The 72,089-nt window shown below is 39.8% G+C and overlaps 1 pseudogene; it reads right to left on the minus strand.

The window, feature by feature from the left end:
* Window positions 1-7,128: 7,128 nt before the first annotated feature.
* On the minus strand, window positions 7,129-38,452 carry LOC129405924 (interferon-induced very large GTPase 1-like; annotated as a pseudogene).
* Window positions 38,453-72,089: the final 33,637 nt, after the last annotated feature.

Below are 72,089 nucleotides of genomic sequence, written 5' to 3' on the forward strand. Positions count from 1 at the left end.
GTTTATTCCAATCTCCATCCCCATTCCATGCTCACGCTGCCTCCCATTCCAGTCTCCTACTGTCCCTTATGCTCATCTCTACCAGGGCCTGTCTCACCACTGAACAGAGCTGAAATGAAGAGATACTTGTTAGAAATACAATACAAACAATAAAGTATGACAATACTGGGAAAACTCCTTGCCATTAAATCGGAGAATCTAGAAATAATAGATGAATTCATAAAATCTTACAATCTCCCAAGACTGCACCAGATGGAAGTAGAAAGTTAAACAGACCAACAATGAGTAAATAAATGATTCTGGAAGTTTGTGGAATGCAATTCATGCTTCTTATCAGGTTTCTGAATTCCGTTGCTCAAGTCAGTTTTTCACAAAGAGCATGGAAAAACTTTTCAGTGGTGTTCTCATAGTACAGTAGAGAAAAAGAGACTTTCACCCCAATAATCAACTTACTAGAGAGGTGTTAAGAAGTTACCTCCCTGGGAAAGGATATTTACCCAATACCCATCTGATAAGGGGTTAATACCAGGAATATTCAAGACACTGGCTGAACTCCCGAAGAAGAAAACTGCCAACCCGTTCAAAAAATGGGGTGATGAAATGAACAGAAACTTTCCCAAAGAAGAAATCCGAATGGCTGAGAGGCACATGAGAATATGCTCTGTATCACTAATCATCAGGGAGATGCAGATCAAAACAACAATTACATATCATCTCATACCACAGAGACTGGCCCACATCCATAAAAACAAAAACAGACAGTGTTGGCGTGGATGTGGGGAGAAAGGGACTCTCCTTCACTGCTGGTGGGAATGCCAACTGGCTCAGCCCTTTTGGAAAACAATATGGACTATTCTCACAAAACTAGAAATTGAGCTCCCATTTGACCCAGCAATACCACTCCTGGGAATATAACCTGGAGAGGCAAAAAGGTATAGTAGAAATGACATGTGCATTTCTATGTTCATTGTAGCACTATTTACAGTAGCCACGATCTGGCAAAAACCAGAGTGCCCAAAAACAGTTGACTGGTTATAAGAAACTTTGGTACATCTACACAATGGAATACTATGCAGCTGTTAGAAAAGATGAAGTCATGAAATTTGCCTATAAGTGGATCAACATGGAGAGTGTCATGCTGAATAAAATGAGTCAGAAAGAAAGAGACAGACATAGAAAGATTGCACTCATATGTGGAATATAAAGTAGCAGAATTAGACACTAACACCCAAGATTAGTAGAGATTAGAACCAAGAGGTCTGCCCCACAGCTTGAAAACTGGCCTCATATGCTGGGGGGAAAGGAAGCAGAGACAGAGAAGGGAAAACCTAGTAGAGAATATTGGGAGGACCCACTCGGACTGAAAGCCGCGTACCAAAAGTGGACTATAGATCGAACATGATGACCACGCAATACCTCTATTGCAAACTACAACGTCCAACAGGAGAGAGAACAAAAGGGAATGCCCTCTCACAGAGGCAGGGTGGTGTGGTAGGGGTTGGGGTGGGGTGGTGGGAGGGATACTGGGAAAATTGGTGGAGGAGAATGGGCACTGGTGGAAGGATGTAAACCAAATACAAACACGAAAGTTCATAAGTTTGAAAAAATAAAAATTATAAAATTAAAAAAAAAGAAGTTCCCTCTAGATAAAATGGTGCAAATGAACAAATGGACAGGATTAACTAACCTGGGCGTATACAGTCTTATTGAGGAGTCCACAATGAAGAGAACATTTCATTATTTCTGCTCACATAAAAGCAAAAGAGCATTTTTTTCTGGAGATAATTAGGTAGACACCTAATTTATTATTTTGGAAAACAATCAAAATTCTAAACTACCCCTGTTAGCTCTTACCACCAATCTTTTTCTTGAATTTCACTCTCACAGGATTGACTACAAACTAGTTTTAGACTGTCATAACACATAGATTAAATTGTAGGGGTATGCTGCTTTGAAACAATTTATTCAAAAAAAAGTTGAGAATCAGGCAGAGAATCCAGAATATGTGAGGATTTAATCAATGTACTTTCTCTGAGGAAGTTATTAAAAAGATTGAACTTACTGAGAATTGTTAAAATAGAAGTGATACTTTTTGAAATCCAGACTAAAAAGCAAAAAGACTCCCATAATATAATCTGAGATCAGGATAGAAATTTGTAGGACACTGGAATCTTTCAAAGAAAGTACATTGGAAGATATTCTAGGGTCACTGCAAAAATAAAATAAAATAAAGACAAACTATTAACAAGGGAACAACTTGGTGAGGAGAGGTAATAAACTACTATTATTTTTAAAAAGTTCTGATTGTAATGGAGAGAGATAGAAGGCTATTGAAGGTGAAACTCAAGAGACCTTAAAAGGTGGGTACAATGGGTTTAAAGTAGGAACAAGTAGAAAATTGACAGCAGGCCGGGCCACCTAGGAGGTCTTGATTTGACCTCTTGAGCAAAATCTAACCTCATGATATCATCTGCTTAGGCCAGAGTTCCTCAGAAAGTTTTATGCCTTCAAGGACCTTTCTGGTTCTGGAACCCTTGGCCAAACCCTTCACCAAGCAAGGAGAGGCTGCCTTACCACTCCTCCGATGCCTGTCAAGTCTCAATGTCTAGATCCTCACCCAAGTTGCTCACAACTATGCCCCACAATGTATCCCGCAGGGTTGCAAAGGGAGTTTTAGGACACCCAGGGACACCAAGGACACCTCAAATTAGCAAAAGTCGGTGGACAGTGCACAGTTTCTGTTTTAAGAATGCCTGAGTACAGAGCCAGGAGTAAGCCCCAAGCACTGCAACAACAAGAAATGAAACACACTAAAAAGATTATAAGCAGCAAACCTCTTATAAAAATGAAGGCAAAATGTATTTACAGACAAATAAAATTGTTGTTAGCAGAACACTTTACCAGGAATGCTAAAGCAAGTTGATTCAGTTGAAGGCAAGTAACTTGGAGCCCAACTTAATAAGAATGCTAGATGAGAGTCCTAAGGTCACCTGTAGCTCATTGATCACGAACATAAAGTCAGTAAAGCCAGCCCTAAATTCCAAGCTCTGAAGCCTCACATACTTTTAGGTGATTATATTAAGCGAAATAAGGTAGAGAATGGGTGAGAAAAATAATTAGTTTAACTCATGTTCAACTTAATAAATATCCAAATTATAGTAAATTAATTTTAAAAAGTACCCTACAAAACCCATCTGAGACTAATTTAAAAAACAGGATACCAACAGACAAAGGGAAGGAAGTGAAAAAAAAACTTGGCAAAGGATTTTTTTCTTCAAAATATTGAATCTTCATGAGATATATGAGTTATAAAGTAGTTTATGATTGGGTTTCAGTCATACGATGTTCCAACACTTGATAACCATGTACTAAAAAACTTAGACTATATCCTCACTAGGAAGGTAGTGTAACAATAAATCTTAGTAAGTGCATAAAATATGAAGAAAGCCTGCCTATATGGGTTGGAGTGCAGCGGGTTAGCATTTGCCTTTTACATGGATGACTGCGGTTCAGTCCCTGGCATCCCAAATGGTTCCCTGAGCACTGCCAGGAGTGATTCCTGAGTGTAGAACCAGGAGTAATCCTGAGCATCTCTTTGTGTGACCGAAAAAGAAAAAAAAATCTCAAACCACTGTTTCAACACCTGTTCCTTCACCAGTGTATGTTTCTCATGACCAGTGTCCCCAGTTTCCTTCCCAGCTCCCTCCCCTTGCCTCTATGTCAGGCACTTTCTCTTTGTCTGTCTGTCTGTCTGTCTGTCTGTCCGTCTGTCGGTCGGTCTGTCTCTCTTTTTCTCTCTCTGTCTCTGTCTGTCTGTCTCTCTCTCTCTTTCTTTCTGTCTGTCTGTCTCTCACTCCTTCTGTCCCTCCCCACTCTTTTGGCCATTATGCGCTGTAACTCAGGTACTTAAAGGTTATTGTGTACGACTTTTTACTCTTTTTCAGCATACAGTTCTTGTCCTGAGTGATCATTTCCAACTATTATTGTCCTATTGGTTACTTCTTTATCCATGGACCCATCCTCCTGGCTACTCTTTCTTCTGTCTATGGATATTAGTCTCATACTGTGTTTTAATATTTTTTTAATTAGGTCACCATGACATACACACTTACAAGGTTGTTCATGATTGGGTTTCAATTCTATGATGTTCCCACACCAAATGTACTCCACCGGTGTACATTTCCCACTACCAATATTCTCAGTTTCCCTCTTCCCCAACCACACCAGCCTGCCTATATGGCAGGAATTTCCCCCCATGCCTCTCCTTTTTAACATAATAATTTGCATTACAGATACTGAAAGTTTATTATGTTTGTTCCTTTACCTACTTTTAGCACTCAGTTCAGAAGAAATCATTCAAAAAAAATAAGTTTCTGTACTGTGATTTAAGGGCTGGAGCACTAGCACAGCGGGTAGGGTGTTTGCCTTGCACGCGGTCAACCCAGGTTTGATTCCTCCACCCCTCTCAGAGAACTCAGCAAGCTACCAAGAGTATCTTGCCCACATGGCAGACCCTGGTAAGCTACGCAGGGCATATTTGATATGCCAAAAACAGTAACAAGTCTCACAATGGAGATGTTACTGGTGCCCATTCGAGCAATTCGAGGAACAAATGGGATGACAGTGCTACAGTGCTACTATGATTCACAGAATACTTGCTGATATAAATTTTGTTTTAATAGCCAGTCTTCCTCATATATTTGCATGGCATAGGCTTTATATATCAAAATTCTTGTGGAAATATATTTTCAATCATTCGAAAGTAACTACAATACACTAGTGGGGTAGAGGGTGATCATTAGATAAGAACAAGTACTAGACAAGAAGAATGGGTTTCTCTATTTGTTTAATATTTGCTGAATTGATGTAAATGTATCCAGGTCTATATCCTATATCATTCTTTCTTAGAACTGATGATGAAAAAAATGTTTAAATTTGTGAGGAATTGGCCCAGGACAGATCGTAGGAATTAATTTAGGCATCGCAAAACAACTGGTTTTTCTGCCCCTGAGCAAGGAACTCGGATACAGGAACCCTGAGTTGCAAGTCATGAGAAGGGTGGTGGTCAGAACAGATAACCAGATGTCACAAGACCCCTGACTGCCCTAAAAACCAGGACATTCCTGAACATTGATGCAAATGCTGATCTCTAAAACTATAGGCCAAGGAGTGATGTCCTTCTAAATGGATTGGTTAAGAAAATATGTATCATTACAAATCTACTGGCTAAGAAATGCGCGGGTTCTGCTGTAACGGCCGAGGAAGGCCTATATAAGATTTCCTTTGGAGAAGCTCGGGGTCTTGCCCAACCTGCTGGATCTGCATGTCTGTGTAGGCAGCTGGACCCTGGCTGGTCAGTCTTACAATAAACCCTGCTTGCTGTTAGCAGTCTCTGGAGTCTCTTTGTTGGTAGGGAGATCTCAATCCGTGTCCTAACAAAATTGAATATCCGTAAGATAGACCATTACAAAGCTGTTCATAATTGGGTTTCAGTCATACAATGATTCACCACCCATCCCTCCACCAGTATACATTTCCCACCACTAATGTCCCCTGTTTTTTTCCCCACCATCTCCCAATACCCTCACTGCACCAGCATGCTTCTCTGGCAGTCAGCTTTCTTCTTTTTCTCTCTTCTTTTGTGCCTTATGTTTTGCAATATAGGTATAAGGAGGGCATTGTGTTTGTTCAGAGCATTCAGTATTTTTATCAAGAAGTGAGGCTGGAGTAGCTTTTTTAACTGAGTGACAGCTTTGGAGCGTGGATGTGACTGTCAGGGCTTATAGAAGTAGAGGGAGGTGTGGGGAGGTAGTTCATCCCGACCCAGAGAAAATCTGCAGATCTCAGGCACAAACCCTGCGTACCTGAATTTTCAGCAGATTATATCTCAGTGAGATCTGTCTCGAGATGGTGAAATCCAGATGGGGCATCGTGGCAATTTTGGATTGGGTAATCAAGTGGCTGCCAGGGGCTCTGCTTGTATTGGCACCAGGCTGACCTGCCCCTTGTGATTTACCCTGGTTTGTTCAGCCTTGCACAGGTCCAAGATCAACTACGGCTTCTGATCCCTTTTGAGACTTATTTATAGGTCTCTGAAGCAGGGCTGGTAGGAGAGTTTACATGGCGGTGCTGAAGTAAGTTGATGGGGGTGACTGATGGTGCTTCCAGAAATATAAAGAAGTGGTGATTTTTGAATGTGGGAGCAAGCAGTTGTCAGGGGCTGTGATTCCCCCTACCCCCCGTTGTGATTTACCCTGCTGTGTTCAGCCTTGTGTGGGTCTAGGATTAACTGCAGCTCTTATTTCTTTTGTGATTTATTTATGGGTCTCTGAAATAAGACCTATAAATGATCTGTATAGCTGAGCCAGAGGTGGTTTGTAGTCATGACTTCCACATACCTATCTTGGTCATTTAATTGCTCGAGAAAATTGGCCCTAGTGGTTTGCGTCAGTCAGAGGCACAGCGGCAATTTTGGGGTACCAGGAAAACTGAAGGCACCATCAGACTGCTCACCCACTCGCCCTTGCATACAGGTTGACCTGCTGGCAGCACCACACCCTCCAGGACAGATGGTTTGTAAGTAGCACTCTACTTTCTTTTAAAATATTTTCTAAATAACACTGCACTTTATTTTTCAGAATCATGAGTTTATTGTGGACTTTTAAATATAGGTGTAGCAGCTTTTCAAATGTGAAAACAAAATTAAAGCGAAAAGTTAAATTGCAATGTCAAGCAAATCTGTATGCTTTTTTGATATAAACATAAATAAATTTTTTAATTTTATGGCAATCTGTACTTATTTTTATTAATAGTTTTAAAATTGCTTGCTCTGAAAATTTTTATAACATTAGGTGTGTTAAAATTAATATGCCTTGTAGAACAATAGTTTGACATGTGAGGAACCTATTCAAAAGTATTTTGCCATGTTTATGTTTTTAGTAATTCATTTTTGTACTATGAATTGAGTTAAAATGGAAAAGCAGTGATTTAAAAGGTAATATTCAGCTCTTGGAATGCGATGCGATTTTTCTGGTTTTTACGTGAAGATAATAGAGATTGATAATGAGAACTGCTTGATTATTGTACATTATAATACTAAAAGTTTTTTTTGTGTGTGATTCTGTGGTATTATTGTTTTCTCAAATCATCAAGCACATTCTGTTTTGTGATGCTGTGCCATGTATCAGGAATTTGGCCCAAACCTTCAAATTTTAACTTGTATTTTTCTTCTAGCTTAGATCTGAAGTGACAGACAAACCATTTCCAGTATGGCTGGGTGGACAAGTCTGGAGTGATGCTCCATGTGGCATAAACCCCTCCTGCATCTCGATAGGACTTATATGGAAATTTTCTTTTATCATCCACACGAAAGTAACAGTCACTTGCTACTGATGTAGTACAGAATTCAAGGGAAAAGTGGTCTGTTTTACGCCATTTCCACCCACAGAGAGCCTCTGGACGATGGAAGGGAACACTGTGGTCTCCATCATGTGTAGGGATTGTGTTCGTACAAATTGCTCCACAGAAGGGACACTGTTCCCAGCAGCCACAGAGAAGTTCAGAAAGAATGTCACTGATTTCAGACAGCACATTCTCCTTATTAGTACTTAAGCATTTTTGTTCCAAGTACTCCATTGCGGGATCCAAAGCACCACTCATGGCATCTTTGAGAAAAGCAAGATCTTTTATCTCTTGGTGTTCAATGCTTATCAGGTCTTTTCTTGGAAAGGCGAAGTCACTCCCTAGACTATCACAGAACAAATTCAACCACTCTGATGCGGTCTCATTGCTGTTTCTATCTTTAGCAATTTCTATGGAATCATAAATGGCTGAGCGGATGATTTCCTTGATGTCATCTAAATTTTGTTTCAAACTTGACTTCATTTTTTCACTTCCTTCACCTGAGTAATATTTTTGAACTTGACTCACAATGAAACTTTTAATGAAGGATCGTGGATCATGTAGATATTTCCAGTAACTATCAAAGTTTTCTTCTTCTGCCAGAGAGATGAGGATATGTTTCTCCAGGTTAGACCTGTTAGCATTGAATTCAGGGCAGGTTCCTTGAATGTGCCCAACCATCTGACGAGCCACTCTTCTCCACAAGGTTGTAGAGACAGCAGGAATGAGTTTGCTCCACAGAAAATCAACAGACGTTTTGATGTTGGTTGCTCCTTCGCAAGATATCTTAAAACTCATAAAGAACTCATCTTTCTTTCTTTCCAGATAGTTTACAGGATCATTTGCTTCTTTGAATGCCCTGTGTATCTCCTTAAAAGTCTCTGAGGCCTTTTTAAATAAACTCAAAGCCAAATCAATTTTATATTCAGTTTTAAAAGTGTATCTTTCGTGGGTGGATACAGATTTCACCTCCTCATCTATTACTCTCAGAATTTCATGGAAATAATAGGAATTGTAGTCATGGTGCTGCTTCTGAACTCTGTCAAGAGTTTCATTAAATCTTGAGACTATGCGTGCAGTAGTCATACTTATGGATTCTTCATCTTGGGCCTCTAATTTCAGAGTCTTCATATTGAAATATTTCTTCTTCATTTGGACATGCGTGTCATATTGGATTTGAAAACTTTCTCCACAATAATTCTTAATGATCTCCACTATGTTATTCTCTTTGTTGAAGTAATGAAGAAGGATATCTTCAGAATCCTTATCAATATCAGGCTCTTTAATAGGATGCTGCTTTGATGTTACATCATAGATCCAGGTTTTCCAAAGTTGATCAAATCTTAGATACAGTTCTTCAGTACTTAACTCTCGGCCCTTGACAGTTAAGGCCAACTGTTGACTTTTTTTCACTATTTCCTTTTCATAAGTTGACAATTTGCTACCCAACTTTTCTTGATTTCTTTTAAAAGTAGCCATTTCTTTGACTTTTTTTTGGACATCTGAAATGAGGGCATCTTTCAAAAGTTTTAGCTTACTTTCAAAGCTTACTTTCCACTGAATCAGAATTTCACTGTCTGGATCATCCTTAAAATATTTTTCCATTTTCTGCTTGATGTCATCATAATGTTTTGAAACTTGAGACTCAAGCATGCTTTCTCCAAGAGTCTGTAATTTTCCATTCTGAATCTGGTTCATGAGCTGGTCATGCAAGCCTAGTATATGTCGCCTTAAGTCCCAATTCCAGCAGTTATACATGGTTTCCAGTTTGCTCATGGCCAGGACTTCTTGGGTGTTCCTAAAGCTGAAAATAAAGTTCTCACTCAACAGGGCTCTCCACAGATCTTGAACTCTCATTTTTACATCTGATATCTTCATGATGCTTCTCCTGGATTGCTGTTTGGCGGTTTTGAGAATCTGATACTTGAGTTCTTGAACATTGTGACTGTAGCGAGGATTAGGAGGGGCCATTGGGGGATTGCCATCCCAGAGATGGGCAAAATAGTGGACTTGAGTGCTGACATCAAACTTAATGACATCACTAAAGCAGGAGATATCCAAACACTGCTCTTGTTCAGCTGCTGCAGCTGCCATTTCATCTAGTCTCTGCTCAAACCTCCTTCGTCCTTCCATGGTTTGATCTGCAGCTGTAACTTCCCCTACATTTTGATGAACAAATAGACAACTTGGAGAGATTTTCACTTTTTTCATCCTCAGAAAAGCTTGCACAGTTATTTGTAGAATATCTTGCATTTCTGATGGGTTTTCCCCAAAAATATTGATCAGAGTCAAGTTGGCAAGTCCAATGACAAAAGTCGCCAACTCGTTGTCATGATGTTGAGATTTGTTGCTTAGTTCTGGGGCCCGAAGTCCTTCTGTGTCCACGACAAGTAAATAATCAAATCCGAGTTCTTCTCCAAATGTCTCCTCCACCTTTAGGAGTTGCATGCAGGCTCCCTGGGTGCACCTCCCAGCACTGACAGTGAACTGTAGGCCAAAAAGAGCATTGAGGAGGGTGGATTTTCCTGAACTCTGTATACCTAGGGTAGAGAGAACAAACAGCCTTTTCTCTCCAAGTTTCTCAATGACCTTATCGAAAACAGCTGCCACCCACTTTAGAGGCACGTAGGAAGCTTCCCCATCCATCAACTCAATGGGAACCCCAGATATCATCAACTCTGCAGCGATCTGTGGCAGGGAGAGGTAAAGTGTCTCCATAGTTTTGAAGAAGGAACTCTCTTCTAGAACCTCATAGATTTGACCAACTTCCCTGAGAATATGCTCAATTCCCAAGCTACAGTCATTAATCTTTTGGGAGATTGCTTTGACATCATTTTCTAAGTATTTCCGGACATTACTCTTGGATGACTTCTGCTTTTCCGTTTGTACTTCAGACCACAAGCTCTTTTTCTTTGCATTAAGGGTTTCCAGGTATGGTGCAGTTAGTTTGTCCAAAAACACAGTCAGCCATTGCAAGAAGTATAATCTGGTGTGAGTTTCTGAAAGTCCTAATAATTTAAGGAATTCTTTCATTAAACGGTTGAGTGGGAAAGCCTTTTGCAATTGTTTCTGCCTAATTTTTCGTTTCTCTGTCTCTGTCTCACTCTTGTGTTGTTCAATGCTTTGATTCCCCTTTTCTGTCAGATGATAGAGTTCTTTGTCTCTTTTGCACCAATCATGCCACAGTTGTCCCTGAAGGGGTAGTAAACATTCCTTAATCTGAGTTATTTCGATTTCTTCTAGAAGGCTCAATAAAAACCCTGCCTTTTCTTTGGCTTCTTTGCAGTCTCTCTGGTCTTCATCAATAAAGAATCCTTGTTTACGAGCAATAAGGGCACAGTCTTCTAAACTGTGAGGGGAGTGAGAGTAGTTTAACAAGTTTTTAATAGTAGTTGTGAGTTCCTTTGCTAATTCTGCTTCGTTTCTATTTTTGATACCAATTTTCACTCTTTGGCCAGAAATCTTGGCCATATTTTCTTTATCATCATATAACAAGATGATAGGTTTTGATGACTGACACAGGTGATGAACACAGTTTCGGTTTTCTTCATTGTCATCAGAAATTGCCATAAGAATCACAAGGACAGAAGAGACTTCTTGTAGGAATGTGAGCTGCTGTTGATATTCTTTTGCATTTCCATGAAGATTGGCAAAGGTTATGCAGCTGTCAAACCTGTCCTCTTCTTGCCCACCAGGACAGAACCAGCAGATTTCTACCACGCCCCCCATCAAGAGACAGTCTTTGCTGCTCCCTTTGCAATGTCGGTGAAAAAAGATATCATGTTTCTGTTGACTGAGAAGACAGTTCATGATCTGAGATTTGGAAGCAGAAAAGCCATTTCCAACTCTAATAAAAGATACAATGGAAGTGGAAACTTGACACATCTGCTTATTATTGAAATTGTTGTTCTCATTTGGTGATTTCTTTCTTTGCTGCCAGCTTTTCCTAATTTGACTGAGAGACCAAAGATAAAATTCAATCTGGGAATTGCAGGGATTGGGTACAAGAAGGGGGAGGGCAAATTGACAAATAGAGAGTTTTCCCAAAATATACTGTCTGGCAAAATCGTCTGCACAGTGAAGAATTGACATCTGAATGTCCATTGGGTGGATATTGGATCTGGGAGTGGTTGCTGAAATGGCATTGTCACTGTCTTCAAAATCATCTTCAAAGGGATCAAAAGTCTCATTGCCATGATTTAATGTGCCTGAAGAGATTTGACTCTCTATTTCTTGGTCATTGTCACAAACCAGGTATCTCAGTCCATAATCTAGCATTAGTAACTTCTGCAAAAAATGAAAGGGGAGTTCCTGTTCATTGCTGGGTTTGTTATTGTGCACAGACATCTTGTAGATCAAATGGAAATCAGCCCTGGTCATCTTTTGGGGAAACTTATCTGTTAGGCCTAGACGCTGGAGTAATTCTAGAAGAATTCTATTTTTGTGGACCTCGAACACATACTTGTCAGTGTTATCTGTTTCATTGGATGGCTTCTTTTCATAGAGGAGACTCTGTAAGTCTTTCCTCACATCATCCATATTCACTGAAGACATGGTGGCAGCACAGTCTCCATTTATAAGCAATCTCAAGTCTTTCTCTAGGTTTTCCCAATCATACATCACAAAGTTGTTAAGGACATGGGCAACTTCTGCAGTCAACACATGTCCAATGTACTCTCTAATCAGTGCCAACCGTTGTGATTTCTCTTCTGGAGAAACAGCTGTGACTGCAAAAGTAGCTGTCAAACCTGTTAGCACCAGGAAAGCCTGAGCCCTGTAGTTGCAAATATTTTGGAGCTCCTGGTGTTTATTATGGGCAACTTGCATTTCATTCAGTACAAAAGATAATTCCTCACTCCCCAGAAGATGCTGAAAAGTATTGTTAACCACATTATATCCTACACAAACTGCAATGGAAAGCAGCAAGAGCTGTGTGTCTGGCTGCTGTGTTTCTTGGAGGTGATTCAAGATGCAGCCAAGGGACACACTGACTTTATAAGTGGCCTGTCTTTGAGCTTCCTCCACTTCTTCTGGGGACTTTGATTTGGCTTCTTCTTCCATGAGACCACTTTGGGTTTTTTTTAGGACTTTTATTAACTCAGAAAATTGAGTGATATTGATATCCTCTTGTTCTGATTCTGATTGGAAGAGCCACTTCATTATGGAATGTTTCTGGGGAAAGTTTTTCACACTGTAGATATGAGGATCCAGTAGGCTGCGCAACTGAGACTTAATGAATTGATTGTTGTTAGTGGAAGAATTTTTGCACAAATTGACAGTATTTACCAGAAAATTCTGCAGACTCCAATCTGCAAGGCACATGCTAATCCAGCAGATGTATCCTTTCTCTCTTCTAGACAACAGTTGCATGAAATCTATCAGTTGCTTAAGTTGCTCTTCTGGGTCAGATACCTCCCAGGATTTCACAGTCTCTAGGAACTCCCTAGCCTCCTTTTGAGCACTCAGCAAATCTTCTCCTGCTTGGATCTGGGCAGTAAGTCCAGTCAAGTGGTTATAGTTCTCTATCAGGCACGTAGCTACCTGAAAATTATCCGTAAAATCATTTTTATGGTTGGACAGAATGATTTCCCAAATGGGTACCAATTGAAGCCCCCTGTCAATGACACACCAGGTCTGATTACTGGCAATGAGGCCAGATTTCCACTGAATAAGGCTATTTGTTTCTAGTGGGCCACCTGTCTGGGTTATAGATAATTGTACCCTTGTTTTGAGGTTTTTGGAGACTGTATTCTGAGAGGATGCGTCAGAATGAGAGGATGACACATCTCCTCCTGCAGCAGCAGTCATGCCAAAGCCACCGTAGCTGCCTCTTATGTAGGCATTTAGCATTTCTCCTGACTGCTGTTTTACTTTCATCAACTCCTCACTTTGGAAACCCTGCGAAACGGCCTTCCACCAGTAGATTCCTCCCAGGTCTAGAGGACCTTCATTTGCATGAGATCCAAACCTCTGGAAGAAATTTTCAGTCCTGCCCCTCAGAACATGGACTCTGTCTGGGCCTGCCAGGTGACTGAGAAGGTTTTCAATGCACTTCAATTCCTGAAGAGCTGCCTTGGAGAGCTGGAGTTGATCACGGGGAAAGTGGCAGGAGACCAGTGGGACATACATGAACTTGGTGGAGCAGAAATAAGAGTGCTCAGAATGCAACTGCTTGGTTTCCGTGGATTCTGAATGTTGGCTGTGATCCATTCCAGCTTCCAAACTACATCCCCAGCCACTGCCTTTGCCTATGGTAGAGGCACTGAATCCCAGCTTTTCTATTTTCTGTGTGAAGATGGATTCTTCTTGAGAAGATGTAAATTCCTTTGTTTCCATACGTGTGCCCTGCTCAGGCCCAAAGAATGAGAATTCTTTGGGGACACTGAGTAGCTCCTCTCTCCTTTGTAGCAGGTCACTTTGGAAGGGAGTTTTATAAATTCCCTGCAGGGCCAACCCTCCAGACGCCAAGCTCACCAACTCTTTAGCTGGGAGGTTTTGGGTTTGGGGCAGTGTCTGCTCTGTGGAGTTGAGTTGTTTCAGCATGTTTTCTATGACTTCTTTAAGTGATTTTTCCAGGGATGGCCAAATCTCAATGGGGATCTCCATTGCTTGCCTCAGTTCTTCCTCTTTTCTCCTTACTGCCTCTTCCTGTCCTTGCCTCCCTTCAGTCAGCATGTCTCTTAACTCCTTTAGTATCTGCTCTGCCTGCTTCTTCTTTTCCTCTGAAGATTTTTTCTGAGATTCCTGTAAATCTGAAAGGCTCCTTGACTGAGACATGTTAAATGACTTCCCCAGAGCACTTTCTCCTGGCATTGTTGTCAGGTGAGATTTCAGCTGCTTAAGATCTTTTTCTTCTAGCTGTTGTAAAACATGGGAAAACGTTCAGGAGTTGGTGATTCTTGGGCAACCAATGTTTTCTTCAGTACTTTTTAGAGTTCTTTCTTTTTTTCACCTTTGAGCTGGCCACACCAGGGGTTGTCTCTACTGGGCCAAGACTGCAGAAAAAAATAATAGTTACTCTGAGTCATGACATTGGAATGTATCATCAATATGACCTAGAGTATAGTGTACTAAAATTTGATTTGACTAGATTTTCTAATCTTTTCACTTTCAAGATATTTTATTAATACTGTTAAAATTCTACTTCCTGCTGGGCACCTTGTGGGTATTGTTATTCTCAACATTAATTGCCGAGTAGAATGTAGTAACACTGTTTGTGATATACAGACTAATTTCATGGAGATTGTTAAACTGAGGATTAGAAATGAAGGAGCATATGTATGAGTTTCAAAGGCCTATACTGATTTTCAAACCAGAGGAATACAATCTATGTCCTTCCCTGTATTCTGTTATATAGAATTTTGTTAACTGGCTCCCATTCTGTTGCTTTGTGACTTCCCAGGAGGTTTCATGATGTTTATTTTCTCTGGAGCACATAAATTCATACTGGACTATCAATATTATAGTGTTGCCCAGTTTCATTAAACAGCTCTGCTGGCATTCCTCCTCCTACAAGTGGTTCTTTTGGAGTTGTGGGATCTTATGCTAAGGGACTGAAGGAATCTTTCCAAGATGTGCATTTATAAAAAGCTGAATAGGTCTACAAGGGTAATAGAAATAGATAAACACAGTGAATAAGCCCAAACCAAACTACTCTCTCTTGTTCTGTTTGGGAAACAAAACTCATATTTCTGACCTGTACAGCAAGCCACAGATGAAAGTGAATTTGCAAAATTCCAGTCTTCTTGAGTGGAGTTCCAGCATGAATTTTGTTGGGTTCTATGGTGCTGAATTATTTGATGGTTATCGCCTTCCCTATCAAGAAAAATGAGAATGTTGACTGAGAACATGGTGACCAGTTGTGTACGACATAGCTGGAGGAGTACATTTATCTTCTACCCATCCCAGAATTTTGAATCAGAATCTTCATGACTAAGAGAAGGGAACAATTAAGACCAGAATACATATAAGAATATCCAAACACCAAATAGGTATCACAGGCTATTAAAGACAGTGTTTTCTTTTTTTTTATTTAAATTTTTTTAAATTCTTAATTAGTGAATCATCGTGAGGGTACAGTTACAGATTTATACATTTTTGTGCTCATGTTTCCCCCCGTACAAAGTTCGAGAACCCATCCCTTCACCTTAAAGGCAGTGTTTTCTTTTGACTCTGCTTACTACATCAGCAGGAAGTCCTCCCATGAAACTCTAGGAGACTCTCATGTTGATGCCTTCACACTTAGTCCTTGGAAACATTAATACACTGAATGCTAAGCCTTACTCCCCCTCCTCTATATTTATTTCCTTCAATATTTCCTTCAACATCAGTAGTGTGAGGTAATTTGGTTGAGTAATAACAAAACCAGATATTAAGTATGTAATTTCACCAGGGAAAGGGTGAAATTACATACTTGGAATATTGTATCAACGTGTAAAAGAAAAGGGTAAGGTCTCAGTCATCATTTGCTCAGTTATAGGACCAAGAGAAAATGTTAAAGCTGAACAATTATTCCACAAAAGAGAGTAAAAGGGTAGAGGATTAGTACCGTACTTGTGAAATATGCAAACATAATTGTGCCAACATAACCCATGTGAAATCTAGTAAGATTTGATGATGTATCTCATACAATTGTGAAAAAGAAAGCAATGTAAAATTATAAGGACATTAAAAATCAAGAAAGTTAAAGATGCTTCCAGACTCTGAGTCAGGTTGAGACTCATCAGTCTAATAGGGGCCAGGTGAACAAACCGCCCACCCAAACAGAGCCCAGGCAGATGAGAACCTCCACACTCCACAATCAATGCAATGCTCAAGCCCGGACTCCACTGCTCCAGATGAACCTAATCCTGAAGAACTTAGGTTTGCAGGTTTTCTGACTGAAATCCCCAGGCTCTTGTGGAGTGGGGAATGGGCTCCCTAGCCCCATTTTTCTGTTCTTCTGGGAGCCTGGTAGTATGCCCATGAACTACCTCTGGTGTCAGATAAATTCATTAACCAGCCATGATCCAGAGACTCAAATATCAAAAGAGAACAAGAAGCAAATATGCTTCCAGACCCTAAAGTCACCATCCAGTTAAAAATTTAACTCCAGCTATATCACCCCATTCAAAACTTTAGAATCCCTAGATCTAATGTGGCCATGTCTGTACACCACTGATATACCAGATATAGCACACCACATTGTATGGGATGTAAAGTAGAGGGTAGTCAATCTCAATTAAGAAAATGCTAACACCCAAGGCTTAATGTTTAACAACATGTCAGAAATCTCTTATACAGGGGCTTAATGACTCCACAGTGAGATACAACAATCTTCACATAGTTTCTTCTAAGAAAACCTTTTTTGACCATTTTAGTGAATTATTGATCACTGTATCACTGTCATCCTGTTGTTCATCAATTTACTCGAGCGGGCGCCAGTAAGGTCCCCATTTGTCCCAGGCCTGAGAATTTAGCAGCCTCTCCTTACTCTTTCCCAATGCTGCTGTATTGGAGGCTCTTTGAGGGTCAGGGGAATGAGACCCATTATTGTTACTGTCTTTAGCATATTGAGTATGCCACGGGTAGCTTGCCAGGCTCTGCCAAGTGGGCAGGATACTCTTGGTAGCTTGCCAGGATCTCTGATATATATATATATATATATATATATACACATATATATATTTCCCTCTATTATTTGTTGCCTACTGTCTGAACCCCATCAAATATGATGTGGTAATTATGGAAAATGGGTAAGGGGTGTCTTACGATGTGTCCAGGAATATGTTCACTTATATGTGAGGATCGGCCTGAGCATGTGAGAAGTGGCCTGGAGCATGGCAGTGGTTGGGCAATGGTGGTCAGTTTCAAGGGCTGGGTCCCTTGGGGTGGGGAGGGCTCTCACCTGCCCCCCTTCTGGAGCACCCCAAGTGAAAACAGCCTGGAATGGAGTTCTGTGACATAGTTATGGGAGCCTCATTTTATGCTCCCTTCTGGGAGAAGCAGCCATGAGTTCTGGAGGATGTCCAATGAGGAGATTATCTGGCTCCAGCAGAGGGTGGCTTATGGGTGTGACCCCTGGGTTGCCGGAGACTGGGAGAAGCAGGCAGAGGATCTCTGCTCCCGAATTCCATTAAGCCCAGAGTCCAAGGTCACAAAGTTCTGCATGACCTGGCTTCCATGGGACTTCACTCATGCGTGAGGCTCGGCTCCAGCATGAGGAAAGCAGCCTGGAGCGTGGCGGCAGTTGGGTAGTGGCAGTCAAAGGTTATTCATAACAAGCAATATTAATTATTTAGGGCCTGCTATGGGGGCAGGCTTGAGCGGTGGTTGGGAAAAATGGAAATAATGGTGGTGGGATTGGTGTTGGAATATTGAATGTAGGAAATCGTCACGAACAACTTTATAAACATAAATAATTAAAAAATAAATAAAAATCAAGAAAACATGACATTGCCAAAAGATAATTAGAATTCACCAATAGAGCCTGCCTAACACCTTCCAACACCTTTACAGGGAGGAAAGTTGCCTGGACTCTCCTGGAGTCCGATGCCTGCCTGAAGGCACAGCGGTCAGTCCCTTAGCCTTGTCTGCTTCTCATTGCCTCCGTGATAGATAATGAATCATGCCTGGACTTTGTATCAGTAAGGTGCACACCTGATTCCTCACCCAGGACTTCCTTTCAGCTCATAACCCATGAAGGCAAGTACAGCTCCAGAAATAATGAAGAAAAGAGGAATCAGTGGACAGTGACAATGCCCTCGGGAAATCCCATGCACAGATCTCTCTAATCTGCTGAATGTGGATTTCAAAATTATAGTGATTAATCTGCTTATTGGATTGAAGGAAATAATAGATGAGAATTTCAGCAAGGGATCAGAACTTTGCCCACAAATAGGAGAAAAATAAAAACTACAAAAGATGGTATAATGAGCAAAGTAACAAAATTAGCAGAATGCATCAGCAGAACAGAAGACACGATGCATGAAGCTATTCATAATGAATAAAAGAAGAAAATAGAAAGAAAAACAAAGGGATTAGGAGATAGAACAAAGGTTAGCCATTTCAAGTGAGAACCTAGGCCAGATTAGATTCTCAGGAAGACATGGTTCCCAGAGTATTGCCATATGTAGCCCTGGAGACTTCCTAGCACCACCAAGTGTGGCCCCAAAGGCCTCCAGAAAACCAGGGCATGCCAAATATGCCTGGCATAGCATTATATCCTTGAGCCTTTGCATTGAATCAAAGACCCATGACAACAAATCGCCATTGGTCCCTGGACCTCCTAAGCTTGAGAGGGACTCCATCAAAATTGTCACTGTCACCTTCTCCAGATGGAGCCCTGGCGACACTGCGCAGCAACTAACACGGCTCCAGGACTCGGGACTGGGACACATCCGAGCCGCGGGGGGGCACTGGAGTGGGGTGGCGCCAGCCCAAAACTCCAAGTGGTCCCGGCCGCCGGAAGTCACGCCCTCGACCCACCCTCGGCGCCATCTTCCACAATCAACAGAGGCATTCTGGTGAGCAGCGCGGCCCGGAAAATGCTCTGGACCCGAATTGGGGCCAGCAACACCGGGGGGCCGGAAGGAGGAGGTGCCGCCAGCACACCTTCTCCAGATGGAGCCCTGGGGACACTGCGCAGCAACTAACACGGCTCCAGGATTCGGAACTGGGACACATCTGAGCCGTAAGCGGCCGCGCGTCCTTTTTTAAAACCTGAAAACATACAATCTTTTAATGGAAAACTAATTATCAAATGCTTCCTTATTAGGGTTATCTTGTTTGGGGGTATAACTCCCACAACAATAGTGAGTTTTGTGTTGAAATATTGAACGTAATCAAGGTGAAGAGAAAATGAAGTGAAATTCATCAGTTATACAGTTGGGGTGGGGGGCGGGGGGTATACTGGGGATTTTGGTGGTGGAATATGGGCACTGGTGAAGGGATGGTGTTTGAATATGGTATAACTGAGTCATAAACCCGAGAACTCTGTAATTTTCCACATGGTGATAAAATTAAAAAAATAAATAAAAAAAGTCACTGTCATTGTCACTGTCATCCCATTGCTCATTGATTTGCTCAAGCGGACACCATTAATGTCTCTATTGTGAGACTTGTTGTTACTATTTTTGGCATATCAAATACGCCACGGGTAGCTTGCCAGGCTCTGCTGTGTGGGCGAGATACTCTTGGTAGCTTGCCGGGCTCTCCGAGAGGGGCGAAGGAATGGAACCCAGGTCGGCTGCATGCAAGGCAAGCACCCTACCCGCTATGCTATCGCTCCACAGAAAAAAAATTAAAAAGGTATCTTGGAGCTAGGGAGAAATAACACCCAAATGTATAGGCCATAGACGCAGCAGAATAAAGATAAAGAAAGGTATTTTGGTGACAATAATCATAGAACACGTTCCTAATTTTAAGAACAACTTAGATTTCCAAATCCAGAAAATTTATAAGTTACCGATAAGAGTAGGCTTAAACAAACATCATAGTAATTTAGAAGGCAACAGCTAAAGATAGAGGTACTATCTTGAAAGCAGTTAGACCAAAGTCCCAAATTACCTATAAAAGAATCCCTATGAAATTCACAGTTAATCTTTCAAGTAAAGTCCTATAAGATAGAAGGGCATTGTGTGATTATCCACCACAATGAATTAAATAGGCTTTCAAACAGAGTACATCACACAGATAGATTATCATTCAGATCTGATGGAACAATACAACACTTCATTTCCCAACAATAGTTAGAGAAGTTCTTAGTCACTGAAGAAGCACTGCAATATGCACTAATTTGTCTAGTATAAAAAGCTGAAGAGGGGGCTAGAGCAATAGCACAGTGGGTAGGGCATTTTCTTTGCACGTGGCCAACCCAGGTTCGATTCCCAGCATCCCATATGGTCCCCTGAGCACCGCCAGGAGTGATTCCTGAGTGCAAAGTGAGGAGTAATCCCTGCACATTGCTGGGTGTGACCCAAAAAGCAAAGGAAGGAAGGAAGGAAGGAAGGAAGGAAGGAAGGAAGGAAGGAAGGAAGAAAGGAAGGAAGGAAGGAAGGAAGGAAGGAAGGAAGGAAGGAAGGAAGGAAGGAAGGAAGGAAGGAAGGAAGGAAGGAAGGAAGGAAGGAAGGAAAGCTAAGTCGATATACAAAAAGCCCAGACCCCATACAAAGATATGGCATTAAACCCCTTAATTTTATTAATTTCATTAAATGTCAATGTTCTGAAGTTATCTATCAAAACACAGGATGACTAATATCTTTTGATTGGTAAGGAATCTTACCACACTTACCAATGTTATCAATACAGGAGACTCACCTGAACTGTCATGATGTACATACACAGACTCATTTGAAAGCCTCAGGAAAAAGCCCTGCAAGAAAACAATAGACCAGGTGCCTGAGAGATAGTACTGTGGGAGGGCACTTGCACTGCATGCAGCTACCCCAGGTTTGATGCCTAGCACACTGCATGGTTCCCCAAGTCCTGCTAGGTATGATCCTGAGACCAGTGTCAGGAGTTACCCCTTGAGCACCTCCAGATGTAGCCCAAAAAGAAAAAAAGAAAACAATAGGGTGAAAACTTAAGGGTGTCCATCCTCATATCAGAGAGAATGGACTTCAGTGTCAAAAAAGGTAACAAGAGACAGAGATTGACATTACATAATGATCAAAAGTTTATATATATGTAAATTTCTTTCAGGTCTAAAGGAAAATATTGATAGCAACACAAGAGTAGCAAGAGATATCACTACCACACTCTCACCATTGGCTAGTCAACCAACAATGGATCATTCTCAAGGATAGACCATGTGCTGAAGCACAGAACATGAGTAAGTCAATCATCTCAAGTACACTCTCAGATCACGGTGCTGTGAATTTGAAAATAAATTAAAAACAGAAAAATGAGTCAAGATCAGAGACTCTGATGTCAAACAACATACTAATAAGTAATCATTGATCACCATAGGAAATTAAAAAATAAATAAAAAGATTCCTTGGTAGAAATGACAATGAAGATACTAGCGATCAGAATTTGTGGGAGAAGCATAAATGGCACTAACTGGGAAATTCATAGCACTGCAGCAATGAATCAGGGCAAATAAATAACACAATCTCACACCTCAATAAGCTACAGGAACATCAAAGGGAGCCCAAAGAGATAAATTTCTCAAGTCCTAAAACCTCCAGAAACCAAGCAAGGAAGAAGTAAAAAACATCTTTATCCAGACTAGATAAAGTAAATAGATCGGTTGTTATCTAGGAAGTACCGCAGCACTGTTTACAATAGCCAGAATCTGACCAGCCTCCAAGCCATGGAAACAATCTCCTGGTACTTATTTCTACTATTCTTGGGCGTTAGTCTTATAGTCTATTATTCTATATTCCACAGATGAGTGCAATCTTTCTATGTCTGTCTCTCTTTTTCTGACTCATTTCACTTAGCATGATACTTTCCATGTTGATCCACTTATATGCAAACGTCATGACCTCATTTTTTCTAACAGCTGCATAGTATTCCATTGTATAGATGTACCAGAGTTTCTTCAACCATTCATCTGTTCTAGGGCACTCGGGTTTTTTCCAGATTCTGGCTATTGTAAACAGTGCTGCGGTGAACATATAAGTGCATATGTCACTTCGACTATACTTTTTGGCTTTTCTGGGATATATTCCCAGCAGTGGTATTGCTGGGTCAAATGGGAGCTCAACCTCTAGACAAACTAACTACTTTTGTTATGGGTAGATAGATAAGGGGACCCTGCTCAATGAGTTCGTGGGGAACAAAAAATAAAGCAAGAAAAAATAACTGCCTATTCTTGAGGTAGTGCAAAGACCTGAGGAATAAGTCCTTTTGAGATACAAATTTTGAGAGATTTGGAGATAAAGTTAAACACCACTTGGATGTAGAAAGAAGGCACTACCCAGAGAGGACATCCTCAGAAAAGGAGATTCTAATGATCATAATGAGAATGTGAAAGAATCATGAAGAGTACTAATGAAACAACACCTAGATTAGCTTTTATATTTTTTGAGAACTCCAGGCAAAACCAATGCAGAGAAATTATATATAACCTTCTCCTAAAAGCCATTCTCTGCTTTTCTCTCCTAGTGAGGCCAAAGTTCTCTTGTGCATTTATCTCTTTCTCTCCCTTCAAATATCTCCAAGTAAATTTCTTTGAATAAAACTATTTGCTTCACTACTTTGCCTCTTACAGAAATTCTTTTCTTCTTTCAGAGTGCAGGATCACAGACATGTACATATATATCCTACATTGAAACATTATTTAGCTTCATAAAAAGGAAGTCTGGATATATGTGACATGATTGAACCATTAGGATTTTATGGTAAGTGAAATAATTCAGAACAAAGGATATAGGGATAAAAGAATCTCACTAGTATGTTCAATTTAAAACATAATCCACATGAGTACCAAGTAGAGAAGACAGATTTTTGATTTCCCTAGGCAGGTGTTGTGTTCGGCAAAAGAGTTAAAAGGTACACCAAAATTTATAAAATGAATGTCTGGACAATATAAAGTACAATATGATGGTTATAGATGGTAGTATATATTGTATATTTGAAAGTTGCTTAGAATAGGAATCAAATTTCCATCACAAAGAAAAGATTTATGACTGTGTAGTGGTATTAGTTAATTAGATTTATTGTGTTTATAATTTCATAGTATGAATATAAATTGAATGATTATGTTGTGGATCTGAAATAAATAGAATGTCAAGTGACAATTATATTTCAGCAACAAAGAAAAAAAGATATTTATTTTGCTTCTTGGTCCTGCTTTCTATCCTAAATACTACCATTTAATTCCTTTTGGAAGTGCTTATGGACTTAATAATTAATTACATTGCAGGTACATAGATATGGAGACCTAAGAGTGAATTTTAGGAAAAGAATAAAATAAAGAAGAAACAGTCTATCCTTGAAGAAGTCTAAATGCATGAGGAACATATACCTTTGAGATACATAAACTAAGGTGCCACTCAGGGAAGGGTGAACCGACTCAGAAAAGGAGAAGCTACACGAGAACTGAGAGAACTGCACTATAGCACTGTAGCACTGTCATCCCATTGTTCATCGATTTGCTCAAGTGGCCACCAATAACATCTCCATTGTAAGACTTGTTACTATTTTTGGCACATTGAATACAACACAGGTAGCTTGCCAGGCTCTGCCATAAGGGTGAGATACTCTCGGTAGTTTGCCTACAAGTCATAATCAGAATACAAAAGTGTTGTAGGTATTTAGGTATGGGGTATAATGGTAATATAATTTTTAAATAAAATAATAAACACTTAAGAAGATATTTCCTAGCCATAAAGTAACTGATGAAGACAAGATCCCCTTCATATGCAAACCCCAAACTCTTTAGAGATAAACTGAGGCACTACCCAGATTCAGAAATCCAAGTTATTACCCAGAGAATAGTGGACCTATCAGAAAAGAAGCTACAGAAGAATCTATTAAATTATGTGAAGACCATAAGCAATGAGATTATAAAAACATCTATAGTGCAAGGCTTTATTATGCCAATACTCAGATAAACTTTTATTTATATGAAACTCAGGAAAAGTCTTTTGGAAGAACTCTATAAAATTTCCTTCCAAAAGCATGATCTCCCTTGAATGTGTATCTCTCTTGCTGTCTCTATGTCTCTTTGTTTGCTTATTTCTACTCTGAAGAAGCCTGTGTTCTTTCTTGGATGTGTGCTTCATCTCTTTCGCTTCCCTAACATCTTTCTGAGTTCCAATAAAAACTATCTTGTGTCACCTTTTCACCTCCTCCTGAATTTCTTTTCTGTGAGGGACCTGAAAGGCTTGTGCCCGGGTCAGTACTGACATATCAGTCAGGCATTTCCCCCAGCACTGGTGGTTAAGGTGGGTCGAGCTTCCATTTCACATGAAGTCAGTCAAAGATCTTTAAATTCCATTCTTTGTTTCCTATAAATATCAGCTGAACTGTTTGTTCCCACTGATCAATTAAGGCAGTGCTAATAATGAGACTGAAGCTTCTCTTCCATCACAGCCCTTGAAGCACATAACTCTTATAATGATCTCTTCTAGGAACTGGCACAACTTAGGGAAAATATTCCTTATTCTATTGCTAAATCCTGTTATTCCTAACCTAATTGACCCTTTCCATTTAAAGAAAATTCCTTTCTCTCTCATTTTGGAGTTGCTTATAGATTTATGATTGGATTACTTTCCCTATTTCAATCATTTCCTTCCTCATGTCACAAATATTCTTTTAAATAAAGTCTCTTTAAACTATTTATATTATCTATATTAACTTTCATCTGATAATTCAACTTCTGAATTGTTTAAATATCTGATTATCTCCATATCCCCAAAGTTTGAGTTTTATGGAGTAAGTGTTAATGCCAAATTTATGTTTTTGGGTTTTTTTGGGGGGCAGAGATCACACCAAGTCATGCTCAAGGCTTACTCCTGACTGTGCACAGGGATTACTCCTGGCAGAGCACAGAGACCATAAGTTCTGTTTCTATTTTAGTCTCTCTGTCACTCTAACTGTCTGTTTCATTTTTAAAATTTTTTTCACATACCTGTATCCTTTAGGGAAAATTTCTGTCTTTGGGTTGCTCTTGAAAAATCTTCATGCAGAGCAGTTGCCTTCCTTCATTCTGGACAACTGTAGGCCTATGTCTCTGGCTCCAATGTTTGTTTGCTTCCTCTCTGATGCTGGAGCTTGAATTTATAGTCTGAGCAAGGAATGAATAAATTGGTTTCACTTTTGTTTTTGTTGATTTGTATTTCTTACCAGAAATCAGGTGATTAAGATGAATCTTGTTCACTTCCTAGAAGAATACTGTTGTTTGTGGAATATCCAGTGAAGGATATTGTTTCAGGCTCTATTTATAAAAACTGTTTTTCCATGTATGTCTTTATTTTCCTTGTTCCTGCAGTAGAAAAAGTCTTTTAGGAAAAAAAATAGAGGTGTCTTTTTATGGCAAGAGATGTCTGCCACAACTAGCTCAAACCTATGGTGAGCCAACCTTCATAATTATGCTAAAATATTTTATAAATAAAAGATTTTGCAGACACCCCCCCAATTTTTATTTCTGCTTTGCTTTCAAAACAACCAGGAGAATCAGTCCTGTTATATGTTGTGTTTAAGAGAAAATACCCATAAACCTAAAATAAGCATTTTTATCCTAAGACATCCTGTTTTTCCTAAGCTGTCCTCATTCTGTTTGTCCTAAATCCAAATCCTGCTCTTCAAGAAATAATAAGATAGAAACTTCAAGCTCTGTCTTTTCCCTTGTATAAAATATTCTCTGAAACAAAGGGACAGGGAGGTAGATTTGGGTATTGTTTCTGTCTCCATGCACTCTGGACCCCATTACCAGAAAACATAGAGTTATGTTGCATCTGGAGGAAAAAGGAAATCAAAGGAATGAAAAGAAACCTGATATGGAAATAAAATATGTCAAAGAGAATAGAACTTAAGAACTGGTTTACAGAACTTGACTTATCAAGGGTGAAGTATGGGGGTGGTCTGGAAGACCCTGAGATAATGGTGGAGGGAAGCCAACTCTGGTGGAAGGTAATATTGGTGAACTGTTGTATGCATGAAACCCTGTCATTACAGTATTTTAAATCATGGTGCTACTAAAATTTGCTTTCTTGAAAGGAATGAGAGTGCAAACACTATTAGATTACACTAAAGGAATTTGTAGCAAGTCATACTTACAACAGGAAAGAAGAATAGAATTAATGACCCAACCTCACGGCTTGAGAAATTATAAGAGAAAACAAACAGATGCCAAATTAAAAGGAAAGAAATAATAAAGACTGAGTAAAAATCGATGACAAAACAAAAAAAGACAGTACAAAGGATCCGTGAAACCAGGAGCTGATTTTTCAAAGAATAAACAAGATTGACAAGACCTTAGCTAGAGTCATGAGAAAAATAATAAAATTTAATCAGAGATGAAAGGTGATAAATACCAACAGAAAAGTTAGAAATACTAAAATCAGAAGAGGTTACTTTAAGCAATACTACGTCACTAAGCAAAAACAAATTGTATGAAATCTTAGATTACACTGCTTTGTTTTTTTTCAAATTTCTTATTTTATTGAGTCACTGAGATAGAGGATTGCAAAGCTGTTAAGCTGTTTATGATTGGGTTTCAGTCATACAATGTTCCAACACCTATACCCCCACCAGTGTAAGTTCCCAGCACCAATGTCCCCAGTTTCCCTCCCAGTTCCCCAACAATCCCCCACCCCAGCCTAACTTTATGGTAGCACCTCTCTTCTTGCTCTCTCTTTCGTTTTTCTGTCTAATTTTAGGCATTATGGTTTGTAATACAGATGATGATAGGTTATCATGTATATCCTTTTCAACACTCAGTTCTTGTCCAGAGTGATCATTTCCAACTAATGTTGTCATAATGGACTCTACTCTATCTTAATTATCCTCCAGCCCCCACACTCTTGTGGTAATTTCCAATGATTGACCACGCTTCCTGACCATTTTCCCTGGCTTTGGATATTAGTTTCATACTGTTTTATTAATTTTATTTTATTTTAAAATTTTATACATAACAAATGATGCAGTCATTCTATATCTGTCCCTCTCCTTCTGACTCATTTCACTCAACATGATACTAAGTTTATCCATTTACAGGCAAATTTTATAACTTCATTTTTCTTAACAGCTCTGTAGTATTCCAATGTATAAATGTACCAAAGTTTCTTTATCTAGTTGTCTGTTCTCGGGCACTTGGGTTGTTTCTAGGTTTAGATTATTCTGTATAGTGCTGCAATAAAACATGGGAGTGCAGATGGTGTTTCTGCTGTGTGTTTTTGGACCCCCAGGGTATATTCTCAGAAGTAGTATTGCTGTGTCAAATGGGAGCTCAAATTCTAGTTTTTTAGGAATGTCCATAGTCCATACCATATTGTTTTCCAAAAAGGATGGACCAGTCAGCATTCCTACCAACAATAAATGAGGGTCTCTTTCTCCCCACATCCATGCTAACACTGGTTGTTCTTGTTCATTTGGATAGACTCACACTCTTTAAGGTTAAATCACATTCATCCTGAGAGGTTGAATCAGGAGAAAACAAAGAAATCATCTAGCTCTGCTCTAGTAGTAGATGCATCATGGGGTCACATTTAGAAGTACAAAGAAATCTTAGCTTCTCCCTAAGTTGTTATGTCATGCTGTACAGTTTTTTAAATTTTAACAAAAATAAAGAAAAGTCATTGGAGACCTATGGCGGAGGGAAGGGAGGGGCTGCACGGTGGGCGGGCTCAGTCCACTTCCTCCATGAGATAGCTGTCATCGTCCCCCTCGAGTGGGGGCATCTACTCGGTGACTGCAGGGCTGCTCTCATCGGCAGAGGGCTCATCTTCGTCGATACCAAGCCCAAGCTTGATCATCCTGTAGATTCTGTTGGTGTGGGTCTGGGGGTCCTCCAGGCTGAAGCCCGAGGACAGCAGGGCCGTCTCGTAGTGTTGGCTTGTTATAAGAGATGGTTGCAAGATGTACGTAACCTAGTGTTCATTTTGTGGTCCAAAGTGTTCAGTGATCAAGCAGATTGCTTAGTAGACCAAACCTTTTGTCATTGAAGTGTGGAGCTAAATCCATGATGTTTAGGGGAGACACTTGCTAACCCAGCTCTCAGCTTTAGAACTTCTGGCGCCTGCCATCCTTGTAGTCCCAAGTATATGTACCAGGCCTCTAGGAATGAGCCTTGCCGCGAGCCAGCCTGACGAAGTGACCATCCATAGAGCATCCAAAGAAAAGCACCGTTTGGAGTAGTACTCAACTTTCATCTCCCTCGTTGTGTTGTAAAGCTGTTTCAGAGCTCATCTGAGTTTGTCCACAGAAATGCAGTGTCCTGCTTAAGGATCGCAACAAATAAAAAGGAATTAAAGGAAAAGTAAGAAAGAAAGGAAAGAAAGAAAGAGAGAAAGAAAGAAAGAAAGAAAGAAAGAAAGAAAGAAAGAAAGAAAGAAAGAAAGAAAGAAAGAAAGAGAGAGAGAAAGGAAGGAAGGAAGAAAAAAGGAAGGAAGGAAAGAAAGAAAGAAAGAAAGAAAGAAAGAAAGAAAGAAAGAAAGAGAGAGAGAGAAAGGAAGGAAGGAAGAAAAAAGGAAGGAAAGAAAGAAAGAAAGAAAGAAAGAAAGAAAGAAAGAAAGAAAGAAAGAAAGAAAGAAAGAAATCATCTAAAGAGAACATTTGTGCCAAGTCCCTACTCCCATTGTTTCTTTTATTAGAGTTGGAAATGACTTGCGTGCTTCCAAATCTCAGATCATGAAGTGCCTTCTCAGTCAGTGTAAACATGATATCTTTTGTTCACCGACATTGTAGAATGAGCAGCAAAGACGGTCTCTTAATGGGATGGGGGGGAAGCATGAGGTGGGGGTTATTGTGTGGTAGAAATCTGCTGGCTCTGTCTTACAGGGGAAGAAGAGAACTGATTTGACAATTGCTTGACTTTTGCCAATCTTCACGAAGATGCAAAAGTATACCAATGGCATCTCTCATTTCTTCAAAAAGCCACCTCTCCAACTGTGCTTCTTGTCAATTTCTGATGACAATGGAGAAAACCATTATGTTGTCCATCAGCTGTGTCAACCGAAAAAAAACCACTCATCTTACTATTTGATGATAAAGAAAATATCATAGCCTGCAAATCTGTCCTGAAATTAAAAATTGGGATCAAAACCAGAAATGAAGCAGAATTAACAGGGGAGCTCACTAAGGCAATAAAAATTAACTAGAACTCTCTGACTCTGCTCACAGTTTTCAGGACTGTACCAACATTGCTCATCTGCAAAGATTCTTGTTGCTGAGTGAGTACCAGACAGACTACAAGAAAGCCAAAGGGAAGGCACAGTTATGATGACTTTACTTCAAGAAATGGAGATATCTCGGGTGAAGGAAAACTTACTACCCCTTCAGGGACAACTCTGGCACTGATGGTTCAAAAGAGACAAAGAACTCCACCATCTGAGAGACAAAGCAAATTGTAGTGTTGAACAAAACAAGAGTAATGAAGTTAAAGAAAAACACGATAAGGCAGCAATAGTTGAACAGAACCTTTCCACATGATGATTTAATTAAATATGTCCTTCAAATTCTCCAGGCACATTTAGAAACTAAAGCAAAACCATACTTCTTGTTGACTTTATTTTTGGACAATCTGACTGCACAGAACCTGGAAAAAAAACCCAGAATGAACAGAATGACTCTTTCGTCACTTGTACAAGCAGAAAAGCAAAAGCCATTGAAAAGCAATAATCTGAAATGCTGAGAAAATGATATGGAAGCTATTAGTGACAGTAGCTTAGGAAAAGAGCACTTTATCAGAGAAGTTAACCAAAGCTATGATGCTCTGGAAAAAATTCTACCATATAGAATACAGAGGAATATTTTCTCTTCTTTCCTCAGATTGTTGGAAATTTGATGATATCTGGGAGTTTCTGTTGAGCTGATGGATGGAGAAGCTTCATATTTGCCTCTAAACTTGGTGGCATCTGGTTTTTTATCAGATATAAAAGAGAGTGTTCAAACTTTGTGGAGGGCCCTGGTGAGTTAGGACTTTATTTTCAGCTTCAGGAACACTCAAGGGGTCACGACCATGTGCAAACTGAACACCATGTATAATCCCTGGACCCGGGAGCTGAGAACTCACATGCTGGGTTTGGAAAACCAACTGATGAACCAGATTAAAAATGGAAAAATTCAATTTCTTAAAATAGGCATGCTCTAGAGTCCAGTTACAGAAAAGTCAGATGTCATCAATCAAGAATTTGAACAATATTTTAACACCATCAATCAAAAATTTGAACAATATTTTAACAAAGATCCAGAAAGTGGAACATTAGTTCAGTGGAAGTCAAACTTTGAAAATAAGCCAAAATTGTTTAAAGAGGCACTTATATCAGACATCTAAAGAAAAGCCAATGAAATGATCCATTATTAAAAAGGCCAAGGAATATCTGGATAACAAAAGTCAGATCGGGTAAAAGAGTTTCTCAAAAGAAGCCAGGAGTTAGCTTCTATTGTAAAAGTTAGAGATTTAAGTGAACAGGAGCTAAATCAAATATCCAATCAACTGGGTCTGTGAAGTAGCTCCGCCTCTTAGTCTAGTGCCAGAGCCTAACTTTGTGGCTGATTCTGAAAGCATTCTTTTGTAATATTTAAAAAGGGAAGAAATAGTGATGAATACTATCAGGAGGAAGGATTTGAAAACTATGAGAGATGTGTCCAAACAAATGAAAAGTCTTCAAAAATTCAACTAGAAGACGGTGATGGAGTTCATTTTTTCCAAGATTTGATGAAAATATTGACAACCTTAGGAAATGATAGCATGATTATAATGCCAATTACTTCTATGAAATTCTCAGAATAAGGATTCCACTCAGGAAAAAGACACACTTACAAGTGAATAGAAAATTGATTTATATTTGAGTTTATTCAAAGATGCATCATTCCAGAAATTTTAGAATATGCGAATAGCATTCAAGGAAGCAAATGATCCTGTAAAGTATCTGGAAAGAAAGGTAAATTTTACATAAAATTTAAAATCTCTTGTCAAGAAGCAACCTCACTTACAGCATTTTTTTATTTTTCTGTGACACAAGCTCACTCGTACCACTGTGTGGTGTAGAAGAGACCTTAAGATGGCTTGGCATATTCAAACAGCCTGTGCTAAATTTAAGAGAAACTGGTTTAATCTAGAGAAATATATCCTTATCTATCTGATAAAGAAAATTGATCATTACTGTCAATATATTCATGATCTACAATCTTTTTTAAGAGTTACATTTGTAATCATATTAATTTTATTTAGACAATGGAAGTGGGAAAATAACTAGGTTTTTAAAAATAAGTTTAGATGACTTGTCACTTGCTCAGATTGGGATTGGGCCTTCTGCAGCCTGACCCCCCATTTTCCAGTAGCTTGGCAGACACACCCACATTGCCCTGACCCTGAAAGAGACTCCAATCGTTGGGTAGTACAAGTAAGGAAAGGCTGCTAAAATCTCAGGGCTGAGTGTAATAGAGACGTTACTGGTGCCCACTCGAGTAAATCAATGAACAGCAAGATGACAATGATACAGTGATATATATATATTAGCACATATGACTCAAACTCTAACATATTGATGATCTCTAATACAGGTTCTTAATGGCTCTGAGATGAGATACAGCAATTTTCATGCACTTTCCCCCTAAATAAACCCTTTTGTTCATTTTTAGTTAATTATTCATAAAAAGCAATATAAAATAAACTACTTAGCATCTGCCTTTTGAACAAGCTTAGGTGGTGGTGGGAAAACTTGAAATAATGGTGGTGGAAAAGTGTAATGGTGGTGATATTGGTGTTGAAATATTGAATGTAATCAATTACTGTGAACAAATCTTTGGAAATAAAAAAATGAAGTCTTTTATCTTTTTCTCCTACTTCGTTATTTACAGGTAAATATGTAACTGAGTTTTGGATTTATAGCTTTGTGCTTTTTTATATTGACTTATTATTCATAAGATTTGTTGAGCAGAATACTTAGAGTTTAATTATATATATATATACACACATACGCATATACTTGTAAGCTAAATAACAACATGTGTATTGTTATTGAAGTGATATATATTGTTAAAGCTATTAAACTATTCTGACAATTAACTTGCAAGTAAGGATAGTTTAATTAATTTCCCTATATAGATCACTCTCTTTCTCTTTTTTTGGGTCGATATCTGTGGCTAAGAGTTCCAAAACTATATTAATAATAACAGAAAAACTGGACATCCTTGTTTTTTTTCTCAATCATATACAACAGATTTTCAGTTTTTGCCATTGAATATAATGGTGATTTTGGCTTTATAGAAAATGTCAATTGCCCTCTGAGATTTGTTCATTCTATCTCTACTTTGTTGAGGGTTCTTTGTTGTTGTTGATCCGTGTTCTTTTCATTACTTATGTTTTTAGTGAAGCAAGATAGTGCTTATTGAACTAAATTCACTTGGAAGAGATTAGAGAAAGAGTAATGCTTATTCAAAAGAAAAATGGGCAGGAAGAGAGAGAGTTATGTATTTAAGGGAGAACAGCAGCTTGAAAGAGCAAATTTGATTTATAGAACTTTAAGCAATAATTTAGTACATAATTCAAGTGTTTATTTGTAGTTAAAAACCAACTGGTCAGCTTTGCAACTCCGTCTCTCATGGTGACTCAGTTAAAATTTAAGAACAAAATATAGCAACTGGAAAAATTACCTCCTTCTCTGAAACAACAATTTTCTAACCTTGTTTTAAAAATTATTCTTTTTTTAAAAATTAAAAAAATGAATGACCATGAAAATAGGAAGTTGCCAGCTAAGGAATTCATAGCCTTGAAACCAGCTTTGCAAGAAGCATTATAAGAACTCCTTTAAGGGACAGGAGAAATTTCCCATCCTGTGGTATTGACTATGTTGTACTTGATTGTCTTCTGCTAGATGAAAGAAAGTTAAAAACATATAGCTATTAACCATCACAAATTGACTTTTGCTGGTTAATTTTCTAATAATTCTATTTGTCATTCTTTTCATTTTTTGACCAAGTAATATGAAACAAATGTGTTATATGCCTGACAAAGGGCAAAATGAATGAATAAATAAATAAATAAATGAATAAAATAAGCCACCAGATGCTTCAGTTATGACAGGGAAGATTTGAAAATTACCACCAGAATGTTCAAGTACAAATAAAATTTAGTGCAATATGTTTCAGATGCCAGAGTTGAAAAATTAATTATGTAAATGAGAATAAATGGTATACCATATCATATTAAATGATTTGAATTTATTTATAGGTTAAAATAATATAGAAATAAATCACTACAAATTGACTTTTGCTGATTTATCTTCTGATAATTTATTTGCCATTTCTTTAAGTTTTGTTGGAACAAGCAATATGGAATAAATGTGTTATATGCTTTCCAAAGGGGGCGGTCAGGGGATGGCAGGGACCCTGGGGACACTGGTGTTGGGACTGGTGTTGCAACATTGCCTGAAACTATTCCTTTATAAAAAAAAAAACTATATAGATCGTGGTGTCTTTATCAAAAATTAACATATTAAAAAAGAAATTTCAGTTATTTATCATTGGGTTTCAGGCATACACTGTATCGACACCAATCCCTTTACCAGCGTCCACTTTCCTCCACCAATACCCCTCACACTCTTTTGCTTCTCCATCAGTCTGTTTCTAAGAGAGGAACAATTTTTTTCTAGATTTTTATTTAGTTGAATCACAGTGAAATACAAAATTGTACACTATTGGGTTTAGGTTATACAATATTCTGAAACCTGTCTATTCACCAGTGTACATTTCCCACCACCAATGTCCCGAGTTTCCCTCCCATATACCCTCCCACCCTTGCACCCATGCCTGCCTTCATGGCAGGCACTTTTCTCCTATCTCTCTTTCTTTCTCACACCTCTCTCTCTCTCTCTCTCTCTCTCTCTCTCTCTCTCTCTCATTATCCACCCCCCCTTCATTTTGGACATTATCGGTGTCAAGACAGATACTAAAAGGTGATCAGGCATATTTCTTTCCCTATTTTCAGCACTAAGTTTCTACTCAAAATCATTTCCAACTATTATTGTCATACTGTTCCCTTCTCTATACGAACAGCCATTCACCCGCTCCGCTCCCCCCCACACTCTTGTGGCAAGCTTCCAACCATTTACCAGTCTTTTCCTGTCCCCTGTTTTCCCTTATCTTGGATTGGATATATATATATATATATATATATATGTTATATGTGTGTGTGTGTATATGGATTGGATTGGATCTTGGATTGTAAACTATATATATGTGTGTGTAAGTATGTGTATATATATACTTACACACATGTATATCCAGATGTATATATATCCCATAAGTGAATGCTGTCATTCTATATCTGTCCCACTTCTGATTTATTTTACTCAGCATACCACTCTCCATGTCCATCCATTAATAAGCACATTACGTGATCTCATTTTTCCTACTGACCGTATAGTATGCTATTTGGTAGATGTACATCAGTTTCTTTACCCAGTCATTCTTGGGTGCCCAGGGTGTTTCTAGATTCTGCTATTTTGAATACTGCTGTGATGTTTCTGCTGTATTTTGTTTCCCCCACTCCAGCTTCCCCAGGTATATTCACAGAGTGGTATTGGTGCTATTGCTGGGTCAAATGGGAGATCAACTTCTGTTTTTTGAGGAATGTCCATATTGTTTTCCAAAAAAGTCTGGATCAGTCCACATTCACATCATAATGAGGAAGCATTCCTTTATCACTACATCCATGTAAACACTGGTTGCTCTTGTACTTTTGGATATGTGACAGTCTCTTTGGTGTGAGATGATATCTTTTTATTTTTTTAATTAAAATTTTATTGAATCACCTTGTGGAGGGTTAAATAGTTCTCAGGATTATGTCAGTTATAAAATACTCAAACACCCTTCCCTTCACCCGTGCCCATATTCCATCACCAACCACCCCATTATACCTCCCGCCCCCTCCCCGTCCCCGCCCTTGTACGTGATAAGTTTCACTTCGTTTACGCTTTATCTTGGTTACAGTCCATGTTTCAACACATAACTCACTATTGTTGCTAGGGTTTCCCCCCAAAGAGAAGACAGTCCCACTGTCAAGGAAGCATTTGATGGCTCTCCATTGCTGAGAATGTAGAGATATTAAGTCCCGCTGTTTGTTACATAACTTTTCTATTTTTTTTCCCCCCTCGTCCCGAGCCACCGAGATCACGCCTGTTTAGTAATCACCACGCTGTCTGACAAAGGGAAAACAAACCAAAAAAGATGGTTATTTCCCGTCATCAGCCGGCGTGGGGCTCTGGCTTAGTTGATAGTCTGGTAGAATGTCTGCAAGCAGTTTCTGGAACCAAAAGTAATACGCTGGTATTGGCCCCGGCTTGAGATTCCACCAGCGTCCTGCTGTTCCAAGTACATAATAATTTATTCCCTTGTATCCCATTCCCACGCCACCAGGTCCGTGTCAGCTTAATGGGCATCATACTATGGTTAACGACACGCCGCGTTTCTTCCCGAGAAAGAAGGATATTTCTTCTCAGCCGGCGTGGGGATATGGCTTAGTTCAGTCTATAGAAATGGCTACCACTTTGGTAGCCTTCAATATTTCAGCACAAGATTTACTATTCTTGTTAGGATTTCCCACCAAAGTCGTTAAAAAGGAACCATTTCATATCGGTGATGATTAAATGACAATAGGTTGCGCGGCCATGGCAGCAGCCTCGCGGCTTTGAATTTCTGTATATAAAGTCCAGGAAAAGTACCGCCAGAAATTACACGTCGCTACAAACTTTAACCCTATTATGGTCCCCCCAAAGTCCAACCCATTACAAAGGAACCATTTCATATTGCTGATGATTAGATGACATTAGGCTGCTGCGGCCGCACGGTTTTGGGTTTCTATATAAAGCCCAGGGAAAATTCTGCCTAAAGTTCTATCACTACAATCTTTTACCCTTCAACAAAAAACTCAGTACTATTGTTTGGAGTTTCCCCCCATGGTAAGGCCTGCCAAAAAGGAACATTTACACGTTGCTGACAATCAAGACATATTAGGTCGCGTGGCTGCTATCGGTTTTGGATTTCTATATGAAGTCCAGGGAAAATTCTTTTGGTAATTGCATGACTCGCTGGCAGCGCCTGGGCCAGAAGCTCCGAGCACACAGTTTGGAGGCATTTTGGGGGCGCCGCTCGTGTCCAAAGTGGTTCAGTTGCCTCCGGGGTCGATCTTGCGCGGGGCCGGAAAGGGATATCTTAGTTTTTATTTGATTTGTATATTCCTGATGATTAGTGATGTAGATCTTTTTTTTCTTGAGCCTTTTGGCCATTTGAATTTCTTCTTTAAAGAAATTTCTGTTCATTTCTTCTCATTCTGTGATGGAGTTGGGTGTTTATTTATTGAAAAGTTCTACCAGTGTCTTATATACCTTTGATATTAACCCTTTATCAGATGGTATTGGGTAAATAAATTTTCCCAATCTGTGGGCTGCCTTTTTATGTTAGATACCATTTCTTTTGAGGTACAGAAGCGTCTTAGTTTCATGTAGTCCCATTTGTTTATCGGATTCTACTTACTTACTCCGCGGTGTTTCATCTTTGAAGATGCCTTTAACTTCAATATAATGGAAGGTTTTCCTGTGTTTTCTTCCATGTAATTTATTGTTGGATATTAATCCTGAGCATTTTAGGCTTTATCAGTGAATTTCCCCTTTTACTTCCTCCAGGGATGTTTACAGTGCTCTTATAAGCACCTTAAATCCCCTGAGTTTATCTTTAATCTTTCCTTTGTATTTCACCTCTCATTGCCACAATTCTCCAAGCCAGACTTGGTTACTTATAAGCCAAAACGTACTTGACTCTGGGTTTTGTATTTGAAGTGAATTACTTGGTTTTCCGTTTCCCGTATAGCCTTTTCATATTTTACTATAGAGGTATTTTGTAAAAAACTAAAGAACGCCGAGGGGCGAGTGCACTCGTGGGCTCTCCAGGGGGCTCTGTCTCACCACCTGAGTTTGGTGCCCTGGAACCGCAGTGTGTGGGCTGGATCGGGACGGCTGGTAGTCAAGGACAGGCGAAGGAAGAACGAGGACCAAGCTGGTTGCTGATTAGTTACCGTTTATTCAATCTTCCATCTTTCTCATCTCCCGCACTCCCAGCTCCGGCCTCTCTCTGGATCAATTGCACGCTTCAATTCTGGCTTCTCTGTCTCCTCCTCCTACTCTCTCCCACCTTGCCTTCTAGGCTACACCCAGCCAGGTAGCAAAATCAACATAAGAAAAGCCCTTCCTGAGGGCAGGGCACTCCAAAACCCTTCCTCACTCTTAAGGTTTTTTTTCTTTTCCTTAGTCCAGGAACTTATTAACATCTTAATACTAGTGATTTTTGTATGGACATAGCAAGGGATACATTGAGGCTTGCAAGGCAGCTCTCCTGGCAACATCTTGCCACAGGCTCAGACCACAGCACTCAGGCCAGATTAATCATTCCTCACCCTAGCAGGGTCCAAATCTAGTTATCACTGTTTGGATCATGACAGCATTTGTCCATGATCAAGCTCTTAACTTATAGTTAAGCATTAGGCACTTTGGCCAGGCCCATCTTGATGCCAGGGTAGCACACAACTCACCACTTGCCCTGGGTCCTTCTTGTTCCACGTCGGGATCGTGCTTTGGGGGTGCTAGGAAGTAAGGGCAGCTGAGGCTTAGGTCAAGAGAACAGATGCCCAGGAGGAAAATATCATGCAGAGTCAAATGACTCCCAGGTTACAAAAGCACAGCATTTGCTAAGTCTTCCTGTGTCCACACAAAAAGGACATGGCTCTGAATAAACTATGCAAAGGACTCAAGGAGAAGAGAAAAACAATATTTACAAGTCAACAGAACACTAAGAAAGAAGCTACAAATATGCACAGAGGAATGGGAGCACTGTGATGGGAGTAACCCAATAAGCCTAAATTACCTGAAGCTATGTTATCCTACAGTACTCCAATGACTCTTATGATCTTCCTTTTCATCTTCACTGTCCTCTGCCAAGTGAGAATCATCTTTCTTGGTCTTCACATCATTTTCTTCAGAATCCTCGCTATCTTCCTGTGAATTCTTTCCAGACCTTCTCTTATTTTTGGACTGGAGCAATAGCACACAGGTAGGGTGTTTGCCTTGCACCGGACCAACCCGGGTTCGATTCCTCTGTCCCTCTCAAAGAGCCCGGCAAGGTACGGAGAGTATCTCGCCAGCTCAGCAGCGCCTGGCAAGCTACCCATGGTGTATTTGATATGCCAGAAGCAGTAACAAGTCTCACAATAGAGATGTTACTGGTGCCCGGGAGCAAATCAGTGAACAACAAGGAAGACAGTGCTCTTATTTTTAGCTACTGGGGGAGATGATCAAATTTTCTTAGTTGAAGGGCCTGAATCTCTTCCATAATCTTCATCAGCATCATCAGATTCCTGAAACTGTGAATAATCCACGACCTTCCTATTTCTGACAGGCCGGGACATGTTCGAAGTCCAAAGAGGACCAAGCCAAGAAGCCAGAGACCAGGACCCCCCCACCCCACCCCACCCCACCCCGAGGGCTCAATGCCCCATCTCCCTCCCCCAACTTCGGCCTAAGAGGCCACTGCCGCCAAACCCCAACCTGCAGGCTTCTCAAACTCCACCGTTTCTTGGTTCAGGGCCCTTTAATCAGACGAGCCCCCACCCACCCCCTTCCCCTGTCTCTTCAAAAACACTATCCTTTTCATTTCTGCAGCATAGCTTTTTATTTTTAATTCCTTCTGTTGACCTTTGACTGATTCTCCTTTCCTTGTTCCTTCAAACATATACTTTTGACTGATTCTTTCCTTTTTCCTTCAAACTTAAGCCTAAATAATTCGTGAGACATTTTTATGGTCATATATTGTGACATAGCATTAACTATTTACTTATCTATACTGTGATGACTCTCATCTTTATACCACTTCTGCATCCATATGACCTAATATCTGATTGCTTTATTAGTTATGATCTGAAGGTAATTTTTATGTCTCTATAAATTTCTTCATTGACTTAAGAGTTATTTGCAAGCATATTTAGTCTCCACAATTCAGATTTTTTTGTTTTCAAAAAAATTAGTCTTCACTAGCTAGTCATATTCATAAAAATGGGAAAGATGCTTGCTATAATTTTAACTTCATACATTTTAATATTTATATATTCAAGTATCTATGAAGACTTCTTTTGTCTCCCAAACATATGAGCTAAACTTGAGAATGTTCTATGTGTATTGAAGACTCTGTTTATATCTATTAAGTTCATTCAGTTATTTCCCTTAATACTTTTATTTTTTGTTCATTTTTGCACCAGGTAGTAAGAGGAATGCTGAGATTTCTTACTGTATGGTGTTCCTATCCATGTATTCATTGATTTTTTTTAATCGTTGTTTTATATACATGGGTTCACAAGTATTGGGTGCACATATATTAATGACTATTACACTTTTATGATAGGTCAAACTTTTGGTCACTTGTTGGGAGCCTGTGCTAGTTAAATATTAAGAAAGTTCTTGGCCTCAGGACGTGTTGTCTAAAGGCTGGTTTATAGAATCCAGTGTGTTGGGGTTACACATTCTAAGGGCTGACTTTCTTGTTTTCCTAGCGGATTCTTTCCCTGTCCTTATGGCAGAACATGTTGCTAAGGTGTATAAATATATCACCTGTATCACCTGTCGTCCCATTGCTCATCAATTTGCTCGAGCGAGTGCCAGGAACATCTCCATTCGTCCCTGTCACGTGCTAATATAGCCCAATGGTGTCTGCTTGCTCCAGGAACACAAAGAGCATTATTGTTACTGTTTTTGGCATATTGAATACACCATGGGTATCTTGCCAGGTTCTGCTGTGTGGGCGGGATACCCTCGGTAGCTGTCAGGCTCTCTGAGAGATACGGAGGCTTTTGGGGAAGCCTCTAATTCCCCCTACAAGGTCCTCCCAGTCTACCAAATGCAAGCTTTTGGTCAACTGGCATGTTGTAACGATCTGAACACTGACAAATAAACCACACCTTGTGCATGGACCTGCTGCTTACATACAGAAAGTACTATCTAGATTGACACAGTCGATGCAAGGAGTCCAGCCCTGCACCTACCTGTGTCTCTGGGCAGCACTGCGTCGCTCTCTTCCGTCCCTGTTGTAACGGAAATATATAAATATAAATGTATAAATATATAAAAAAGGAAAATATTATGGAAACTATATAATTATAGAAAAACATCATTGATGTCTAGAAGCTCAGTACATTCTAAACTTATATATGCTGAACATTCCTGTATATTTTTCCAGTGTATGCTTCCTTCTAAAGACTTATCAAAGTCAGTTGCTTGTTCAATAAAGATGCTGCATGAGCATTGTTTGTCCAGCCCTCCTTACCCCATTGTCCTTCTCCCTTCGACCCTGTTCGACTTGGCCATGTGGGACATGGCAGTCATTATATTATACCCACATTTGTTTCATCTTTTGGCCAGCTGCATTTGTTTCCTTATTTGTTTTTTTTGTTTGTTTGTTTGTTTGTGGGGCAACACTTCCAATGTTCAGGACTTACTTCATTGATGGTGGAATGCCACCTGGATCTGCTTCTCTGGAAAATAATATAGAGACTTCTCAAAAACATAAAGTAAGAATTACCATGTGACTCAGTGATTTCAACACTTGGCATCTATCCCATGAACACTGTGATTAACATGGAGAGAAATGTACACCTCTATGACCACTGCAGGAATAATGATCATCGCAATGCTGAGTCAGAGGTCACTGCTGGCAATGCTTGGGGAAAATATGCAATATGAGACTTCATGGGACGTATTTGGTCCCTGTGAAAGTCAAGTACTTTAACCCCTGTACTATTATTATTCTAGACTCTAAATGTCTATTTTATCATATATGAGAATTCACAATAGCAGTTACTGCATTCTTCTGCAATAATATATTGGAACACCCTATTCTACCATTTCACTTTGAGATGTCTTTCTAGTTCCATGTGAAACTCTTATACATACAGTATGCATGTACCCTATTTTTCTTTTCAGTTGATGAGCCATTCTGTTTTGGATTTAATGAGTTTGTTCAGTTTGACATTAACGTTTAGAGTAATTCTATTACATTGTATGTAGGCATTACTTATTTTCATCTAGCTTTGGGTTTTTAAAAATTTATATTTCTGTTGTTTCTTTTTCTGTTTCAAAGCATTTACTGAGATGAATTTCCAGTTCAGTCTATTTATTTATTTTGTTTTGTTAGTTAGTGCTCAAGAATTTTCATATGTGGAATATAATGTAACTGAGAAGTACAAGTTGGCAACGATGCAACTTCTGGCAGATATCTCTCTGGACTTAGTTACTAAAATACTAAATTACAGAAACCCAAAACTGAGAGGCCGCTAAGTGTGGTCACTCGACCTCATACCTCTTCATCCTCAGCAATGGAAAACAAATTATCTAATGCTTCCTTTTCAGCAGGTCTGACTTTAGGGGAGAGACTCTCCAAACAATAATAGTGAGTTTTGTTGAAATATTGTATGCAATCAAAGTGAAAGTAAAGTGAAATTTATTAGTTACTCAGGCGGGGGGGGGGCTTAGGGCAGGGGGGTAGGGGCTTGGGGGGGTTGGGGTGTGAGGGGGCGGGGTGGAGCTATACTGGGATTCTTGGTGGTGGAATATGAGCACTGGTGAAGGGATGGGTATTCGAGCATTGTATAACTGAGATTTAAACCTGAAAACTTTGTAACTTTCCACATGGTGACTCAATAAAAAATTTAAAAAATAAAATAAAAAAAAAGAATTTTGTGATTAGCAAATTTTGTGTTTTGTGATTAGCATTAAGGTCGCATCACCTTCTTGAATCTAATAGCCTTCTTATGTTGATATCAGCTAACCGTTATATAAATGTAGAATCTCTTTTTTCTGCCAATTTTATATTTTCTGTTTGTTTGCTGCATTCTTTACTTTTTATTTCTGATTTTACATTTCTAATTATCATCTTCTTCAAGGTCTATGATTTCTGCTGCTGCTGTTTTGTGCTTCCGGGCCACAGTAATCAATGCTCAGAGCTTACTCTTCACTCTGCACTCAGGGATTATTAGTAACAGAGCTTCAGAACTATATAGAATTCCTGGATTCAACCAAGGTAGGCCACATGCAAGACAAGCACCTTCGCAGTTGTAATATCTCTCTGGCTTCCTTGTGATATTTTTAAGGTGCCAGAGAGAGAATGCTTATCTCCTGCATGGGAGACATGTGCTGGACCATTGAGTCACCTATGACTTATAACATTTCTTGTAGAGAAGGCATGGTAGTAGTAAGAATATTGAGCTTAAATTTATTTGAGAGGACATTATTTCTCTCCTGCACTTAAATAATTATTTGAATATAGTCTATACTGCTTCCCTTCACCATTTTTCTCCCCACTTTTTTAATTGAATCACCATGAGATACATAGTTACAAAGTTGTTCATGATTGGGTTTCAATAATAAATGTTGCAATATCAGTTCACCAGTGTACATTATCCCCTTATCCCCACCAATTTCCCCCATATCCACTCACCCCCTTTCTTGCCTCTATGGGAGGTACTCTTTTCTTTTCTGTCTCTGTCTCTGTCTCTCTGTCTCTGTCTCTTCTCTCTCTCTATCTATCTATCTATCTCTCCCTCTCTCTCTCTCTCTCTCTATCTATCTATCTATCTATCTATCTATCTATCTATCTATCTATCTATCTATCTATCTATCTCCTTTTAGGGATTGTGGTTGCAATACAGGCACTGAAAGGAGATCCTGTTACCTTTACCTCCTTTTAGTCCTAAGTTTTTTCCCAGAGTGATTATTTTAAAATATATTACTCTTATACTGGCTCTTTTAATGGAGTCTGATACTATACATGGAATTCCATTTTTACTAATACTTATTAATATTTTCTCCTCCATTTGTTTCACTTCTCTGACAAAATCTATCTTAGATTTCTAATATTGTTTCCTCTGCAAGACTGAGTCTACTTCTGAGATTTGAATTTCACTCAATGGGTTCTTCATACCTAGCTCTCTTTGAATGTTATAGTGTGTGACACAATTCTATTTAGGAAGCATGAAGGAGAAAGATATGAAAAAGAGTAGAGAGAGACAGAAACAGAGACCCATAAAATAATAGAAATTTATGCACTGTAAGATGGAATGTGGGTGGATTAGAATGGAATTCCTATTTGAAATTTTAATACCATTCTTTTCTATACTAAAGAAAGTTTTATGCCCATAAAAGTTCATTTAAATAATCTTGAACCTATTTTTATAACTGTATCACTGTCATCCCATTGCTCATTGATTTGCTCAAGCAGGCACTAATAATGTCTCTATCGTTAGACTTGCTGTTACTGTTTTTGGCATATCGAATACACCACAGGTAGCTTGCCATGCTCTGCCATGCGGGCGAGACACTTTTGGTATCGTGCCAGCCTGTCCGAGAGGGGCAAAGCAATCAAACCCGGGTCAGCTGCTGCGTGCAAGGCAAATACCCTACCCGCTGCGCTATTGCTCCAGTCCACTATTTTTATATATTTAAGATTCTCTATTTTTGTTAAAAATTTTGTTTTGAGGAAATGTAAATCAATTCTGTGATATTCTCTAATTCTATATCTTTCAATTTGATTACTAAAGCTTTATCGTTTCTTTAAGTGTTTCATCTTGTTTTTACAACAGTTGTCCGCTAAATCTTTCTGCTATGCATCTGTTAGCTTTTACTGTTTTCCTGTATGTAGAGTTATGACCTTAGATTAAGAATGCTCCTTTGATTATATGGCCATCATGGAGTCAGGGAAAGTAACGAGAAAATTAAAAGCCAGTATTAACCCTGTGTTGCTATTTAGAAGGCGTGTGAGATAAGCAATTTAATTTCAGTCCTCCGTACTATCTCTTTTCCTCTGTAGCTATAACCACCTCTATCCATATAAAAATCATTTTTATTCCATTTCTCTAACTCTGGATCATGGTTATATCTCAAAAGTATTTAATTCCACAAAACATTGAGAAATGGGGGAAGAATTAAGGAGGTTCTTCTGCCACTAGCTGAAAGCACCAAGAATGTTTTGGGTTCCAGAGCTCAGTTACTGCTAATAATGCAGTTTCTTGCTAAAGTCATCCTATGTTGGGTCCTGTATGGCAGTTGATGGTGTTCCATGACATTCTGTTGATCTCCTTCACATCTAATATTCCCTGGCTACATTTAAGTTTATCTAGTGATTTTTTATTTTTGATCGCATTATTTTATGTCTTATAGAACATCTTGAATACTTAATTATTTTTATGTATATAATTTTTCCTCATTTGTTAAATTTCTTTTCTGAGTTTTTTTGGAGTTTATTGAGTTTCTTAAGGCACATAAGTTTAGAGAGTATTTTTAACACACACACATATATGCATATATGTGTATACAAGTCACTGTATCACTGTCATCACATTGCTCATCGATTTGCCCGAGCAGGCACCAGTAACATCTTCATTGTGAGACTTGTTGTTACAGTTTTTTTGCGTATCAAATATACCACAAGTAGCTTGCCAATATACACATATACGTGTTTTGGGAGATCACACCTGGCAGTACTCAGGGCTCACTCATGGCTTTATCTCAGGGTTCACCTTCGGAAGTGCTCAGAGGACCATAGAGATGCCAGGGATAAAAACAAACCTAGGTCAGTTTTATGAAAGACAAGCACATTACATGCTGTACTATCTCTGCAGCTTTCAGTCATATATTTTTAATTATACATTAATCAGTTCAAATTGTCTGTACCTTTTAGCTATCTAGGTTATTGATTCATTATGCAAATCCTTTGTTAATGTCATGTTTTCTTGAGTTTTTAGGCCCTTGAAGTTTTACATTGCTGCTTTCTCATTGTGGTATCAAACACTTCCTAAAAATTTGGCTAGTTGCACAAGCACACAGAGTGTTTCTTAGTTTATTTGGATCGTGTTATCTAGATGTTTCCAAGATACGGCACATCAATCATAATCTTGTCATTGTAGCTTGTAGAATAATTTTTAAGCATCTATACCTTCTCTGGGTCTTATAACCAAGATACTGACCTCTGGAAATATTTATTTATTTCTTTCCTTGAAGGTGGAACAGTAACTAAATATATAATTTTTCCCTTGCCTATATATTATCTGTTTATTTTTTTGTTTACCTTATTACCTCTTCCCACTAATTTAAAGACCATGCAGGACCAGTTGACTACACAGTGGGAGAAAATGTGCTTTTGAGTTTTTAACGTATCCATGAATCAGGCCAGGGGTATGTGAGTAAGCATCACCTGGAACCTCGTGAGAGGACTTCCTGCTGAAGTTGAGCATGTTCAATTGGAACCATTGTTCTTCAGCACTTTTTCTAAATTCTTATTTAGAAAATAAGATATCTGCTTTGAAATCTTTATGTATTTCTCTAATCTTTATTAGAAAATAAGATTTCTGCTTTGAAATCTTTATGTATTTCTCTAATCTTTCCCTTCTCCAGTCAGGAAGATATCTTCTTAGAATTCTGTGTGCTACCACAGAAAAGCATGCTTTTCAGCCATGCCATTAATAAGTACAACATTCTCATTTTTCCCTATAGGAAAGATGATAAGCATTGAAATATTCGACACCCTGTAATGCCACCAAACTCATGCAAGTGTTTCCACCCAGAAAGGTTCTAGTCTATAAGTTCTTTCTAGTCTGTGATTTTCTGCACAGGTCAGAACTGCCTTTTTATTTATTTATTTATTTATTTATTTATTCATTTATTTTGCCACACATAATGAAGAGTTTGGGATGTTTCACTGTATTTTCTGATTTCCATTCTGAGATCTTTAGCACTTGATGGATGCACAAGTGGACATTATTCCAACAAGGCCATTTAGTACATTGTGTAAGATCTCCCAACTCCTGCAGAGTCACAGTTGTTTGGTAATCAACACCTACAGAGTTGTCTATGTGGAACAGTAGTTAAAAATAGGGATGTCTCATGTTACTGTAATATGAATAACCTAAACAAATTTAAGTGCCAATAATAAGTAATATTCATGAAACTACTTAGTAGTCACAAAAAGAATGCTAGCATGTTAAAATAAATTTAAAGAACCTTATACCAGGAAAACAATTGGTTGTATTCCTCTGGTTTAAAAATAAGTATAAGTCTCGGGTGACCCATGGGTCAAGCTCATAAGACACCTCCTACAGGAGCCAGATAATTTCATCATCTGCTATCATCCAGACCGCATGACTTTTTTACCCCGGAAGGGAGCAACATGACACTTGCCATAGCCATGCCACTCCACTTCAGGCTGTTTCACTTGGGGCGCCCCAGAGAAGGTTGTGTGAGAATCCTCCCCATCCCAAGGGACATCCCTGGCAGCCAAAGACCTCGAGAACCTAACTGCCACCATGCTCAAGGCTGCTTCCTACATGCTCAGGAAGAGCCTCACGTATGAGTGAATGAATTCCTGGACTGGACAACCACATTTGCGGACCCTAGTAAAAAAACTACAAGACATATCATAGTCAGAATGATGGATGCCATGGATTGAGACATAATATTGCAAACAGCAAGGTCAAAGAAGGAAATCACATACAAAGGAGCACCCCTTAGATTTACAGCAGACCTATCAGAGGAAACCCTCCAAGCCCGAAGACAATGGGGAAATATAGTGTAAAAACTCAATGAAATGAACATGTCACTAAGAATACTCTATCTGGTTAAACTCTTATTCAAACTGAAGGAACAATACACTTTCATGGATAAACAACATCTCAGGAACTTCATAGACTCAAAACCAAAGTTAAAAGAAGGAGCAAAGGGGCTACTGTAAAACAAGAAAAAACCCTACAACCACAACAAACCCCTACAGAAAGATAGCACAAAAACCCCTGCTAATAATCTCCCTCAATATCAATGGCCTAAATGCACCAATTGAGAGACACAGTGTGGCAAAATGGATTCGGAAACTAAACCCAACATTCTGCTGCCTAAAAGAAACATATCTGAACACTCAGAGTGGACACAGACTCAAAGTCAAAGGATGGAAAACAATCCTGCAAGCAAACAACTCCCTCAAAAAAGCTGGAGTGGCCATACTAGTCTTCAACACCATAGATTTCAGGTTGAAAAGATTAGAAGGGACAGCAAAGGCCATTTTTCAACAATCAAGGGATATGTAGAGCAGGAAGAAATCACACTCCTAAATGTGAACACACCTAATGAGGGACCAACTAAATAATTGAAGTATATGCTAACAGATCTTAAGGAGGACATTGCTAGCAACGCAATAGTAGTTAGAGACTTCAACACTTCAAGATAGAGATCTATCTTCTTGTAGATAGATCTACAAGATTAAAACTCAACAAGGAAACACTGACTTTGAAGGAAGAGATAGAAGAGAGAGGCCTAATAGATTTATACAGGGTTTTGCATCCCCAAAAGAGATAATATACATTTTTTTCTAGTGCTCATAGAACATTTTCCAAAATAGACCATGTTCTGGGTCACAAAACATACCCTCGTAGAATCAGCATGGTGGAAATTGTATCAACTATCTTTGCAGACCACGATGCACTGAAAATAGAAGTTAATCACACACAGACACAGAGAACCAAAACAGACACCTGGAAATTAAACAACTCAATGTTGAACGAGTGGGTTAGGAAGGAAATCAAGGAAGAAATCAAAAGATACCTGGAAACAAATGAGAATGAACACACAAGTTACCAGAACCTATGGGACGCAGCTAAAGCCATGTTAAGGGGAAAATTTATCTTTCCAAGCATTTCTCTGGAAGGAATAAAGGGCCTACATAGATAACCTGCCTTCACAGCTGAAGACCTTAGAAAAAGATCAATAAAGGGAACTTCAACCCAGCCGAAGGAAAGAAATAATAAAACTTAGAGCAGAAATGAACGGCATGGAAACTCAAAAAACAACCTGAAAGAGCTGGTTCTCTGATAAAATAAACAAGATTGATAAACCATTAGCAAGTATCACAAAGAAACAGAGAAAGAACCCTAATAAACTGAATCAGAAATGAAAAGGGGGACATCACAACAGAAACCAAAGAAATTAAAAAGATCATCAGAGACTTCTTTGAAAGGTTGTATGCCATGAAACAAGAGAATCTAGAAGAAACATATAAATTTCTGGATCCTTATCCTTTCCCAAAGTTGAACCAAGAAGATCTAGAATACATGAATAGACTTTTAATATCAAAGAAATTGAAAATGTAATCAAAGTCTTACAAAAAACAAAAGCTCAGGTCCAGATGGATTCACAGGCAAATTTTTCCAAACATTTAAAGAGAACCTATTGACAGTACTTCTCAAGCTTTTCCAGGAAATTGAAGACACAGAAACTCTCCCAAACAGTTTTTATGAGGTACTTATCTCCCTAATACCAAAAGCAAACAAAGACACCACACAAAAAAAGAAAACTACCGGCCATATCCCTGATGAACACGGATGCAAAGATCCTCAACAAAATATTAGCAAATAAAATCCAACAACTCGTCAAAAAGATCATACACCACGACCAAGTGGGATTCATCCCAGGGATGCAAGGATGGTTTAACATTCGGAAATCAATCAACATGATCCATCATATCAACAAAAGAAAAGACAAAAAGCCATATAATTATATCAGTAGATGCAGAGAAAGCATTTGACAAGACCCAGCACCCGTGTATGGTGAAAACTCTCAGCAAAATGGGTATAGAAGGGACTTTCCTCAATATAGCAAAGCCATCTACTACAAGCCTATGGCAAGTGTCATCCTCAATGGGGAATAACTAAGCGCCTTCCCTCTAAGATCAGGGATGAGACAAGGACGCCCACTCTCACCACTTCCACTCAATATAATACTGGAAGTACTTGCAATAGCAATTAGGCAAGAAAAGGATATTAAGGGCATTCAGGTAGAAAAGGAAGTTTGCCATGGATTTGTGGTTGATGGCTTTGACTATATTGAGAAAAGTTCCTTCAAAACCCATTTTAGTGAGAGTTTTCATCATAAGCGGGGTGCGGATCCTGTCAAATGCTTTCTCTGCATCTATTGATATGGTCATCTGGTTTTTATCTTTTCTTTTGTTGATATGATAGATTGTGTTGGTTGAATTCTGAGTGTTAAACCATCCTTCCGTCCTCAGGATAAATCGCACTTGGTGGTGGTGTATGATCTTTTTAATGAATTGCTGCATTCTATTTGCTAATATTTTGTTGAGAATCTTTGCATCTGTGTTCATCAGAAATTTAGACTGTAGGGGCCGGAGCGATAGCACAGCGGGCAGGGCGTTTGCCTTGCACGCGGCCGACCCGGGTTCGATCCCCGGCATCCCATATGGTCCCCCAAGCACCGCCAGGAGTAATTTCTGAGTGCAGAGCCAGGAGTAACCCCTGAACATCGCTGGGTGTGACCCAAAAAGCAAAAAAAAAAATTTAGACTGTAGTTTTCTTTTTTTGTGGTGTCTTTGTTTGTTTTTGGTATTAGGGAGATATGTGCCTCATAGTAACTGTTCGGGAGAGTTCCTGTGTCTTCAATTTCCTGGAAAAGCTTGAGAAGACCGGTAAAAAGTCCTACTTAAATGTTTAGAAGAATTTGCTAGTGAAATCATCAGGGAGATGCAGATCAAAACAACTATGAGATACAACCTTACATCACAGAGACCGGCAGACATCCAAAAGAACAAAAGCAACCTCTGTTGGCGTGGATGTGGGGAGAAAGGGATCCTCCTACACTGCTGGTGGGAATGCTTACTGGTTCAGCCCTTTTGGAAAACAATATGGTTGCTTCTCAAAAGATTATAAACTAAGCTCCCATTTGACCCAGCAATACCACTTCTGGGAATATATCCTGGAGAGGCAAACAGGTATAGTCAAAAATGACATCTGCACTTGTATGTTCATCGAAGCACTCTTTACAATAGCCAGAATTTGGAAAAAACCCGAGTGCCCTAGAATAGATGACTGGTTAAAGAAACTTGATATATCTACACAGTGGAATACTATGCAGCTGTCAGAAAAGATGAAGTCATGATATTTGCATATAAGTGGATCAACATGGAAAGTATCATTCTAAGTGAAATGAGTCAGAAAGAGAGAGACAGATGTAGAATAATTGCACTCATCTGGGGAATATAAAACAACAGAATGGGAGACTAATACCCAAGAATAGTAGAAATAAGTACCAGGTTTGCTCCATGGCTTGGAAGCCAGCCTCACATGCTAGGAGAAAAGGCAGTTTAGATAGAGAAGGGTACACCAAGTAGAGTGCGGTTGGAGGACCCGCTCGGGATGAGAGAGGCGTGCTGAAAGCAGACTATAGTTTGAACACGATGGCCACCCAATACCTCCATTGCAAACCACAACACCCAAAAGAAGAGAGAGAACAAAAGGGAATGCCCTGCCACAGAGGCAGGGTGGGGTGGGCTCTTTCATCTTTCCTGAGGAAGGCTTGCATAGCTATAAAATTTCCCCTTAATACAGCTTTAGCTGCATCCCATGGGTTTTGGTAACTCATGTCTTCATTCTCATTTGTTTCCAGGTATCTTTTGAACTTTTCCTTGATTTCCTTCCTGACCCACTCATTGTTCAACATTGAGTTGTTTAGTTTCCAGGTGTTTGATTTGGTTCTCTCCATCTGTGCATGGTTAACTTCTGTTTTCAGTGCATCATCATTTAGAAAGATAGTTGATACAACTTCTATCTTGCTGATTCTATTGAGGTATGTTATGTGAACCAGCACATTGTCTATCCTGGAAAATTTTCCCTGTGCACTGGAAAAGAATGTGTATTCTTTCTTTTTGAGACGCACAGCCCTCTATAGATCTATTAGCTCTCTCTCTTCTATTTCTTTCTTCAAGGCCAGTGTTTTATTGCTGAATTTTATTCTTGCTTTTCTATCTAGAGGTAATAATGCAGTATTGAAGTCTGCAACTACTATTGTGTTGCTAGCAATGTCCCCTTAAAATCTGTTAGCACAGTTTCAAGTATTGAACTTGTTCTTCATTCGGTGCGCATACGTTTAGGAGTATGATTTCTTCCTGCTTTACATATTCCTTGATTAGTAAAAAAACAGCCTTTTGCTGTCCCTTCTAATCTTTTTCAACCTGAAATCTATGTTGTCTGATACTAGTACCCTGACTTTTTTGAGGGACTTGTGTGGGTGAAGGATTGTTTTCCATCCTTTGACTTGAGTCTGTGTTAGCTCTGACTGTTGAGGTGTGTTTCTTGTAGGCAGCAGAATGTTAGGTTCAGTTTCTGAATCCGTTTTGCCACTCTGTGTCTCTTGATTGGTGCAATTAGACCATTGACACTGAGAGAGATTATTGTCACAGGTTATTGACAGATTATTGTCAATAGATTATTGTCTATGGTCACAGATTATTGTCACAGAGATTATTGTCACCCATCTTTCTGAAGCGGTTTTCTGCGCTTGTAAGGGTTTTTCTTGTCTTACAGAAGATCTCTTAGTCCCTCTCTTAAGTTTGGGTTTGAGCCTGTGAAGTTCCTGAGCTGTTTTTTATCTGCGAAATAGTGTCGGATTTTTCTGAGTTTGTGTGAGAGTTTAGCTGGATAGAGTATTCTTGGTGAGGCATTTATTCATTAAGTTTTTTCACTATACCCCCCATTGTCTTTGGGTTTGGAGGGTTTCCTCTGATAGGTCTGCTGTAAATCTAAGGGGTGCTCCTTTGTATGTGATTTCCTTTTTTGACCTTGCTGTATACAGTATTGTGTCTCTATCCCTGTCATTCAACATTCTGACTATGATGTGTCTCAGAGTCTTTTTACTAGGGTCCCTTTTAGCTGGCACCCTTTGGGCTCCTTGGATCTGGATGTCTGCATTTTCCAGCTCTGGGAACTTTTCAGCAATGATATCTTTAACTGTTGCTTTTTCATTGTGTTAGGGCGCGGATCGAAATCTCCCTATAATGAAAAAGAGACTCCAGAGACTGCAAACAGAAAGCAGGGTTTATTGTAAGACTGGCTAGCCAGGGTCCAGCCGCCTACACGGACACGCAGGTCCAGCAGGTTGGGCAAGACCCCGAGCTTCCCCCAAGGAGATCTTATGTAGGCCTTACCCGGCCATTACAGCAGAGCCCGTGCATTTCATAGCCAATAGATTTGTAATATCACAAACTTTCTTAATCAATCCATTTAAAAGGACATCACTCCTTAGCCTATGGCTTTAGAGATCAGTATTCACATGAATATTCAGGAATGTCCCAGTTCTGGGGGCAGTCCTGGGTCTTGTGATATGGGTCGTGTGATATGGGTCTGGTTATCTGGTCTGACCACCACCCTTCTTGTGACCCAGGGTGCCTGTATCCAAATTCCTTGCTCAGGGACAGATAGACAACTTATTCTAGAATGCGGGCTCCTGTAAAAAGAGTCTTAAGAAAGCTAAATAGATTCCTGTGGTCTGTCCCAGGCCAGATCCTCACACATTGGAGTTGCTTGCCTGTCCTTCTGGTACTCTGTAAAAAACTATACACGCCAACCTTCGTGTGCACTCACAGGCTCTCCGGGTGGCTCTGTCTCACCGCCCATGTTTTGTGCTCTGGAACTGCTGTGTATGGGTTGGATCCGGACGGCCGTTGGCCAAGGACAGACGAAGGAAGAACAAGGACCAAACTGGTTGCTCGATCAGTTTATTTCATTCTCTCTCTCTGCTTCTCTCCCTGGTCTGGATCTCTCTCTGGATCTCACCTCTCATCCTACTTGTCTCTCTTCCCCTTGCCCTCTAGGCTACACACAGCCAGGTAGCAAAATCAACATATGAAAGCCCTTCCTGAGGGCCAGGCATTCCAAAGCCCTACCTGACTCTTAAGGTGTTTTTCTCCTTTCCTTAGTCCAAACACTCATTAACATCTTAATACTCGTTATTTTTGTATGGACATAGCAAGAGATACATTGAGGCTTGCAAGGCAGCTCTCCTGGCAACATCTTGCCACAGACTCAGACTACAGCACTCAGGCCAGAGTAATCATTCCTCACCCTAGCAGGGTCCAAATCTAGTTATCACTGTTTGGATCATGACAGCATTTGTCCATGACCAAGCTCTTAACTTATAATTAAGCATTAGGAGCTTTGGTTAGGCCCATCTCGATGCCAGGGTAGCACACAATTCACCACTTGCCCTGGGTCCGTCCTGTCCCTAGTCGGGACCCTGCTTTTGGGGGTCCTAGGAAGTAAGGGCAGCTGAGGCTTAGGTCGAGAGAACAGATGCCCAGGAGGAAAATATCATGCAGAGTCAAATGACTCCCAGGTTACAAAAGCACAGCATTTGCTAAGTCTTCCTGTGTCCACACAAAAAGGACATGGCTCTGAATAAACTATGCAAAGGACTCAAGGAGAAGAGAAAAACAATATTTACAAGTCAACAGAACACTAAGAAAGAAGCTGCACATATGCACAGAGGAATGGGAGCACTGTGATGGGAGTAACCCAATAAACCTAAACTACCTGAGACTATGTTATCCTACAGTACTCCAATGACTCTTATGTTTTTCCTCTTGGATTTATCCCCTAGGACTCTGATTCACCCTAGTGCTATTTTGAGCTCTTTTGCCATTGTATGTTGCTGTTTGTAAGCTTTCTGTGGCTCATTTTCAAGCCCACTGATTCTGTCTCCAGCTACAACCATTCTACTGCTGAGGGCACCCACTGAGTTTTTTATTTCATCTACTGAATCCTTTATTCGTGACACTTCTGTTTGTAGTTTTTCTATTTCTGCTCTCATTTCTTCCTGTATTTTGTTGATTGCCCGTTCCACTGTTTCACTCAAGTCCTCTTTTAATTTCCTGGATGCCTCTTACACCATTTCTTTGAGTTCACTGAACATCTTCAATATTTCAACTCTGAGTTCCTTATCGGGGAGATTGTATTTGTGGGTAGCCCCTGTTGAGATTTCTGGACCTTTTTCTTCATCTTCCCCTCATGGTGGGATTTGTGCCATTTCTTCACGTTGTTATAGTAGTTTGGAGGTGGGACCTTCCAGTTCACTATCACTTTTCCCTTTTACTGCCATAAGGGATTCTGGGTGAGCTCAGTCGATGGTGGTTGCCTTTTCCCCCTTCGTAAGTTGCAGCTTCCTGTCAGGTGCTCCTCTGTGACTTATGTGAGGCTCTAGTGAAGCTTCAGAATATGTATTATTTTATATTGGACTTGTACAGATTCTTATGTCTACTGATATTATGGTGCAATTGGGATTGGCTAGTGGACTATTGGCCTAATGTGTTTGGTGTTTGGGATGGCCAGGATATTCTCCCCAGAATTATGTGATGGAGGTTGAGATATGAGTCCAGAGTGCTGGGAAAGGGGAAAATAACTGTGGCTTCATGAGCAGCTAATGGCCCTACAGGAGGGCCAACCTACTGCCTCGAGGGCACGTCCCCTAACTTGGAGGCCACACCTGTGAAACAAGCTGGCATGCTCAGATGGTGGGACTTGGGGAGCCGGAAGTGGTCAGGGGAGTGGAAGGTGTCAGGGTCCAGGCAGGGCTGCAGGGTATGGGCACGCACTTGGTCCAGGGTTTACTCCTCCACCCACCTGGGGAACAAGCCAGCACACTAATAGGGCAGGACATGGGCAACAGACATTGAGGTTGTTAATTCCTTATTTGAAAGTTAAATTTAACTTTTGTCCATCATTTTAATTTGATAAATCTGGCTGTCCCACATTCAACAATGTTGAGTTCAGTATCTCGTATAATAACATCATACTAGAGCACAGTCAAATGTACATCAACAGAATTATGATTCTGATTTCAATAATAATGAAACCAACTAATGATGCATCATAAAATTGTGAAGTAATCTTGAAAATAAAATACAAAGATACAGAAGATTGAACAAATATGTAATAGAGGGGTGGAGAGAATGTACAGAGGCCAAAGTTCTTGCCTTGCAGGTAGCTGACCTTGGCTCTATCCTCAGCACCACATATGGTTCCTTTAAACACTCCTGGGGCTTATCCCTGAGCACAGTCAGTAATCCCTGAGCACTCTTAGGTGTACCCAAATCACCCACCCAAATCAAACAATAAAATATTTTTCCAAAAGAACAGAGTTGAAAGAAATAGGTTAATTACGAAGGCAGATGTATATGAAAGCAAGATAGAATCCTGGTGGAAATCTTTTACAAAGCTATTACATATTATCAAAATAATCTAATCCTGAAGGTCATTTATTACCTCCACCACTGCTTACTCTCACCTATTAATAAGGCATGTACCCCCGAAAAAAAAGCATTAACTTGATTGTACATATCCAACCAGGATTTAAGTTTCTCCTGGCTTGTGTAGATACCCTCAATAGATAGATTGAGGCCTTTTCCACGAAACACAAAATTTCTTGGAAGTAATGACACGTTTTATAGATCACAAATTGCATAAATGAACTTATGTGATCATATAACAGCTTAGATTTTGTCTCCAATATCATTGTGATCCCGTTGTTCATAGATTTACTCGAGTGGGCACCAGTAATGTCTCTATTCCTCCCAGCCCTGAGATTTTAGCTGCCTTTTATTTCCCAATGATTGGACGTTCTTTCAGGGTCAGGGGAATGAGACCTAATGTCACTGTTTTCAGCATATCGAATACACCATGGGTAGCTTGCCAGGCTCTGCAGGCAGAGTTTCTTGCAGGCAGAATCCTCTCAGTAGCTTGCTGGGCTCTCCAATATATTACTATATATACATATATAGTAATATGTATTATATATATTAATCTCTATGACTTGTTGCCTACTATCTGAACTCCATCAAATATGGTGTAGTAATTATGGAAAAATGGGTAGGAAGTGTCTTATAATGTGTCACGCATTCCAGAAAGTGGCCTGGAGTGTGGCGGTAGTTGGGTAGTGGAGGTTGGCTGCCAGGCTGGTCCCTTGGGATGAGGAGGGTTCTCACCCGCCCCCCACTGGGGCGCCCCAAGTGAAAACAGCCTGGCACAGAGTTCCTGCTTTTGATTAACCCAACTATGTTTATTCCAGGCACAGAAATCAAGACTTTAACAACAACCAGATCTCAATGCAAACCTAATAGATTATAAAATTGTGCTGATGAGAAACAGAGTTAGAATCTCATTTAAATTTAACTGAGATCATAATTTGTCAACTTACTTCTGAAGATAACTCACCGAAGGCCATTTAAAAATTTAAACTACTTTTGAGGCTAGAGCAATAGTACAGCGTTAAGGCACTTGCTGTGCATGTGCCAAACCAGGGCTCAATCCCCAGCAACACATATGGTCCCTCCAGCCCCACCAGGAGTGATTTCTGAGCACAGATACAGGAGTAAGCCCTAAGTAGTGTCAGGTTTACACCAGAAACAAAAAAAAAATAGCAAAAAAAAAACAAACCAACAACCAAGAAATGAAAGTTTTCTTGATCAATGTATGTCCCATATATCAAATGAAAAAATGTTTAATTTCCCACAAATACAATGACCAATGTGGCCATCTAGATCCCTATGAAAACTGCTACTTTTGGATAACCAAGCTTTCCAGAACTTCACTTATAAATACATGCAATATCACACAAATAATTGTTGGTGTATAACATCTCACATATCTCAGGCCTAGCTAGGTTTGGATATAAAAATTGTTTTTCTGTTACTGTAACTATGTTTCCTTTTATGTAACTGACTTTGAGTCTGTTTCTGTTGACTAAGTTAATTTACATATTCTGCCTATGTGGCTGAATATTATTGGTTAGGATGATAAGTTAGTTAATTAAGGGAGGCTGAATAGGCTGCTCTGGGTCACAATACCAGAGATAGTTTGTGATCTTCCGTAAATCATTCTATTTATTTCTCGTGCATATCTCAGTGCCTCAAACCAACTAACCAAACCTTAGCACAACAAATAATTGATAAAATTCTACAGATAAAATATCTTCTACACATCTGATACCCTCAATTGTCAGGTAAACTCTAATATTCTATGCTAACCAGTCAATTAAAAGGCACCTAAGTAAAACTAACTATCATGGATAACTCAAGTACATGAAGTTTTACTCGGAAAGTCAAAGGCTAAACTAAAATTACTCTTTTGAACTCCTCTATAGTCTAGTCTTTTGTTTAATGTAGGAGTACTGCTATTTATTCAACTACTGATTAAGCTGACTGAAGCTAGCATGAATTCCACCTTATTTTTTATTTTCTCATATTTTTATTGGTTATCCATAAGATAGACCATTACAAAGCTGGTCATGATTGGGTTTCACTCAATGATTCAAAACGCATCCTTTCACTGTGGGGCCTTCCCCACTACTGCCAGAGAAAATAGGCATTATTCAGCATAGCATAAACACCACTATTTTTAAGTGGCAGTCATTCTGCACCCAAAGCTTGTCTAGTGGAAAATTTGCATGTCCATGACCATGACCTTGAGGCATATCTCAGGACTACAGAGTTAGCTTGAAACCATGACCCGCAGTATGATGTAAAAACCTGTACTCAGGCAGTTCTCAGAGAAAGATGACCCATGAACACCCAGATGATAACAACTAATAGGAGTGAGACATGGCACTTGTCCAACACAAACCAACTGGAGGCAACAAATCAAGTAAAAGGTCATCAGAAAGTTAGCTAGACTACCAAGAAATTGGAAACTTGCAAAAATCGGGGATAAAAAGGGCGCTGGTCCAAAGAGGGCTGCTCTCCTACTAGAGGGAAAGTCCCTGACTAGTCAGCCTTCTTGAGACTTTGTCCCTCTGCATTCTCAGGTTTCTGAACTCAACCTTAGCTTGACCTGTGTCGAATAAAACTTTATATTACAAAGCTAACTGCTTTGTGTGGTCTTTCGGATACCTTTAGCTTCAATGTTGTGGAGGGTTTTGCCGACCTTGTCTTCAATGTACCTCATGGATTCTGTTCTGATATTGAGATCTTTAACCCATTTTGATCTGTCTTTCGTGCATGGTGTTAGATAGAGGTCTGAGTCTCCCCCTTTTTTTTTTCATGTAGTTGTCCAGTTTTGGCAGCACCATTTGTTAAAGAAGCTTTTCTTACTCGGCTGCACGTTTCATGCTCCCTTATCAAAGGATAGATGATCATATACTTAAGGGTGTGAGGATATTCCACACTGTTTCATTGGTCTGTTGCTCTGTCTTTGTTCAAATACCTTGCTGTTTTAATCATTACGGCTTTCTATTAGAGTTTCAGGTTGGGGAAGGTTGATGCCTCCCATCTTTCCCCCCCAAGAATTACTTTGACTATTCATGGGCGCTTGCTTTTCCATATGAATTTCAGGAGTGTTTGATCCATTTCTTTGAAGAATGTCATGGATATCCTTATAGGGATCACATTGAATCTGTATAATGATTTGGGGAGTATTGCCATTTTGATAATGTTAACTCTCCCAATCCATGAGCTGAGGATGTGTTTCCATTTCCTTGTGTCCTCTTTTATTTCTTGAAGAAGCATTTTGTAGTTTGTTTGTTTTTTACAAGTCCCTTACCTCCTTAGTTAAACTGATTCATAGGTATTTGATTTTCTGAGGCATGGTTGTGAACAGGATTGCTTTTTTCACAACACTTTCTTCTCTCTCATTATTCACATATAGGAAAGCCATGGACTTTTGGGTATTGATTTTATAGCCTGTGACTTTACAATACAAACCTTTTGTTTCTAGGTGCCTCTCGGTAGAGGCTTTAGTGTTCTCTAAATATAGTATTATATCATCTGCAAATAGTGAGAGCTTGATTTCCTCCTTTCCTGTCTGGATGCCCTTAATACTGAAATTGAAGAAAGAGAAACGCTTCCAATCAGTTTCTATGAGGTATGTATCACCCTAAAGCCAAAGGCAGACAGAGACACCACAAAAAAGAGAAAATTATAAGTTGATATCCCTGGTGAACACAGATGCAGAGATCCTCAACAAAATATTAGAAAATAGAATCCAAAGTCTCATCAAAAATATCATATACCAGGACCATCGGAGATTCATCCTGGGATGTAGGAATAGTTTAACATTTGCATGTCAATGAACATAATGCTACATGTCAATAAAAAAGGATAAAAGCCATGTGATCATATCAATAGATGCAGAAAAATCTTTTGACAAGATCCCACACCCATTCATGATAAAAATTCTCCAAAATGGTAATTAAAGAAACTTTCCTCAACATTGTCAAAGCAATCACCACAAGCCTATGGCAACATTGTTCTCAGTAGGGAAAAACTAAGAGCCTTCCCTCTAAGTTCAAGGACAGGACAAAGTTGCCTACCCTTGCGATTTCTATTCAATATAGTTGTGGAAGTACTTCCCATAGAAGTCAGGAAAGAAAAAGATAATAAGGTTTCCGGATAGGAAAGAAAAAAGTCAAGCTCTCACTGTTTACAGATGACATGATCCCATAGAGAACCCTAAAGGCTCTAGCAAAAAAATCCTAGAAACAATAGATTGGTATTGTAGAGTGACAGATTATAAAATCAATACCCCAGAGCCCATGGCTTTCATATATGCGGATAATGAAAGAGAAGAAAGTGATATTAGAAACACAATCCTATTCACAATCGTGACTTAGAGAATCAACTCAGAATCAACTTAACTAAGGAGCTAAAGGACCTGCACAACGTAAACTACAAAACTCTACTTCAAGAAATAAAAGAAGACATAAGGAAATGGAGACATATTCTCTGCTCATGGATTGGGAAAATTAACACAGTACAAATGACAATATTCCCCTAAGCATACAGATTTAATGCTGTTCGCATAAGGATACCCATGACATTTTTCAAAGAAATTGATCAAACACTCCTGAAATTCATATGGAACAATAAATGGCTAATTCTTGGTATAATGAAAATGGGAGGCATCACCCTCCCCAAATTCATATTATCTTTGATAAGGGAGCAAAATATATGAAGTGAAGCAAGAAAAGCCTCTTCAACAAGTGGTGCTGGCAAAACTGAACAGCTATTATATGCAAAATGATTGACTCAGATGTCTAACGACATGCACAAAAGTCATATGGAAATGAATTAAAGATCTCGATATCAGACCCAAGTTCATAATGTGTGTGTTCACAACAGTGTTGGGGCACTCATCACGTGTGTTCAGTGGTCATGAGACCCTTCTCCACCCTACTCGGCCACTGCTGATGGACACAGGAAGGTGGGCACAGGGTCAGTTTGGTTGGTCATCAGTCTCCGTTTATTCCCATCTAGTCTCCCTCCCTCTTTTCAGTCTCACCCACTGCTGTAGTCCATCTCCTCTTGCCCATCGGAACCATCTCTTCCTATTCTAGTTTCTCTCATTCTAGTCTTCCACTGTCCCTCATGCTAGTCTCCCATTGTCCTACATTCTAGTGTCCCACTGTACCACATACTAGTCTCTCCTCCTGCCTCTGTCCCACTCCCACAGCTTTAGTTATAGATAAAAATCACCAAAAGTATGGAGTATACACATAGGTGTGGTAGCACAATCAACGTATGAAAAACCTCTTCCTTCTGAAGAAGCTCTTCCAGGACAGAATCTCACCCTGCAGCAGATCTACTCAAGGGCGGAATTTCACCTAAGGGTGGAATTTCATCTTAGGGCATATTTCTCCTTTCTTTTATCCAAATCCATTTAAATAGTTATCTTAAAAATACATATTAATCTTTCTAGTCATTTTGTATGGACACAGTAAGAGATATATTAAACTTAAAGGGTGTTTAACTAGAGGCAACTCACTGTATATCCCAGACCACAGTCCTCAGGCCAGGTTAGTCTTTCCCAACCCCAGCAAGATCCTCATCCAGTCAACTTTTTTGGGCAGGGTTTATCTATAACTGTGCTTTTATTATAAGATTTATGGTGCTTGCCCTATTTTGAATGCCGGGGTAGTTTATGGCTTGCCCTGGGTCCATTAAATCCCCTAGGGTTCTCCCTTTTAGGGTGCTAGAAGCTAAGGGAAACTGAGGCTTAAATCGATTAAGTGCAACAGATGCCCAAAAGCAAATATGATTCAGAGTCAATTAATCTCAAGTAACAAAAGCAGAGCATGAAGTCTGTTCCCATGTCTATACAAAAAGGACTTTGCTCTAAAGTAAATTGCAAAGGATGTAAAGGAAAGAGAAAAGCATTATTTTTCAATTACAAATACCAAATCCAGATCTCTGAAAAATGTGACATTACAAATTACTCCAATAGGCAGGTAGGAGAGCAGAACACAAAGGAGAAGCAAAAGATGAATGGGAGTGCTTCAAGAATATTGTGATGGTGCTACTATGTAAGCCTAAATTCTTTGCTGCATCAGAGGAGAAAAGGAGGAGAAAAGATGAACCAATATTAAACCAAAAATGTTTAGGAGTATAATCCAACAATAAGATGCATGGGAGAAAATGTAAGCAAAACCCTTCACTATATTGAAGCTAAACATATCTTCAAAGATGAAACGCCACTAGCCAAGCAAGTGGAACCAAAGACAAACAAATGGAACTACACTAAACTAAGAAGTTTTTGAAGTTTAAAAGAAACAGTAACCAAAATACAAAGATAGCATATAGAATGGGAAAGGTTATTCACCCTATACCATGCTAACAAGGGGTTAATATGAAAGATATGTAAGAAAGACATGGTTGAACTTTCCCAGAATATCCAACCTCATCAAGACATGTGGAGAAGAAATGAGAAGAAACTTTTTCAAAGAAAAGATACAAATGATCAAAACTCATGTGAAAAACTGCCCTTCAGCACTAATAATCAGGGAGATGCAAATCAAAACAGCAGTGAGGAGCATCCGCTGCTCTCACCCCGTCGCTCTCCTCCCCAGGTATGTGAGCCCCCAGTCTGCATGGAGCCCCAGCTCCGCCACCAGCACCACCAGGACCTGGAACACTCAGGGGCGGTTTCCTGCCCCCCCCATGCTGGCCGCCTAGTCCTGCCACTCTCCTCCCCAGATGTGAGAGTTATCAACCTGCCCCATACCCCAGCTCCGCCACTGGGACCTGCACTCCCCAAATATACAGGGATAGTTTCCAGGTTCCCATGGGCTGGCCTTCTAGCCCCGCCACTTTCCTCCCAAGGTGTGTGAACCCCCAGTCAGTCCCACGTGGCCAGCTGCCAGACATCTCAGGACTGGCAGCAGGCGTGGCCTCTGTGTCAGAGGGCATAGCCTCTGCATCAGGGGGTGTGGCCGCCACAATAGGGGGCATGGCCTCCACAGCGGGAGGCATGGCTTTCGCCTCAGAGTGTGGCCTCCACAGTAGGGGCGTAGCCTCCACGACAGGAGGGTGGCTTCCACATCAGGTGCGTGGTCTCCTGTGGAAAAAGAAGATGGGAGGCATCAGCTTCCCCAACCTTAACTCTACTACAAAGTGGTTATGGTGAAAACAGCATGGTACTGGAACAAAGGCAGAGTCGCAGACCCATGGAACAGGGTGGAATATTCTTACAAACAGCATCAAATATATGATCATCTGATCTTTGATAAGGAAGCAAGAAATTCGAGATGGAGCAAAGAAAACCTCTTTAACAAATGGTGCTGCCAAAACTGGACAGCTACATGCAAAAACATGGGCTCAGACCTTTACCTAACACCATGCACAAAAGTCAGATCAAAATGGATCAAAGACCTCAACATCAGACCAGAATCCTTAAGGTACATTGAAGACACGGTCGGCAAAACCCTCCATGACATTGAAGCTAAAGATATCTTCAAAGATGACACGCCACTGACCAAACCATTGGAAACACGGATAAACAACTGGTGCTATCTTAAACTAAGAAGTTTCTGCACCTCAAAAGATACCATGACCAGAATACAAAACAATCTACAGAATGGGAAAGGATATTCACCCAAAACCCATCTGATAAAAGAAGATGGGAGGCATCACCTTCCCCAAACTTAAACTACTGCAAAACGGTTATATTAAAGCGGCATGGTACTGGAACAAAGGCAGAGTCACCTCTGATATCAAGGATATCCAAGGCACTGGTTGAACTCTACAGGAAGAAAACATTCAACCCCATCAGAAAATGGGGTGATGAAATGAACAGAAACTCTCTCAAAGAAGAAATTTGAATGGCCAAAGGCACATGAAAAAAATTCTCTTTATCACTAATCATCAGGGAGATGAAGATCAAAACAACAATGAGATAGCACCTCACACCACAGAGGAGACTGGCCCACATCCAAAAGAATGAAAGCAACTGGTGTTGGCAAGAAACAGCTGTTTGTGGAGAGAAAGGGATCCTCCTTCACTGCTAGTGGGAATGCCGACTGGTTCAACCCTTTTGGAAAACCATATGGAAGATTCTCAAAAAATTAGAAATTGAGCTCCCATTTGATCCAGCAATACCACTTCTGGGAATATATCCCAGAGATGCAAAAAATATAGTAGAAATGACATCTGCACCTGTGTGTTCATTGCAGCACTGTTTACAATAGCCAGAATCTGGGAAAAAACCCAAGTGCCCGAGAACAGATGACTGTTTAAAGAAACTTTGGCAAATCTACACAATGGAGTACTATGCAGCTGTTAGAAAGGATGAAGTCATGGAATTTGCATATAAGTGGATAAACATGGGGAATATGATGTTAAATGAAATGAGTCAGAAAGAGAGGGACAGACATAGAAAGATTGCACTCATTTGTGAAATATAAAGTAATGGAAGACTTACAGACTTACACCTAAGAATAGTAGAGATGAGTACCGGGAGGATTGCTCTATGGCTTGGAAGCTGGCCTCATATGCTGGGTGAAAAGGCAGCTGAGAGAGAGAAGGGATGACCAAGCAAAGAGTGGTTGCAGTGCCTGCTCGGGATGTGTGCTGAATGTAGACTATAGACCAAATGATGGCCACTCAATGCCTCTATTGCAAACCACGACACCCAAAAGTAGACAGAGAGAGCAAAAGAGAATGCCCTGGCGGCACAGAGGCGGGGTGGGGTGGGGGGCCGGGATGGGGTGGTAGGAGGGACACTAGGATCCTTGGTGGTGGAGAATGGGCACTGGTGGAGGGATGGGAACTCAAACATTGTAAGAATGAAAGTTTGCAAATCTGTAACTGTACCTCACAGTGATTCATAGAACAATTAAATTAAATTTAAACAATAAAATAAAACAGCAAACAAAACAATAGCAACTGACATGAGAATATGCTTTATATCTTGAATATTATGCTACTTTTAAATATATACATGATTAATCCTTAGAATTACAACCAGTGGAATGTCAAAATTACGTGTTTAATATTACTTAATGTGTTAGTGTGTTTGTATAGATTTACATATATTTAGTTAGTATTAAATTTTTAATAAATTTCTACATGTAAAAATGGCAAAAAGAAAAACAACATTGAGATATTATCTCAACCACAGAGACTGACTCACTTCCAAAAGAACAGGAGGAACAAGTGCTGGTGCAGATGTGGGGAGAAAGCGACTTTCCGTCATTGTTGGTGGGAATGCTGACTGCTCCAGCCTTTTTGGAAAACAATATGGAATTCTTAAAAGAACTAGCAATTAACAAGCATCCTATGGGGGACACCACCACCATTAGGACTTGAGCTGCAAGGATCCAATTTCTCCTAATCCAAGTAAGAGCTCCGATGGAAGTGGAGTTTGGATCCACGGCTGTGCGGGCTCAGCAGTCTTCAAGGATGGATCTGCCAGGGACCAGCACCCTAGGCAGGACACCGCCGCCATTAGTACTTGACCCACAATGACCCAATTTCTCCTAATCCAGGTCAGAGGCCATGAGTGTGGTGTCCAGAGTTAATATCCCCCTCCATATCCCATAGGAACCAGAAATTAGTCTCTTATATGGAACTTTCACCAAAAGGACATTAGGCCAATAATTCATTCATTAACCTCTATCTCAATTGATATCACACAAAAAAACACAATAGTAATGGTGAGTGTGAAAGTCCAAACCACACAGGTCACAATGGTAAAGCAATGAAAAAACCCACCAAATTTAGAAGCTAGCCCAGCAGTAATAATGAGCTATATAGCATCTCTGCCGAGAAATTTAGAAAGGAGCTATTAAGGATGAATAGGTAGCTAAAAGAAACAATGGAACACATAGGAAATGGGTATTTTCCTGGATTCTTATAATCCCCCAATACTGAACAAATACCTGAACAAACTTATCATCATCAAGGAAATTTAAATAGCAATAAATCTTCCCCAAAACGAAAGGCCAAGGCCCAGAAGTATTGACGAGTGTATTCTTTCAAACCTCTAATAAGAACATACTACCCATCCTTTTCAGCTTTGCCAGGAAATTAAAGAAATTCTCAAACAGTTTATATGAGGCAAATATCACCCTGACATCAAAAGCAGACATAGATACCACAAAAAAAGAAAATGAAAATGTATATCCCTAATGAACACAGATGGAAAGATACTCAACAAAATGCTCACAAACAAAATGCAACAACTCATTAAAAACAACCATATACCATGACCAGTTGTATTTATCCAGGGATGCAAGATAACATTTGCAACTCAGTCAACATAATATGCCATATCAATGTAAGAAAAATAAAAACCATATGACAATATTCATAAATCCAGAGAAAGCATTTGATGAGATCCAGCTCCTATTCATGATAAAGAATAAATTCTCAACAAAACGGGAGTTAAAAGCACTTTCCTCAATATAGTCAAAGCTATCTACCACAAGTGCACAAAGAGAATTATCCTCAATAGGGAAAAACTTAAAGGCTTCCCTTTACGATCAGGCAGAAGACAAGGTTGCCCACTCTCACCACTTCTATTCAGTCTAATACTTGGATGTACTTGCCATATCAGTTAGGCAAGAGAAGGTTAGATATCAAGGGCATCCAGATCAGAAAGAAAAAAGTCAAACTCTCACCATTTGAAGATGAAATGATACTACACTTGGAGAATACTGAAGACTACAAAACAGTTCTTAGAAACATTAGATTTATAGAGTAGAGTGGCAGGTTACAAAATCAATACCCAAAAGTTTATGGCTTTCCTATATACAAATAAAGAGAAGAAAGAGATATGAATAAAAAACAATCTTGTTAAAAATTGTACCTCCTAAAATCAAGTGCCACAGAATTGGTTTAACTAAGGATGTCAAGGACTTGTATGAAGAAAATTGTAAAATGCTACTCCAATAAATAAAAGAAGACATGAGGAAATGGAGACACATCTCCTGCTCATGTCAAAATGACAATAATCCTCAAAGCTTTCTATAGATTCAAAGCAGTCCCTATGACATGATACCCATGAAATAATACTCATGACATTTTTCCAAAAAATACAACAAACATTTTGAAATGTATATGAGACAATAAACCCTGACCAACAGCCAAAGCAATTTTGGGGGAAAATAAGATAGCAGGCAGCCCTCTCCCCAACTTCAAACTGCACAACTTGGTATTGGAATAAAGACAGACCTGACCAATGGAATAGAGTTGAGCATCCTGACACAGACTCTCAAATATATGATCAATTAGTTTTGCTAACAGAGTAAGAAATACGAAAAGGAGCAAGGAAAGCTACTTCAACAAATGATGCTGGGAAAACAGGAGAGCTAAATGTAAAGAAAAAAGAGCTCAGACTTCTTTCTAACGCCAGGCACAAAAGTCAAATCAAAATGGATTAAATATGTCAACATCAGACTGAATTAATAAGATGTGAGTTCACAAAGTTTGGGGTACTTATTCAGTGGCTGTGACCTGCCACCTTGTCCTACTCAGGCCTCCCCAGCAGAGGAACAAAGAGATGGGAGATCACAGGCAGATGGTAAAAATGGCCCTTTGATGCAGAGCTGCTGCATACTTCCAGAATATCTGAAGGGATTTATGATATAGGACTGCACGTAGGTATGATTGATTTACCAAGGTGGAGGCATTCTCTTGGGGAGATAAACTCAAGGACACAGTCTGTCTCCCATGACAACTATATAGCTTATCTCTTTCCCTTTAATTGTACATATTAAACAATTAAATTTACTTTTTACTAATGCTTGCCGTTATTTAGATAAACATAATAAGAGATGTAGGTTCTAAAACTTAGTTCTTTGACCTCCAAGGGCAAATAATACTTTTACTGTGACTCACAGACTAAGTTCTCAGGCCAGTTCAGCTTATCCTTCCCATGAGTAGTCATAACAGCTTGCATCAAGACCATGCATTATGCTATTTAAACTGTCCCATTTCGATGTTCCGGTAGCTTTGCCACACGACCAGTTTCTATCCCAAGCCCCATGATGGGACCTCCATTTTAGTGTTAGGAACTACAGCAACCAAAGCCTGAGTCAAGTAATTATGATGGATGTCAAAGAAAAGATATGTTGCATAGTCAATCAACTCCCAAATATTAGGAGCATAGCAATAATGGTCTTTTTTGTATTTAAGCAAAGAAATACTGTAGGATAACATAGACTCAGGGAGTTTAGGTTTATTGGGTTACTCCCATCACAGTGCTCCCATTCCTCTGTGCATATGTGCAGCTTCTTTCTTACTGTTCTGTTGACTTGTAAATATTGTTTTTCTCTTCTCCTTGAGTCCTTTGCATAGTTTATTCAGAGCCATGTCCTTTTTGTGTGGACACAGGAAGACTTAGCAAATGCTGTGCTTTTGTAACCTGGGAGTCATTTGACTCTGCATGATATTTTCCTCCTGGGCATCTGTTCTCTCGACCTAAGCCTCAGCTGCCCTTACTTCCTAGGACCCCCAAAAGCAGGGTCCCGACTAGGGACAGGACGGACCCAGGGCAAGTGGTGAATTGTGTGCTACCCTGGCATCGAGATGGGCCTAACCAAAGCTCCTAATGCTTAATTATAAGTTAAGAGCTTGGTCATGGACAAATGCTGTCATGATCCAAACAGTGATAACTAGATTTGGACCCTGCTAGGGTGAGGAATGATTACTCTGGCCTGAGTGCTGTAGTCTGAGTCTGTGGCAAGATGTTGCCAGGAGAGCTGCCTTGCAAGCCTCAATGTATCTCTTGCTATGTCCATACAAAAATAACGAGTATTAAGATGTTAATGAGTGTTTGGACTAAGGAAAGGAGAAAAACACCTTAAGAGTCAGGTAGGGCTTTGGAATGCCTGGCCCTCAGGAAGGGCTTTCATATGTTGATTTTGCTACCTGGCTGTGTGTAGCCTAGAGGGCAAGGGGAAGAGAGACAAGTAGGATGAGAGGTGAGATCCAGAGAGAGATCCAGACCAGGGAGAGAAGCAGAGAGAGAGAATGAAATAAACTGATCGAGCAACCAGTTTGGTCCTTGTTCTTCCTTCGTCTGTCCTTGGCCAACGGCCGTCCGGATCCAACCCATACACAGCAGTTCCAGAGCACAAAACATGGGCGGTGAGACAGAGCCACCCGGAGAGCCTGTGAGTGCACACGAAGGTTGGCGTGTATAGTTTTTTACAGAGTACCAGAAGGACAGGCAAGCAACTCCAATGTGTGAGGATCTGGCCTGGGACAGACCACAGGAATCTATTTAGCTTTCTTAAGACTCTTTTTACAGGAGCCCGCATTCTAGAATAAGTTGTCTATCTGTCCCTGAGCAAGGAATTTGGATACAGGCACCCTGGGTCACAAGAAGGGTGGTGGTCAGACCAGATAACCAGACCCATATCACACGACCCATATCACAAGACCCAGGACTGCCCCCAGAACTGGGACATTCCTGAATATTCATGTGAATACTGATCTCTAAAGCCATAGGCTAAGGAGTGATGTCCTTTTAAATGGATTGATTAAGAAAGTTTGTGATATTACAAATCTATTGGCTATGAAATGCACGGGCTCTGCTGTAATGGCCGGGTAAGGCCTACATAAGATCTCCTTGGGGGAAGCTCGGGGTCTTGCCCAACCTGCTGGACCTGCGTGTCCGTGTAGGCGGCTGGACCCTGGCTAGCCAGTCTTACAATAAACCCTGCTTTCTGTTTGCAGTCTCTGGAGTCTCTTTTTCATTATAGGGAGATTTCGATCCGCGCCCTAACACAATGAAAAAGCAACAGTTAAAGATATCATTGCTGAAAAGTTCCCAGAGCTGGAAAATGCAGACATCCAGATCCAAGGAGCCCAAAGGGTGCCAGCTAAAAGGGACCCTAGTAAAAAGACTCTGAGACACATCATAGTCAGAATGTTGAATGACAGGGATAGAGACACAATACTGTATACAGCAAGGTCAAAAAAGGAAATCACATACAAAGGAGCACCCCTTAGATTTACAGCAGACCTATCAGAGGAAACCCTCCAAACCCAAAGACAATGGGGGGTATAGTGAAAAAACTTAATGAATAAATGCCTCACCAAGAATACTCTATCCAGCTAAACTCTCACACAAACTCAGAAAAATCCGACACTATTTCGCAGATAAAAAACAGCTCAGGAACTTCACAGGCTCAAACCCAAACTTAAGAGAGGGACTAAGAGATCTTCTGTAAGACAAGAAAAACCCTTACAAGCGCAGAAAACCGCTTCAGAAAGATGGGTGACAATAATCTCTGTGACAATAATCTGTGACCATAGACAATAATCTATTGACAATAATCTGTCAATAACCTGTGACAATAATCTCTCTCAGTGTCAATGGTCTAATTGCACCAATCAAGAGACACAGAGTGGCAAAACGGATTCAGAAACTGAACCTAACATTCTGCTGCCTACAAGAAACACACCTCAACAGTCAGAGCTAACACAGACTCAAGTCAAAGGATGGAAAACAATCCTTCACCCACACAAGTCCCTCAAAAAAGTCAGGGTACTAGTATCAGACAACATAGATTTCAGGTTGAAAAAGATTAGAAGGGACAGCAAAAGGCTGTTTTTTTACTAATCAAGGAATATGTAAAGCAGGAAGAAATCATACTCCTAAACGTATGCGCACCGAATGAAGAACAAGTTCAATACTTGAAACTGTGCTAACAGATTTTAAGGGGACATTGCTAGCAACACAATAGTAGTTGCAGACTTCAATACTGCATTATTACCTCTAGATAGAAAAGCAAGAATAAAATTCAGCAATAAAACACTGGCCTTGAAGAAAGAAATAGAAGAGAGAGAGCTAATAGATCTATAGAGGGCTGTGCGTCTCAAAAAGAAAGAATACACATTCTTTTCCAGTGCACAGGGAAAATTTTCCAGGATAGACAATGTGCTGGTTCACATAACATACCTCAATAGAATCAGCAAGATAGAAGTTGTATCAACTATCTTTCTAAATGATGATGCACTGAAAACAGAAGTTAACCATGCACAGATGGAGAGAACCAAATCAAACACCTGGAAACTAAACAACTCAATGTTGAACAATGAGTGGGTCAGGAAGGAAATCAAGGAAAAGTTCAAAAGATACCTGGAAACAAATGAGAATGAAGACATGAGTTACCAAAACCCATGGGATGCAGCTAAAGCTGTATTAAGGGGAAATTTTATAGCTATGCAAGCCTTCCTCAGGAAAGATGAAAGAGCCCACCCCACCCTGCCTCTGTGGCAGGGCATTCCCTTTTGTTCTCTCTCTTCTTTTGGGTGTTGTGGTTTGCAATGGAGGTATTGGGTGGCCATCGTGTTCAAACTATAGTCTGCTTTCAGCACGCCTCTCTCATCCCGAGCGGGTCCTCCAACCGCACTCTACTTGGTGTACCCTTCTCTATCTAAACTGCCTTTTCTCCTAGCATGTGAGGCTGGCTTCCAAGCCATGGAGCAAACCTGGTACTTATTTCTACTATTCTTGGGTATTAGTCTCCCATTCTGTTGTTTTATATTCCCCAGATGAGTGCAATTATTCTACATCTGTCTCTCTCTTTCTGACTCATTTCACTTAGAATGATACTTTCCATGTTGATCCACTTATATGCAAATATCATGACTTCATCTTTTCTGACAGCTGCATAGTATTCCACTGTGTAGATATATCAAGTTTCTTTAACCAGTCATCTATTCTAGGGCACTCGGGTTTTTTCCAAATTCTGGCTATTGTAAAGAGTGCTTCGATGAACATACAAGTGCAGATGTCATTTTTGACTATACCTGTTTGCCTCTCCAGGATATATTCCCAGAAGTGGTATTGCTGGGTCAAATGGGAGCTTAGTTTATAATCTTTTGAGAAGCAACCATATTGTTTTCCAAAAGGGCTGAACCAGTAAGCATTCCCACCAGCAGTGTAGGAGGATCCCTTTCTCCCCACATCCACGCCAACAGAGGTTGCTTTTGTTCTTTTGGATGTCTGCCGGTCTCTGTGATGTAAGGTTGTATCTCATAGTTGTTTTGATCTGCATCTCCCTGATGATTTCACTAGCAAATTCTTCTAAACATTTAAGTAGGACTTTTTACCGGTCTTCTCAAGCTTTTCCAGGAAATTGAAGACACAGGAACTCTCCCGAACAGTTACTATGAGGCACATATCTCCCTAATACCAAAAACAAACAAAGACACCACAAAAAAAGAAAACTACAGTCTAAATTTTTTTTTTTGCTTTTTGGGTCACACCCAGCGATGTTCAGGGGTTACTCCTGGCTCTACACTCAGAAATTACTCCTGGCGGTGCTTGGGGGACCATATGGGATGCCGGGGATCGAACCCGGGTCGGCCGCGTGCAAGGCAAACGCCCTGCCCGCTGTGCTATCGCTCCGGCCCCTACAGTCTAAATTTCTGATGAACACAGATGCAAAGATTCTCAACAAAATATTAGCAAATAGAATGCAGCAATTCATTAAAAAGATCATACACCACCACCAAGTGCGATTTATCCTGAGGACGGAAGGATGGTTTAACACTCAGAATTCAACCAACACAATCTATCATATCAACAAAAGAAAAGATAAAAACCAGACGACCATATCAATAGATGCAGAGAAAGCATTTGACAGGATCCGCACCCCGCTTATGATGAAAACTCTCACTAAAATGGGTTTTGAAGGAACTTTTCTCAATATAGTCAAAGCCATCAACCACAAATCCATGGCAAACTTCCTTTTCTACCTGAATGCCCTTAATATCCTTTTCTTGCCTAATTGCTATTGCAAGTACTTCCAGTATTATATTGAGTGGAAGTGGTGAGAGTGGGCGTCCTTGTCTCATCCCTGATCTTAGAGGGAAGGCGCTTAGTTATTCCCCATTGAGGATGACACTTGCCATAGGCTTGTAGTAGATGGCTTTGCTATATTGAGGAAAGTCCC

Source organism: Sorex araneus, chromosome 6 (genome assembly GCF_027595985.1).
Source record: "Sorex araneus isolate mSorAra2 chromosome 6, mSorAra2.pri, whole genome shotgun sequence".
In the NCBI taxonomy this organism is placed as follows: Eukaryota; Metazoa; Chordata; class Mammalia; order Eulipotyphla; family Soricidae; genus Sorex; species Sorex araneus.